The 63,438-nt window shown below is 31.7% G+C and overlaps 2 protein-coding genes across 4 annotated transcripts; one reads left to right on the top strand and one right to left on the bottom strand.

Moving 5' to 3' along the window:
- Positions 1 to 14,225: 14,225 nt before the first annotated feature.
- On the bottom strand, positions 14,226 to 36,066 carry LOC134696896 (coiled-coil domain-containing protein 22 homolog). Its single transcript, XM_063558860.1, has 16 exons — positions 35,950 to 36,066; positions 32,838 to 33,009; positions 31,909 to 32,041; positions 29,936 to 30,066; positions 29,483 to 29,567; positions 28,710 to 28,879; positions 27,774 to 27,980; positions 27,298 to 27,360; positions 25,644 to 25,883; positions 24,988 to 25,104; positions 24,413 to 24,514; positions 23,411 to 23,518; positions 20,038 to 20,133; positions 19,488 to 19,547; positions 18,930 to 19,004; positions 14,226 to 16,594 (listed from the first exon to the last, which is right to left on the bottom strand). Exons 1-16 carry the CDS (start codon positions 35,997 to 35,999, stop codon positions 16,475 to 16,477), a joined length of 1,929 nt encoding a protein of 642 aa, XP_063414930.1. The 5' UTR covers positions 36,000 to 36,066; the 3' UTR covers positions 14,226 to 16,474.
- A 106-nt stretch (positions 36,067 to 36,172) lies between these two features.
- On the top strand, positions 36,173 to 58,309 carry LOC134696895 (sodium channel and clathrin linker 1-like). 3 transcript variants are annotated; one of them, XM_063558858.1, is made up of 23 exons: positions 36,173 to 36,372; positions 37,973 to 38,037; positions 38,974 to 39,026; positions 39,613 to 39,685; positions 40,631 to 40,822; positions 41,527 to 41,598; positions 42,421 to 42,471; positions 43,254 to 43,324; positions 44,035 to 44,125; positions 44,572 to 44,663; positions 47,180 to 47,266; positions 47,857 to 47,947; positions 48,573 to 48,671; positions 49,303 to 49,374; positions 50,409 to 50,483; positions 51,028 to 51,176; positions 51,592 to 51,784; positions 52,647 to 52,783; positions 53,166 to 53,304; positions 54,414 to 54,509; positions 54,697 to 54,785; positions 55,715 to 55,763; positions 57,196 to 58,309. In XM_063558858.1, the coding sequence occupies exons 1-22, from the start codon at positions 36,336 to 36,338 to the stop codon at positions 55,731 to 55,733; spliced, it is 2,043 nt and encodes a 680-aa protein (XP_063414928.1). In that variant the 5' UTR covers positions 36,173 to 36,335; the 3' UTR covers positions 55,734 to 55,763; positions 57,196 to 58,309. The 3 variants fall into 3 exon arrangements, with proteins under 3 accessions (XP_063414928.1, XP_063414929.1, XP_063414927.1); XM_063558859.1 differs by having other exon boundaries at positions 55,715 to 55,752; XM_063558857.1 differs by lacking the exon at positions 55,715 to 55,763 and having other exon boundaries at positions 36,174 to 36,372.
- Positions 58,310 to 63,438: the final 5,129 nt, after the last annotated feature.

Consider the following 63,438-nt stretch of genomic DNA (forward strand, 5'->3'; position numbering starts at 1 on the left):
TCTGCAAACTGGACTCAGAAATTACAACGCTCAAAAAGCAAATAGCCACAAACAGGTCATTTACCATCAATTTAGAACAAGAAAAAAAGGACGTAGAACACTCTCTGGTAATAGCAAGAAAGAGAATTGAACAACTTGAAGGTATTAACGGAAAATCCCATGAATCAAGTCACACAAATCCAACAAACGTAACATCTGACTCAAACTCCACAATGAATGAAATGAAAATATGGTTTTTGGAGCAAAAAGTGCGTCAAATAGAGCTAGACATGCATAAACATGACACGAAAATAATGTACATGAATGAAAAAATTCACAACACTAATAACACCAGAAAGGAAGAAAATCACCACGCTCCAAAGGAAGCCAGAAAACGTACTTTTCAATCAAACAGTACCAAAAACCACACAAACAATTTCCCAGATGATGCAACAGATCTATATACCAGACTGGACGACCTGATAGTCAACATGCGAGGTGACGAAACTGACTCTATTAATGATGATGGGGCCAATAGCTTCAATGAAAATGAAATAAATCAGGACCATTTTTTAGAAACTCCCATTCCAAGGAAGGTACGGCTAAAGGAAGCAGAACAAATTCAACCCCAACTCGGAAACTTAAAAAACAAACACATTCGATCACAGACTTACAATTGGAAGAGATCAAACAAGCAGAGATATCAGAATCACAGAAAACCAGCAAAGGAAACAACATCATCCAACAAACAAACGTGCAGTCAGCAACCGAACAGATATCAGCAAATAACACCACAGCATCAGATCCAGCCCCACCCGCATGTCCAACCAATACCACAACAACACTGGATACATCATCCAACAGCAATCCAGTCACATCCTCATCACCAGATGCAACATCAATTCCAACTGCAAAATCCGTACGTCAATCCAACAAATGCACCATATCACTTCTAACTTTTAACGTAGAAGGATATAGATCCAACAAACTATATCTTGAAAAAATAAGCAATAGAGCAGATATAATCTTTGTGCAAGAACATTGGCTTTATAAGCATGAAAAACATATAATTGGCACAGAATTTTTGGACTTTCAATGTCATGTTAAGTCTTTTGACGAGGATAAGATGATTGAACCAAGGGAACGGACAAGAGGACATGGGGGGGTGGCTATATGCGTACGCAAGAAATTTGACCAGTTCTCTGAATTACTCCCAGATGGTGGAAACAGAATTATCGCTATAAAATTAAAGTACGAAAAGCCATTAATACTTATCTGCGCTTACATGCCAACAAGAGGCAGCAATACACAGGATGACTATCAAGCCATACTGGATGAAATAGCAGAAATTATGGAAAAATATAGTGCTACCGCTGACATTATTCTGGGTGGAGATATGAATGCTTCACTTCACAGAAAGGATGGGATTTCCAGAGATAAAACATTCAAAAATTTTCTAGAGGAGCAAAAACTATTCATTCCAAATCAATGTCGTAGGCAAAATACATTTTATCATTATAATGGGAGGGATGAATCTCAAATAGATTATATCATACAGAGTAAAGAAATTATCTCTATGTACACAACATTTATGAGAGAACCAGAAAACTGCTCAACTCATGACCCAGTACTGGTGTTACTCCAGGGTGCAATACCAATACAGGATACTCAAAATGTAAGAAAACAGACTAAACGAATCATCTGGAAGAAAATAGATAAACAAAAATATGCAAAGGACGTAGAAGATGACTTAAAATTATTTAGCTCAGATATCACCTGTGAAAATGCTGCAGAGAAAATACAACAACTCTGTACCATACTAAATAAAAACGCAGAAAAGCAATTTAAACAACCCGTCAAAAAGCGTAAAAAGAGAAAAATATGTTGGAGCCCGGACATAGCCGCAGCAGCAAAAACAAGCAAAGAGTGCTATGGAAAATGGAAGTCGTTAGGAAAGCAAAAAGATCCTACTCAGAGTGCATATATTGAACTAAAAACTAGTAAGAAGGTACTCAGAAGTACACAGCGTAAATCGGCTGCACAAAAGCGAAATGAAAAATACGAACGAATTATGGAACTAAACGAAAATGATAGTGAAGGTTTTTATCAGCTTATTCGTAAACAAAGAGACCCTGGGAATACCTGTGCATCAGCATTCATCTTTAAGGAAGAAATAATCAACACAGACCCTGAAATAAGAGAAGCATGGGCGGACTACTTTTACGATCTCGCTACACCATCTGAAAATCCAAACTTTGACCCAATCTTTAAAAACCATGTAGAACAAGATGTACAAAACCTACATAAATATTTTTTAGAAGAAAATCAACACAATATAGAACATGTATCAACTGACGTTGTGGAAAAAACAATTTTATCTTTTAAAAATGGGAAATCACCAGATGAACTTAATATATCCGCTGAACATCTTAAATATGGTGGATCTTCATTAATATCTATTTTAGCTTTTATTATAAACTTCTTGTTTAAAAATGTACATATACCAGCACTTATCAAAAGTGGAATAGTGTGTCCGGTTTTTAAGAGTGGTGGAAAGCCAAAGGATGACCCAAACTCATATAGAAAAATAACAATTACAAGTTCAGTGGGCAAAGTTGTGGAGAAGATACACTTATCTAGAAATGAAAATAAAATATTAGAAAGACAAAGTAGTCTACAAAAAGGATTCACAAAGGGTGAAAGTCCATGTATTGCGGCACTTATCATTACGGAACTAATAATGGAGGCAAAGAAAAGGAAATCAAGCCTTTACATTGCTCTGATGGATGCCAGAAAAGCCTTCGATATACTATGGCATTTAGGACTCCTAAGAGAAATGCACAAAACAGGACTTGAGGGAAACAACTGGCTATTTTTTGAAAATTGGTATACAGAATTGACATCAAAAGTTAAATGGAAAGGAGAACTCTCCCATCAAATCATAGAACAACAAGGAGTACGACAAGGAGGAATATGGTCCCCGTCAGCATATAAGATATTCGTCAACTCCCTACTAACAACATTTGAAGAAAACCAAATCGGAGCCACCATTGGCTCAATATACTGTGGTATTCCAACTGTTGCTGATGATGTCACATTAATTACAACCGACCCATATGAACTTCAGACCATGCTGGATATCCAATCGAGTTTTGCAAACAAGAATAGATACGAAATAAGTGAACAAAAGTCTGTGGTACTTACCTTTAACGATTCTTCAGAATGTAATTGGCATTTAAATGGCAAACTTATGGCTACCCCAACGTCATCAACACATCTAGGAATTGAGAGGGACAATACCTCAAATACAGGCACAAAACTAGTCGTAAAAAAACGGATCATTACAGCAAGGAGAACAGTATATGCACTGATGGGTGCAGGTCTTCACGGACTTAACGGAGTAAACCCAAAAGCTGCAATTCATCTGATTCAAACATACGTTCTACCTCGATTGTTATATGGGCTCGATGTCATCACACTTACTACTGAAGACATGAAAAACCTCTCCACTTATTTTCGGAAACTCTTGCGACAAATTCAACACCTGCCAGACAGAACTGCAAACGTAGCTTCACATCTTCTTCTCGGACGGATTACCATTGAATCAGAAATACATAAACGAATACTAAAAACCTTTGGAAATATCATAAGAAATGAAAACTCAATTGAAAGAAAATTAGCTATCAGACAGCTAGCAACAAAATCTCTACAATCTGGTAGCTGGTTTACAAAAACTGTTGAAATTGCCAATATATATGACCTACCGTCGCCATATGATATTATAGATAACCCACCCGGGAAACAACTTTGGAAAAACCTGGTAAATAAAACCGTCAATGATCACTGTATAAAACAAATGATAAGTGAAGCAAAATCGAAATCTACTCTGTCTCGCCTAAATTATGAAAATGTCAAAGAAGGGAAAATACATAACATATGGAAAAGCTGTGGCACAAATCCATATGCCATCACATCTGCCTCCTTAAAGGCAAAGTTAGCAACAGGGACAATATACCTGCAATATCATCGAGCTAAATTTAGCAATGGACATGTGTCGCCTATTTGCCAGTTATGTGCAGAGGAAGAAGAAGATATACTTCACTTCATATTAAAGTGCTCTAAGCTACAATATATAAGAGTTGATTTTCTACATATGATAGGCGAGGTATTGACAGAAAACCTAGATGATCAGGATCTTATCCAAGAATTAATAACCAATGACGAACATTTGTGTCAGCTAGTTATTGACTGCTCAAAATTTAGATTTTTAAATGAGAATGCACAGAATAGAATAGAAACATTATCGAGAGGTCTGTGTCATAAATTATTCCAGCAACGGGCAATATTAATTGAACAGTGATAAAAAGCGTGTAATACCGAGCTGAAAAGAAGGGTCATACCAAAAGATAGAACATTTTGTTGTATATAGTGTATTTACATTTTACCGTTTTTAATATGAAAGAAACAACTTTTATATTTGAATGATGGATGACTTTTTATGCATACCAGAATAGTGTAAATATTGGTGATAGGGTCACATCCCCCAGACGAGATAAATTAATATCTCTTTTATAGTTTTAAAGGTTTTATATATCTTTTAAACATAATCTTGAGGATTTTAACCGCGAGTGATATTACACCGATTCTAGGATTGGTGGTTCTCCTGACATAGGAGGGAGTTGCAGTACAGGTAACAGGTAACGGTAAATACAAAAGTACGCTGTTTATGGATATAAAGAACTAAATGGTGGCCCCGTTGCCGGCAATGCTATTTTTAGCAATTATCTCCTAATAAGGCGTTTTCATTAAACTAATTATGGAAAATCTGTTGTTGTCTAATTGAAGCTCTATATCTATTTGTGATTTTACCGCACTCAAATATATATGGTCCCATGATCTCTCCCATGGCTTTTCTTGGTGAATTTTGGGGTTTTTCACGATACCTGACGATTTCGCAGAAAATTTTCCCTAATTTTGAGCAACATAAAAAAAATATTTTCGGCATTTCATACTATACATTTTAGGACAAATTTGTGCTTGCATGAAACTTCATTCATAATGCTTTCCAGAAGAAAAAAATATAAAAGATATAACAACCAATCACAGAGAGCCATCTATTTTTATCTCTATGTCATGTTCCCTTCATAAAATGGCTGCGCCCATGTAATTTTATTTGGTACATTGTAACCTTATAGTTTATGGCAACACAATCATATAAAATTTACCGATGCTCTCAAACTATAAAATGCACATTATACAAATTACACTGTGTAAGAGGGTTTAGATGGGGTAAAAGATACAGAAAAGAAAATAATAGCCAACAATACTGAAAGAACAGCCTGAAATAGACAAAATATAAACATTTTAATGTGGTTTTTTGTGTGTACTATTGACATTTTCTATAAAGATGTAAAAAAAAATTATTGAAAGAGGCACTAGCTGCAAATTCATGTCCACCGATTTTACTCGAATGTAAAATATTTATCCAAATTTTTAAGTCTAAAATAAACAATTTACAGGGCATATGTAAAAGTATAATCACAAAAATACTGAAATCAGAGGAAAATCTTATCGGAAAGTCCATAATCACATGGCAAAATAAAATGACAAAACACATCAAAAACGAAATTCCAAGAACTGTCATATTCCTGACTAGACTGATACAGCGGTATTTTCATATGTAGAAAATGGTGGATTAAACCTGGTTTTCAAGCGCTGAACCTCTCACTTTGATGACAGTCTCATTCGTTTCATGTGTGTTTTAGCGAAAACCTCCCGGCAACGCCAATATAAGGGACATAAACATAAATATAAATAGATTAGGTGAACTCGTGCAATTAGATATTTCTAGATCTATCTAATTTTATTTTGTAGATAGAAAACTAAATTTTATTCATCGTTTTTACCTGTATAAGAATGATTTTTTTGTGGATCGAATCTGTCAATCAAATGGTTTACCTTTGTTTCACTTTTAATGTTGACATTCTTTTCCTTTAAATAACTGATCACGCACCGTTCATGCGTTTTCCATCTTTAGCTAAGGGGTTAAACTGAAGTTCACATGAATACACGGATTCAATGAGGTCGAATTTTCACTTGCAACTGAATAATTTATCATCAATGTTTCTTAGTTTACTGATTTTGACAAAACTGAACCATACTTGCTGCTAAAAGCGAATTATTATTTCACTATTTTTCTTTCATTAATGATTGAACAAAAAATAAAATCATTAAGGGGGAGAGACACTGCGGCTGCCGGCCTAAGAAGGAACCCGCTCTAGTCATGTTTCAGTGTTTCGCTATACATGTATCATAAACCAAATTTTCCCTACAAGGAGTTGGGGAAACGTTTTTTACCTATACCTTTACAAAAAAAATCAGTTTACAGAAAACCCATAAGTCGAACATCTTAGTCGGTGTTTACTTTAAGCTAAAGAGCAAAAACCCAAAAATACTGAACTCTGAATTCAGAAAGGAAAGTTCCTTATCAAATGGCAAACTCAAAAGCTCAAACACATCAAACACATCGAAATGGATAAGCTATCTATATGTTGTGAAAATAAAATAAAATAAAAAGTAGTTACATGTACATATAAATTTACTTTTTGAGCAAAAAGCACCATTTTTGAACCTATTCAATCCCAGATCGCTATATATAGTTATCACACTTTTTTTTCAGTATCTTCCATCTGTACATGCTTCCTTCCAATTAAGTAAGGGAATCTAAATTATTATCTGGAAACTATTTTCCCAATGATTTCTATCTGGTAAGAAACAGGTACTTTGGACTTTGTCCTATTGAATAAATAATCAGTAAGCATCTTTCCTTTCATATAGCGTCTACCTGTAAATTTCGAATCAGTTAGCTCCCAGGGTAAGAGACAGGGGCCGTATCCAGGCATTTTGAAAAAGGGGGTTTAACCCAGGATAAAAGGGGGAGGGAGTTCCAACTATATGTCCACATTCAAATGCATTGATCGTTCAAAACAGAGGGTTCAAACCACCCGGAAGCCCCCTCCCCCTGGATCAACCATTGAGAGAAGTCTTTCAATGATATACGCATCTTCCATGGATATTGACTATAAAAACTAGAGGCTCTAAAGAGCCTGTGTCACTCACCTTGTTATATGTGAATATTAAACAAAAGAAGCAGATGGATTCATGACAAAATTGTTTTTGGTGATGATGATGTGTTTGTACATCTTACTTTACTGAACATTCTTGCTGCTTACAATTATCTCTATCTATAACGAACTTGGCCCAATCAAAAATTGTTAAAAATTGACTATAAAGGACATTAACTCCTTATGGTCAATTGACCATTTCAGTCATGTTCACTTATATGTAAATCTTATTTTGCTGAACGTTATTGCTGTTTACAGGTTAGGGGACGACCATTTGATTTTCTGGGGGGGGCCAGGAGGATTTTGAAAATAAATAACTCAGCCTTGATAATCACAAAAATAAATGGTTTGTTCTGTTTTAGTTTGAAAATAAATAACCTGACTTGCAATGTTTTGAAAATAAATAACTCAGCAGGTCTATAGCTTTTTGGGCCTTCAGCGGTTCCAAAACCCTTCAAAAAATTTTTGGCCTCGCTCCGCTCGGCAAAATATGTTTGACAATACTTCAAAAACAGGCTAGGTATAACCAAACTATATTAACTTTAATACTATGTATGTATGCAATATTGCTTTGGAATATAAATCATTCATTTTGCAAAGAAAATTATAAAATACTTATAAATCTAAGTATACCAATTGTCTTTTATAATATACTTATTACTATGTATTTGGTCTTTTGTGGATAGTTGTCTCATTGGCAATCATACCACATCCTCTTTTTTATATTTGTGTTTCTTTTGTCCTGTCTCGCTGTGTATTATCTTAAAATGTTTGTTTATTATATTGTCCTATTGTACACAAGTATGTGTCTGGGGTTATGAATGAAATCTTGAATCTTAAAATTTCTGCAGGGGATAATGATCTTTTCTGATTAAATGGTACATAATGACTTGCTATACGTATATAACTCATTAATTAACAAATATTTTTAAAAAAATGTATGTTTTCGAATATCATAAATATAGTTGTGAAAATGAATAATCAGTCCCTTGCTTTAATGAAAATGAAAAATCTTGCTTCAATAGTGCAGAAAATGAATAATCTGTCCTCTCAGTTTACAAAAATAAAAAACCGATCAAAAACAAATCCTCCTGGCCCCCCCCAGAATATCAAATGGTCGTCCCCTTATCTCTATCTATAATAGTATTCAAGATAATAACCAAAAATAGCAAAATTTCCTTAAAATGACCAATTCGGGGGCAGCAACCCAACAACGGGTTGTCCGATTCCTCTGCCGGAAAACTTAAGGCCAGATAGATGTTACCTGATGAACAATTTTAACCCTGTCAGAATTGCCCTTATTGCTTTGGTTTTTGAGTTATAAGCCAAAAGCCGCATTTTACCCCAAAGGCGAAAAAAAATCCATAGCTCCCCCAGAAAATCAAATGGTTGCTGCATAAGTAACCACCTGGATTCCCTCCACTCCAAATCTTCTGCTTGAAGTAAAAATGACTTTGAACGTTGATTTTTCTACTTCAAAATCTATCTATTTCCCTTTCCTAATATCAGCCATCCATCTATCTGTTCACTATAACATTCATGTGTATAAAATTAAATCCGATCAGGCACTGAAATCATACCACACCACTTCATTTTATAAGGAAATTAAAGCAACACTCTTATAACCTTTGGCAAATAATCTACCGAACCCTTCGATAGGTGTCTTCGAATACCCTATATCTTACATGGAGTCCAAAATCGATATAGCTATCATCCTCTTCTCGAAATCTTCTATCTGTTGTGATCAATCCCTATCAAGTATTGGTAAACATTTCTTACAAGAGGTTCTGTCTTGAAATGTAGCGTACATGTGGTGACCTTGATCTGTTTCCTGTTGACTCAAAAATCGGTGTTTTCATATCTTCCATTGGTAAAAATTTCATTTCAATCAGGCATGGGACACTCTAGAAGCAAGCTGGACACGATATTTACAATATTCTATATTTTAATAATAACTGTGACCTTGAACATTGACCTATTGACCTCAAAATAAGAGGCATCTTCTTATGACCTACATATTCCATTGACTCCAAAATGGACAGCAATCAACATATTCCCCATCTATATCTTCAATTTAATTCAAACAAGGGAATGTAAATAATGACAGAAATAGTTAAAGTTAAGATAAAAAAAAAAACATCTTTTTGTTGGTCCATCCTTTTACAATTGCTTTCATTCGTCTGTCCCTGCATCCATAAACATGCAATGATTATTTAATGGTAACTTGAATGCCCCTTCCAAGATTGGATGGAACTTTTACAGATAAAACACAGGAAGGAAGGAAAAGCCTAACTTTGTGATTTTGAGTTCAATAGGTCAAAATTTAAGGTCACTAAAACGAAATTTTGTTTGTGTCAGTTTATGGGGAATCACTGTTGGTAGGTCAATGATGTTTGTTGTGACAATTGATTTTTGGACCTAGAGTTTCCTTTGCCTGATTGGAAAGAAAAATTTTACAAACGGAAAGTAGAAGGATTGGTTACTATTTGAACAAAATTCCACCCTAAATGCTTCTATTTTCATCAGCAGTGACCTTGAACTAAGGTGTATTGACTTCAAAATTAACCAAAGGTCTCCCCCTCCCCCATATCATCCATATTTTTAATTGCATTTCAATCAGGCAAGGGAAACTCAAATGACAATCTCAAAACAATTCTTTCCAAAGATAAATAAAAATTTAATAACTACAACCTTGAACTTTGACCTATTGAACCCGATATCAAAATGCTTCTGCTTGATTTATTAACACATTTCAGTTTCATTCTAATCCAGCTAGGGAACCTTAAGTTTCTTGTACAACACAGAAACCATTTGTACAGCAGATAGACAGATGGATGGAAGGATAAATTGAGATGTGTCAATGCTAATAAAACAGCATATCAAACATCATTGACCTACCAACAGTGATTCCCCATAAACTGTCACAAACTAATACATGTTTACAAAGCAATGGTTAAAATGTTAATAGACCATGATTGATGGGACAGGGCCAAATAGTCTCAATGGAAATGAGATGTGTCAATCCTATTACAACTATATATATATACCAAATATCATTGACCTACCCAGTGGCGAATCCAGAGGGGGGTTCCGGGGGTTGGAACCTCCCCTTTTTTTTTGGCCGATCAATGCATTTGAATGGGGACATATAGTTGAAACCCCCCCTTTATCCTGAGTTGGGAACCCCCCTTTTTAAAATGGCTGGATCTGTCCCTGCTACCACTAGTGGTTCAAAAAAACTGACCTAACACAAACTAAGTCATGATTCAGTACCACCACTGCCATTGGAAACAGCATACATATGTCTTGCTTTAGAACTCTGTCAAGGAAAGGCAAATACATGAGTAGCTGGGTTAAACTAGTATCTAATCTTATGATTTCATTTTTTTGTATTATCAATTAACCCTCAAAATCAGTGTAAGGAGACTCTCAGTAATTATCCATACAACAAGCAGATGTTCCGCAGGGCGCAGCTTTATACAAACCGCAGAGGTCGAACCCTGAACAGTTGGGGCAAGTATGGACACAACATTTAAGCTTGATACAGCTCTAAATTTGGATTGTGACTAAATAGTTGACACAACATAGGTTTCTGACACAGAATGAATGTGGTCTAAGAACTTAAACTTAAAAACTTAAAAATTTTAAATTGGACATTTACCTATTATGTTTTTATATCCAAAATCTAAATAAATGGTTAGATTCAGCATATCATAGAAACCCAAGAATTCAATTTTTGATGAAATCAAATAATGTTCAATTTTTGACCATTTAGACCTTAATGTGGACAAATTTGATAACCGGGCCCAATTAATTAGATTAGATTCAACATATTGAAGAACCCCATGTATTCCATTTTTCAATTCAATAACAACGTTTAATTTTGGACCCCGATTTGGACCAACTTGAAAACTGGACCCATAATAAAAAATCTAAGTACATGTTAAGATTCAGAATATCAAAGAATCCCAAGAATTCAATTTTAGTTAGAATCTAAATACACAGTTAGATTCGGCATATAAAAGAAACCAAATAAGTCATTTTTTGATGAAATCAAACAAAGTTTAATTTTGGACCCTTTTGGCCCCTAATTCCTAAACTGCTGGGACCAAAACTCCCAAAATCAATTCCAACCTTCCTTTTGTGGTCATAAACCTTGTGTTAAAATTTCATAGATTTTTATTTACTAATACTAAAGTTATTGTGCAAAAACCAAGAAAAATGGTTATTTGGGCCCTTTTTGGCTTTTTATTCCTAAACTGTTGTGACCAAAACTCCCAAAATCAATCCAAACCTTCCTTTTATGGTCATAAACCTAGTGTTTAAATTTCAAAGATTTCAATTTACTTAAACTAAAGTTAGAGTGCAAAAACCAAATGTCTTCGGACGACGACTACGATGCCAACGTCATACATGTACCAATATACGACCAAAAATTTTCAATTTTTGAGGTTGTATAAAAAATAGAAAACATGTTTGAATTAGGAAAATTTTGATGACATGTTTTGTGGAATAACAAGAAAACTATTGCTATCACTTTATTAAAATTATGGATGAGCTGTACAATAACAATAACAATATTGTTCATGCTATTTGTGACCTTTTACAAATATGCTAAATGAATTAACATGAATAATACACATATCAAATATGAATATTGCACCAGAATTGACAATTATACAATAAAATGCCTCATGTAAATAATTTGTTTTTATTGTTTATTAGACCTCTTCAGTCCAAATATTCCTTTCACAAGTACTGTTGCCTGTACATATTTTTCCTTAATTGCAAGTCAATAACTGATGGAACAAGCTACGTTAAAACTAGCAATTAATCAAAACTACTAGCATGTAATTCAAATAAAGCTATTACTTGCACTTGAAATAATGCAACAATCATGGCTCTCAAATGCTTTTTACCCATAACCATTTAAGGTTTCAACTTCCATTCAAGGGACATCACTCCATAAAAAGTTATAATTAGCACAAATTTTCAATCTCAGCGTAGATAAATATTAAATGTAGCTTTAACATAACTGCTATAAAAATTAACTTCCAAAGAGAACAGAGGCAGAGGCACAGTTTAACTTAATCTTTTGAGCCAATTTAAAAAAAGATAAAAACTTTGGTAAATATATGAACAAAACCCATTTTTAAGACTTGTGTAAAATCATCAACATTTTCAAGTTTCAAATGAATAACTAATCAATTTCTAAAACATGATATGCTTATAAATTGTATTGATGTAATGATAACTAATATTTCTATATGAAGGTGGGTGAACAGCTTTTGATCGTTAATTCCTGTATTGATTCAACTACAATTCTTGATAATGGGAGATAACTCCAATTTTAAAGATAACTTTAACAATGACATCATTATATTTTTAGAACAGATATTAGATTCCTGCACCTTGCAAAAGTTATGTAGTTTTCTTGACAGGTGTAAGTTACACCTTGTAAAATCATTTTGTGACTTGAATATCTGAGCATATATTTACAATGATAAATTTCTGTAAATGTTCATGCAATCTTTACCCAAAAACTATTACGCTTGATATCTATGACAAGAGTGCACACACTGAAATGTCTAGCCTTCTTTACTAATCATTGATATTATGTTGATAATCCTAAATATAAAGCTTTATTACAACTGTCACATAATATCAACATTAACCAAGAAAGCGAAACATTGATCAATGAACCATGAAAATGAGGTCAAGGTCAGATGAACCATGCCAGGCAGACATGTAAAGCTAACAATTCTTCATTACAACAAATATAGTTGACTTATTGCTTATAAATTAAGAAAAACAGACCAAACCACAAACACTTAACATTTAGCAATGGACTGTGAAAATGAGGTCAATGTCAAATTGAACCGCGTAACAGTCATATAGATCATAAAATATTTCCATACACCAAATATAGTTGACCTAATGCATAGAGTATTAGAAAAATAGACCAAAACTCAAAAACTTAACTTTGACCACTGAACCATGAAAATGAGGTAAAGGTCAGATGACACCTGTCAGCTAGATATGTACATCTTACAATTATTCCATACACCAAATATAGTAGACCTATTGCATATAGTATAAGAAAAACAGACCAAAACAAAACTAGAGGCTCTCAAGAGCCTGTGTCGCTCACCTTGGTTTATGTGCATATTAAACAATGGACACAGATAAATTCACAACAAAATTGTGTTTTGATAATGGTGATGTGTTTGTAGATGTTACTTTACAGAACATTCTTGTTGTTACAATTATCTCTATCTATAAGAACTTGGCCCAATAATTAGTGGAAAATATTTTCTAAAAGTCTACAAAAATTTATGAAAAATGTAAAATATTGACTATAAAGGGCAATAACTCCTAAAGGGGTCAACTGACCATATCAGTCATGTTGACTTATTTGTAACTCTTACTTTGCTGAACATTATTGCTGTTTACTGTTTATCTCTTTCTATAATATTACTCAAGATAATAACCAAAAACAGCAAAATTTCCTTAAAATTACCAATTCAGAGATAGCAACCCAACTACAGATTTTCGATTCATCTGAAATTTTCAGGGCATATAGATCTTGACCTGATAAACAATTTAACCCATGTCAGATTTGCTTTGATTTTTAAATGCTTTGGTTTTTTGAATTATAAGCCAAAAACTGCATTTTACTTAGCCATGACGGCCATCTTGCAATTTTTGAACTAGATACCCCAACGATAATTGCGGCCAAATTTTATTTAATTTGGCTCAGTAGTTTCAGAGGAGAAGATTTTTGTAAAAGATTACGAAGATTTACGAAAAATGGTTAAAAATTGACTATAAAGGGCAATAACTCCTATAGGGGTCAACTGACCATTTCGGTCCTGTTGACTTATTTGTAAATCTTATTTTGCTGAACATTATTACTGTTTACAGTTTATTTTGCTGAACATTATTACTGTTTACAGTTTATCTCTTTCTATAATATTATTCAAGATAATAACCAAAAACAGCAAAATTTCCTTAAAATGACCAATTTAGGGGCAGCAACCCAACAACGGGTTGTTCGATTCATCTGTAAAGTTGATGGCAGATAGATCTTGACCTGATAAACAATTTAACCCATGTCAGATGGTTGGCCGGGTCACCGGACACAATTTTTAAACTAAATACTCCAATGATGATTTTGGCCAAGTTTTGTTTAATTTGGCCCAGTAGTTTCAGAGGAGAAGATTTTGGTAAAAGTTAATGACGACGCCGGACGACGCCGGACGCAAAGTGATGGGAAAAGCTCACTTGGCCCTTCAGGCCAGGTGAGCTAAAAACTTAACTATAACCACTGAACCATAAAAAAAGGTCACGGTCAGATAACACCTGTCGGTTGGACATGTACACCTTACAGTCCTTCCATACACTGAATATACTAGACCTATTGCTTATAGTATCTTGGATATGGACTTGACAACCAAATTTTAACCTTGTCCACTGATCCATGAAATGAGGTTGAGGTCAAGTGAATACTGTCTGACAGGCATGAGGACTTTGCAAGGTACGCACATACCAAATATAGTTATCCAATTACTTGTAATAAGAGAGAATTTAACATTATAAAAAATATTAACTTTTTTTTCAAGTAGTCACTGAACCATGAAAATGAGGTCAAGGACATTGGAAATGTGACTGGCAGAAAGTTCGTAACATGAGGCATCTATATACAAAGTATGAAGCATCCAGGTCTTCTACCTTCTAAAATATAAAGCTTTTAAGAAGTTAGCTAACACCGCCGCTGCCGCCGGATCAGTATCCCTAGGTCAAGCTTTCTGCAACAAAAGTTGCAGGCTCGACAAAAACGAACAAGCATGCAAATAAAATTGAAAAAACTTATAATAGAAATTTAAAAAAAGGGTATAGAATACTAATGAAGACAGCTTTTATATGTCTATACATATACTTAAATGACAGCAAATTAAAGTTGACATTGAATTAAAGAAAAAACTGACTTTCCAATGTATGAAACATGTCTGTTTCTGATATTGACTTTGATAAAAAATAAATAGAAAACAAGACCACTTTCGAGTTCGTCCGTCACCGGCAAAAACTCGTCAATTATGCACACCTCTATGACGTCATTTACCAGATAGAGGGGGTCGCCTGTATCCCTGCATTATTTAGGTTCATCAAGCGTCTTAGTGATCGTCTTTGTGCAGGATAAACTAGAAATAATGGTTGCTCTGTAGGTACTTACTGACAATTCCCTAATGACAGCAGTGTTGATTGTAAATTTTGAGAATTCAATTTGCCGAATAATTCGTACAATATAGAATTATAGTTTTCCAACCACTCGCTCAACATTGGAACGGAAGTGACGACGCCTCTAAACGCACAAATGACGGTGATAAAGGCGTGTATAATTGACCAGTTTATTCCGGTGACGGATGAACTCGAAAGTGGTCTATTCAGACAAAATTGACCATAAGTTAAACTAATCTGTACATGGTTTATAAGTGACTTTTCCCATATAATTTTTTGTTAATATTATTAATGCCTTTTAAACATATGCATACCGTAGTATAAGAAATAAATATACAAAATGCAATGTGAAACGGGGGAAATAATCTAACTAAGAGGGAACTATATAAGATTTAAAAATAATAACTAACAAGACCATAAGAAAAATATTTTTTAGATTTTAACCTACTTTCAATCATTTCTTTTCTGTATTCTATGTTATCCCATTTAAAAGTAGAAACGTTGAATGGCCAATTGTCACTCAGTTCAGTTCTTATGTAATTTGATTATGTAATTCCCTGTACAACAATCCTTGACAAAGACCTTAAATGGGGAGAAAATTTTGTCTTCATCTTTGTTTTATAGCTTTAGTTTTGAGTTTTTTGTGGTTTTTTTTCACAATTTCCTTTGACCATTCCTTTATTTTCAAATAACATGTTTATTCTTAAAACCAATCAATAAAATCAAAAGTACTTATTTCCTATGAAGCAACACCAGAAAACAATATGCTCATAGGAATAAAGTCATAAATAGATTGTTTGTTAGCTTAATGTTAAAAAGTTGTCTATGATATTTTAAAGAATCTAGAAATATTTTGATTATAGCCTAAGCATTAACATAGGTTGGATAAATGGATACCTCATTTGGTAAATAAAATAATATAACAAATAAGAAAGTCAATACACAAATCATTTCATAATATGCTTTTTAAAGAGTCTACAAATTTAAAACAAAATAGTTAGCAGACATGATTCAGTGAAAAAATATATTTTCAGAGTATTATTCTATTCAACCTTTACGGACTTTCAATTACGGAAGCAATGATGCTTTGTGTCTATTCTGTTTTGGCACATGGTACGCTTTATCATTATCTATCAAGATTTCTGCTGTTTAAATTTAGTGGCCATTGTAGAATTTTCTTTCTTCATTTGTTGGTAATCGGATGTAATCTTTTCTAGATTTGTTAACACCTTACTCTTACTCTCATGTTCAATCTGAAAAAAAGAATATGGAACAGAAATTTTACAACTGAACACATCATTCATAGACATTCAGAAATAACCATTAATTCCTAATTTACCTGTTAATACAGTTTTGTGATATTCAAATTATTATAAAAATTGGGACAGAATAGAATTCGCAAAAAATAAAATCTTGCATTTTATAAAATTTTCAGTTTTTTGTGTGCAGCATATGTAATTTACTTAAATAATAGAAAATGTTTTATAAAGTACACTCTGATTAATAACACTTCAGTGTATATTTTGATAATGAAAATGCATATATGCCTTTAAAATTTCATCTTTGCATTAAACATAATCCACTTTTATAGATTTTGAAATAAGTTCTTTAAAGGTTCAAACATTTAAGAAAGATAAATTGGTTTTTTTTTAAAAGTGATTAAGATTACAACATAATGTTAACTTCTGTACCCTTATTTTGACATTTTTACCGATCATGTTTGTTTGTTTATGTTAAGTTCAAACATTGTTGTCATTTTAATCGAATTTTATATGACAACATTCCAGTGAGATGTTAAGTTAACTATAAAACTAGGTTTAATCCACCATTTTCTACAGAAGGAAATACCTGTATCAAGCCAGGAATATGACAGTTGTTGTTATCCATTCATATGATGTGTTTGTAATTGAATATAAACTGTTATCCCAAAGATATGTCTCGCCTTTTTGTAATTTTGATTATGCAAATGTTGAAATCAAAATAGCAATACTTTAACATCTTACACAAGTTATGCAAATATTCAAAGTCAATGAACCATGACTGAGTTACATCCCTAAACCATTTCCATGTAAATGAGATGTGCCAATGCTAATATAAACAATATCAAATACCATTGACTCATTATAAGTCATTCCCAAACCTAAATACAAACATTAACTTGTAAACTATGTAAAAGATTCAAAAACAATGAACCATGAAGAGTGGGTGGGGGCTATATAATCTCCATGGAAACAATACCAAATACCAAATATCATTGACTTAACTTTAGCAATTCATCTTAAACTGATCTAATTACAAACTAATTCATGTCAACTAAGATAAGTTTCAAAGTCAGTAGACTGTGAATGAGGGGGCAGGCCAAATATTCTCCATGGAAATAAGATGTGCTAATGCTTATACAACAGAATACCAATTAAAATTGGCCTACCACTAATGGTTCCGTTGAACTGACCTAATCACAAACTAATACATGTTAACTTAGATTTTTTTTTTAAAGTCAATAGACCATGATTAAGGGGCGTACCAAAATTATCTCCATGGAAATGAGATATGCCAATGCTTATACAACTGCATACCACAGATCATTGACCTACCACGTGTGGTTCTCTATAAACTGACCTAATCACAAACTAACACATGTAAAATAAGCAAAAGTTTCAAAGTCAATAGACCATGACTGAGAGGACAGGGCCAAATAATCTCCATGGAAATGAGATGTACCAATGCTTATACAACTGCATACCAAATATCACTGACCTACCACTTGTGGTTCACCATAAACTAGACCTAATCACAATCTTATACATGCAAAGTAAGCAAAATTTTCAGTCAATAGACCATAACTGAGGGGGCAGGGCCAAATAAATTCCATGGAAATGAGATGTACTAATGCTTATACAACTGCATACCAAATATTATTGACCTACGACTTGAGGTTCACCATAAACTAGACCTAATCACAAACTAATACATTTTATTATACTTCATGTTAAAATGCCATATTTTGATTGGCTAACATGAGGGTGTCAATTTTCTCTATCACATGGCTGAGCGGGTGACAAATTTTTTAAATGTTACCCTCTCATCTAGACCAATCAGAAATCGATAATTCAAAGAATAATGAATTGAATTTACATAAGGAATTAAATACAACGCTTAAGTTCTACGTTTTGGCTCAGATTTTATTATCGACTGTTAAAATAAAAAAAAGAAAACATCTTGCTTGACTTTTTTTTTTCTAATGCCCGTAACGTTGTTATGAACGTGACGTCATAGAAAATACTTTTGAAATAAAAGTAATTTGTAAAAGCCAATAATGATAGGACATTCAGTTTAATAAATTAAATAACACATAGCTGAGAGGGTGATAGAGCATATTGGAACCCCTCGAAAAGGCCTCGCCGCAGTTGACAATGTTTTCTCGGGGTACCAATCTGCTCTTTCACCCTCTCAGCTATGTGTTATTTATATAGTGACGCCTACGCTGTTGCAGAAGATGGAAACAGCATAGCTATGTCTTGATTTTTGACTCTGTCAAGGTGTGACAATAATGTTGAACTAAAGTGAGGTATAAAACATTAATCCTACCTGGTCCTCTAATTCTCTTATCTCCCTCATAATGGTACCAGTTTGTGTCACTGTTTGTATAAGCTGTTCAAAATTCTGCAAATAAATAAATCTTTTACTAACCATGTGTTTATTAAAAGACAATGCTGACATAACCTTCAATATAGATTCAAGATGGAATATCAAGAATTACAAACTATTTACAAGACCATTTTAAATAAAAAAGACAAATATAGAGATTGTTGGTGTTATCAAGGAGTTACAACACATATGTAAACCAACTTATTTTCACAAGCGATGTATTATCTTAACTTACATGAGTAGCAAATTAACACGAATATAAATACTAAAATAATCACAAATTTGTAAAACTTGAATATTTCCTTAAAAAACAATGTCATGTAAATTCGAAAATTGCAAAATTAAATAGCTGCAATATAGCCTAGAAAGAGTAAAGGCAAGATAAAGTATTCACAAAAATAAGTTGCTTTGCAGTTAGAGAAAAGCTGAAAATGTCCATACATGTAGCAAGTATTGCTAAAATCCTAATGATAATGTTTTGATGTTTAAAAGATATACCTCATGTAATGCTGCTAAATTCCTGTATGCTTTCTTCACAGATTCATCCTTTTTAGCATCCTGTTAATAAAAATATAAACAATTTATAACTTTTAAAGAAAAGCATAAATGATATATCTGAAACTGAGATCAATTTCCCTAGATTAAGGAAAACTTGTATGTTCGTTGATATTTAGATTTGTGGTTTTGCTGCAATCTACATACAAGCCTATAAGAAATTTTGTGTTTCACCTATACCCACAAAATCAACGAAAAACTTGTATCTTACGAATTATATTGAATTCACAGTATAATATTTTGCAATACCAGCTAATACATATTAAATGCATTTTGATGAAACTTATATAATTTTTGCAATGACCTTCATTACTATCTCCAAATAAGTGTGAAAAACAACTATTCATCAATAAATAATAAATGCTGAAACCATGACTTAACTGGACAGCAATACTATATACCAAGCCAATACATGTACCAGTGTAGTTAGGGGTTACCCATTGGTAAGGATAGGTATTATAAAATATTTAACACCCCTTATTGCAAACCTTACCCTGAATATAAGTTCATCTGTTACAGTAAATGTTCGATCCAGTTTACCAGATAACATGTTGATTTCTTTCTGTACTGATCTGGTGTCTACTAATACCTAGTAAATAAACATAAAGAAAATGATTAGTCTTCAGAAGAACATGAAGAATTTGGGAGAGGTAGAACCACTAAACAAGAAAATATCAAAATTTAAACTAAGAGTTAATATGCTTTTAACAGTTACATTACTTCACATAGAAAATAGTAAAAAAAATTGGTGATAATTCTGTTTGTGTTCTTTGACAGTAAGAAAAATATTGGTAAGAAAGCATCAGTCTAATATGAAAGTCTGAATATGGAACTATGTTAAAATGCATGCATACTTTCCATCTGTCACTATTTGCGGGGGATTTCCCACATGGATGCTCCCAAATTGAAATTTTGAAAGAGCAATTTTGTCTGCAATTAATACAAAACAATTAATTTTACAATGACTTTAGGCTTATAAAAGTATGAACAAGCCAAAAAACAACATTAAAATGTATTTGCAAGTTTTTTAGGACTATGACAGCCATCTTGCACGCAAAACCCCCATTTGCATTTTGAAAAGTTGGAAGGTATGTGCATGGATTAAGGTTACTTGAACCCAAACAGCAAACTTAAATTGTATTGATTTACCACCATTGATTCCAAAGAAAAATGTTCATTTAAACTAGAGGCTCTAAAGAGCCTGTGTCGCTCACCTTGGTCTATGTGCATATTAAACAAAGGACACAAATGGATTCATGACAAAATTGTATTTTGGTGATGGTGATGTGTTTGAAGTTCTTACTTTACTGAACGATTTTGCTTCTTACAATTATATCTATCATGAACTTTGCCCATTAGTAACAGAGAACTACAAATGTATATTTGGTAAAAATTTACATAAATTTACCAAATTAATGAAAATTGTTAAAAATTGACTATAAAGGGCAATAACTCCTGAAGGGGTCAATTGACCATTTAGGTCATGTTGAATTATTTGTAGATCTTACTTTGCTGAACATTATTGCTGTTTACAGTTTATCGCTATCTATAATAGTATTCAAGATAATAACCAAAAACAGCAAAATTTCTTTAAAAATTACCAATTGGAGGGCAGCAACCCAACAACCAGTTGTCCAATTCATCTGAAAAATTCAGGGCAGATAGATATTGACTTGATTAACAATTTAACTTCTTGTCAGATTTGCTCTAGATGCTTTGGTTTCATAGTTATAAGCAAAAAACTGCATTTTACCCCTATGTTCTATTTTTAGCCGTGGCGGCCATCTTGGTTGAATGGCCAGGTCATCGGACACATTTTTCAAACTAGATACCCCAAAGATGATTGTGGCCTAGTAGTTTCAGTGGAGATTTTGTAAAAGATTACTTAGATCTATGAAAAATGGTTAAAGATTGACTATAAAGGGCAATAACTCCTAAAGGGGTCAACTGACCATTTTGGTCATCTTGACTTATTTGTAGATCTTACTTTGCTGAACATTATTGCTGTCTACAGTTTATCTCTATCTATAATAATATTCAAGATAATAACCAAAAACAGCAAAATTTCCTCAAAATTACCAATTCAGGGGCAGCAACCCAACAACCGATTGACCGATTCATCTGAAAATTTTAGGGCAGATAGATCTTGACCTGATAAACATTTTTATCCCATGTCAGATTTCCTCAAAATGCTTTGGTTTTTGAGTTATAAGCCAAAAACTGCATTTTACCCCTTTGTTCTATTTTTAGCCGTGGCGGCCATCTTGGTTGGTTGACCAGGTCACGCCACACATTTTTTAAACTAGATACCCCAAAGATGATTGTGGCCAAGTTTGGATTAATTTGGCCAAGTAGTTTCAATGGAGAAGATTTTTGTAAAAGATTACTTTAATTAACGAAAAATGGTTAAAAATTGACTATAAAGGGCAATAACTCCTAAAGGGGTCAACTGACCATTTTGGTCATCTTGACTTATTTGTAGATCTTACTTTGCTGAACATTATTGCTGTCTACAGTTTATCCCTATCTATAATAATTTTCAAGATAATAACCAAAAACAGCAAAATTTCCTCAAAATTACCAATTCAGGGGCAGCAACCCAACAACCGATTGATCGATTCATCTGAAAATTTTAGGGCAGATAGAACTTGACCTGATAAACATTTTTATCCCATGTCAGATTTCCTCAAAATGCTTTGGTTTTTGAGTTATAAGCCAAAAACTGCATTTTACCCCTTTGTTCTATTTTTAGCCGTGGCGGCCATCTTGGTTGGTTGACCAGGTCACGCCACACATTTTTTAAACTAGATACCCCAAAGATGATTGTGGCCAAGTTTGGATTAATTTGGCCAAGTAGTTTCAGAGAAGAAGATTTTTGTAAAAGATTACTTTAATTAACGAAAAATGGTTAAAAATTGACTATAAAGGGCAATAACTCCTAAACAGGTCAACTGACCATTTTGGTCATGTTGACTTATTTGTAGATCTTACTTTGCTGAACATTATTGCTGTTTACAGTTTATCTCTAACTATAATAATATTCAAGATAATAACCAAAAACAGCAAAATTTCTTCAAAATTACCAATTCAGGGGCAGCAACCCAACAACCGATTGACCAATTCATCTGAAAATTTCAGGGCAGATAGATCTTGACCTGATAAACATTTTTACACCATGTCAGATTTGCTCTAAATGCTTTGGTTTTTGAGTTATAAGCCAAAAACTGCTTTTTACCCCTATGTTCTATTTTTAGCCGTGGCGGCCATCTTGGTTGGTTGACCGGGTCACGCCACACATTTTTTAAACTAGATACCCCAATGATGATTGTGGCCAAGTTTGGTTTGATTTGGCCCAGTAGTTTCAGAGGAGAAGATTTTTGTAAAAGTTAACGACGACGGACGACGACGGACGAAGACGGACGCCGGACGCCAAGTGATGAGAAAAGCTCACTTGGCCCTTCGGGCCAGGTGAGCTAAAAAGTATTCAAAGACAAGCAAACAAAAATGTAGGTCATGTTGACCAAATTATTATTCAATGGGTAACACAGCATAAGAAGGTATTCAAGAAGTGAAAAAAATGACTGTACGGTAACCTATAGTTCTTTTAACATGTCTGTATCATTTTGGTCTTTTGTGGATAGTGTTTCATTGGCAATCATACCACATCTTCTTTTTTATATTAACATAATTCTGGCAAATCTGGAAATATTTAATGGAAATACATGAGGGTAAATAAAGTTGTTTCGGCCACAGATAAGGCACAAAGCCTATAAGATTTTAAAGCATTTAGAATGCATATGTCATGAATAACATAATTACATACATACATTATTCTATCACTAACTAAAGCATTTTAGACTTTATACCTGGTTAATGCCGTCTTTTTGTTTTTTAATATTTGATACGATCTCCATGATCCTTTTAGTATAAGCTGACCTGTTGACATCTTTTGTCATTCTCTCATACTCAGCTATCTATAAATTTAACAACAATTAGATTAAATAATTAGCATAAATTATATAACTAAGTTGTCTGTACTGTCAACTGATTTTTATAGTTTTTTCTTATAATGTACTGTCACACCAAGGTCCCAGGTAAGGGGATATTTGGCAGGCCTTCAAACTAGTTTAACCCTGCCAGATTCTGTATGTATGTGACTGTCCCAAGTCAGAAGCCTGTCATTCAGTTGTTGGTTGTTGCTGTATATCATGATTATTTTTCTTCATTATTTTATACATAAACCAGGCTGTTGTTTTCTCATTTGAATTGTTGAACATTTGTCATTTCAGGAGGTTTTATAGATGACTATGCGGTATGATTATTAGCCTTAGCCACCATACAGTGACCTATTGTTGTTAAATTTTGTGTCATTTTGGTCTATTGTGGAGATTTGTCTCATTAGCAATCATACCACATCTTCTTATTTTATATTAATATGTCATCACTAAACCATATGTCATCTACATAGTTTATTTTTTCTAACTCTTGAAATATTTTAAAATCACTTAACAAAAAGATAGCCACATTGCTGCCCTAGAATAGTGTACCTACATGTATGTCTTGTGATCATCAAACAGTCTCACTACTGTTAAGTTGTTAACCAAATAATTTATGTAAGCAATTTATTTTCAAGACTTTTAAAAGTAATATGTAAAATTTAGATCTTTCAATATCTAACTTCCTCAAATAAATTAGAAATCAGAAATTAAACAGCTTTGAAGTTGACTAGAAATGGTTAAATGTGAAATAAAGAATCCTAAAAAATAAGTGGGTTTACAGTAAACAATGCGCCATTTTTAACACTTTGGACAAATAACCTCCTTTTCCTGAAAACCTGGATAAAAAAACTGTCAATAACAAAAACTAACCAATTGTTTTTGTAACTCCTCTTTCTGTCTAGCATCATCAGCTACTTCTTTCATTTTTGATCGGAATGCTTTAATCTCTTCTAACTTTTTCTCTGCTTCAGACTAAAAATAGACATAAACAATTCATTGAAAAGTTTAAATTTGAATCATATAGAGTACATACTTTTAATCTAAAGTACAAAATTATTATATCTGTGTAATCATAGATATAGGAAGATGTGGTGTGAGTGCCAATGAGACAACTCTCCATCCAAATAACAATTTATAATCGTAAACCATTATAGGTCAATGTACGGCCTTCAACACGGAGCCTTGAAATAAATGTTATCAGTTTCATGGCAATGCTTTATTTCTCTTCTAATGAACAATAGATATAGGAAGATGCCTTGTGAGTGCCAATGAGACAACTCTCAATCCAAATAACAATTTTTTTAAAAGTAAACCATTATAGGTCAATGTACGGCCTTCAACACGGAGCCTTGGCTCACACCGAACAACCAGCTATAAAGGGCCCCATACAATCTCTATTTACCATAATTTACCTTCATAATAATGTATATTAAATTTCTACTCACCTCTTTCTTTGAATTAAGATCTTTAAGCTCCCTGTACTGCTCTATCAATGGTGCTCTGTGTTTCTCCCATTGATTAGCTAAGGTTACCAGGCGTTGTGCACTACTATCTACAACTGACTGTCAAAATAGGAAAATCTGGTTATGGATGAAATATGCCTAAATTTGTAGATTGATAACAGTAACTTACATCTTATTGATGACATTATATTTCACTTTGTGCTGGTATAAATTCCAAGAAAAAAACAATCTTATTAACTATGGTCAGAGCATTTTACTTTGTTTGTGTAGTTTAATTTTTAATTTCAGAGGTAAAGCTCAAATAGAGGAATGCATTTCATTGTTATTTAAGACATTTTCTTTATTGTCATGCTCTATGCTCATTTTAAAATGCATATATGGTTCTTTGTATATCACTATCTACAGCTCTTATAACTTTGCATTAAATTTCGTACTGAATAAATGATTTCTGTGGACTTTGAATGAAAATACCATAACCACAAAATTCTGCTATGAAAAAATGTATACACTAGAGCATATTAAGTAATTTTTAATGTTGAATTCTAACTTTCTAAAAATAAAATTGCTAACAAAATGGTGTGCCTACTTAAACCATTATATCTGTAGAGTATATCTGCTTTCTTTTTTTGTTTCTTTACCTGTATTTTGGTAATATTATTTTCTGCATCAGGTAACAAGTCAAGTGTGCGTTTCTTGACTTTATAAGACTCTTCTTTATCTTGGTTCTGTTGTAATAGCGTTGAAATTTGATCTTCCATTTGTTTCATTGAAGCTGTAAGCTTTTTAGATTCAAGTTCTAAATTGTCTATTTTTGATATTAAATTGTTATATTCTGTTTTTATATTTTCTATATCCTCTTCTCTCTCTTTTTGGAGTTCCTGAAAATAGATTAAAAAAAAAAGTTGAAAAGAATTTAAATTATGAAGTTCAAATAGTTTTCGAAAATTTAATGAAGTAAACCTTGTAAATAGCAATCAAATCAAATTAACAATCATAATATTAGAATTAAGAGCAGAGACTCTTTTCATAAAAACTCTTCAACAGTAAAAAATATGTGTAAGCCATATACATTTCAGTATATCATTTATTTGTTAGAGATTTTTTGTGAAAAGAGTCTGTGATTTTCTAGTTTTCTTCTGTAATGTTGTAGAAACATTTCTTTAGAAGTGAATGGTGCCATAGAAAACAACTAACTTCATGCCATTCAAATTTTGTATCCTAGAACAGTGACAAAACTGTTTGAATATTTCCACTCTTGATGTTAGACTTGTTTATCTGTCTATTATGAAATTTAAGACTTTATGTTATCAATGTGAATAAAGCTGTATACAAGTGAGAGGTTTTAGCTAGCTATAAAACAAGGTTCAATCCACCATTTTCTACATTAGAAAATGTCTGTATCAAGTCAGGAATATGACAGTTGTTATCCATTCGTTTGATGTGTTTGGACTTTTGATTTTGCCTTTTGATTTTGGACTTTCCTTTTTTCGAATTTTCCTCGGAATTCAGTACTTTTGTGTATATACTTTTTAGATAGAATCCAAATGGAGGTATCTTGAAGGTAATATTTAGATATCAGTTAAAATATGATTATTCTATGTACAAACAGACAAATATGGGAGTAAAAACATTTGCGATCACATGAAATTTAGGTTCTTAGACAAAAAACCTATATTCAAATTTTCCATTTTAAATTTTCCATTTTATCTCCATTTTATCTGAAGAAACACCATTTAATGGGAATTAACAATGACAAAGTAATTTTATTATGATGTATACCATTCAGATTTAGGGGTGGGCCAAGGGATCCTGTAAATTTATGGAATTGTCTTAGGTTAGGGTGAAGATTGACACCTGTTAAAAAGTTAAGACTTTTAAATCTGCTTCATTTTTATGCACCTGTCCTTAATCAGGAGTCTGTTGTACAGTGGTTGTCAATTGATGTAGTTCATAATTGTTTCTTGTTTTTTATATAGATAAGAATGTTGTTTTTTTTGTTTTAATTGTTTAACACTAGTCATTTGTTTTGGCCTTTTATAGCTTGCTGTTAGGTGTGAATAAAGAATCTGTACTTTGTGTACTTTTTACACATTGTGACTTGGATGGAGAGTTGACTCTGGAACTCATACCACATTCTCTATGGAGAAGATGGAACTTAGTTGTAATCTTGTGTCTAATCCATTTGTTTTGAAACTCATACCACAATTTCTTATTTATATTTTATCACTTTATGTAGTGATATATATACCACTGAAACCTGTTCTGTTTTAATATTCCTCTTTAGTTTCTTACCTCCTCTGTGTGACTTTTATCTATTTCAGGTTTCTGTATCTGTGATAATGTCTTCTCTTCATCCTGAAGATGACAAATCAAAATAGTAATTAGATGTTTGATGAATTAGTGCAAGTTGTATGCTTGCAGTCTGATTGAATAAAAATAGTTTTTACATTAGAATAAACAAAATTTAAAGACAACACTAGTTTACAAGACAACAACTTAAACCCTATAATAACAGTTTCAATAAATGTAGTAAGACTTTTGGTATTTAGCTGAATCTTGCCTCCAAATGACCTAAGATCGACTCTGAATCACCTTTTGATGTCAAGCAAAAACTACTTTTAAATTGTGACGTCAAATATTTGAAATTATGATGTCAAAGTTTAAGGGAATCTGTGTGATTTTACGTAATGGCGGACAAATTTGCATACAAGTGTAAATACGTCTATTGAAACCAATTAAAATATAAATGTCTTTTTTAAATAGCCTACCTTTCCATAAATAAGTTGTTCAGTATGTGTAAACCTTGACCCTTTAGTTTTTGTAGAACCAGATGATCTGTTACCCATGGAATCTATCATCTGTTGTAGGTCCATGGCAGATTTTGATGAAGTCAAATCACCACTCCTCTGGACATCAGACCGTAAATTGTCTTTCAATCTTTTCTTTATTCTTTGTCTTTTCCTGGCTCTGTATTCCTAAATGGAGAAGAAATATGTCCTTGAAAATCAAAACATATTTACTAGCAGTTTGTTCTCAAACTTCATAGCAAAGTCATAATGTTGATATATGTTGATGCTGTATGAAAGACTTCAGAGCTAGTCAAAGTCTCCACCTTAATCAGATTGCAGTTTAGAAAGGTTTCACTTTATGTCTAGTTTAGCAACAAATTGTTTTTAACCCTTTCCTTCATTGGAATTGTTTTTTAACATACTTGAATTGCATAGGATTTTTATCAGTAAGGAAAATCATAAGGTTTAAAGTGTTAATGCATTGTGAAAACGAATATTTCATCAATGAAATTGAAGTCAGATATTCTCATGAATCAGAATCTCCTTTTCATATTGGAAACTTTATTTTTAAAGTCTGATGCAGACATTTTGGAGTCAAAGCATTTCAACTGAGGTACTACACAGTCGTCAAAAGGCGTCATTATGGAGGAAAAGGTTAAGTGATATATTATCTTGTTTTTTTTCCCTTTTATAAAAAATTAAATTACTGTTTGTGCAGTACATGTTGGGGAATAAAACAAGGTTTTAGGCTTTATTTAGACATAAATAATATAACTTCTAGTTAAAAGTTTCCCTCTGTTTCATTGGACATATTTGACACCATATATGAACTGTGAGACAGGTAAGAATGAGCATTTGTTTAATAAAATTTGATAACTTTTAAATCTTTTAAAGGATTTCAATAATTCAAAGTACCTGTTCTGAGAGTCTTGAAGGAAGACCAATTGTATTCCATTCATTTTCCCATTCTTGTTGTGCCGTTAGTTCCGAGGCCAAGTCCTCCATGACAGATGGCGCTGTATCACAGTGATGTATGGTTTGATTGGTAATGTATGGAAGACTTTCAGAATAATAGGATCTAACTTCTACAATCAAATGATAAATGTGTAATCAAATGTAATCAAATGATAAATGTGTAATCAAATGTAATCAAATGTTGAATACGTAATCAAATGTAATAAAATGTTATATATGTAATCAAATGTAATCCAATGTTAAATATGTAATCAAATGTAATAAAATGTTAAATATGTAATCAAATGTAATCAAATGTTAAATATGTAATTAAATGTAATCATATATTAAATATGAAACCCAATGTAATCAAATGTTAAATATGTAATAAAATGTAATAAAATGATATCATATTAAATATGTAATCCAATGTAATCAAATGTGTTATATGTAATCAAAAGTTGAATATCAAATCAAAATAGAAATATTTTTTGAAAACAAGAGCATTATTACGATTTTTTGTACGTAAAATTTTAACCCATACATACTTTCATATGTGTTGTATGAAATGTTATAAACTTTATATTTGTGTTTTGAAAATAATTTCCATATCCTCTCATTTCAATATAAATGCCATTGTTTTACTTAAAATATTGACCAATTACCATGATATTGGATCTAACCTTTTGAATTTTTTTATCTAAGGTTTCCTTTACCACGATTTTGTGTCTTACCTTTTGATATTTTCTTTGTTAGGTCACCCATACCATGTGGAGATCTCACATGACAGGAATGATATTTACATGCAGACATGGTTCCCTGAAAGAAAAGAAAAACATTCGTACACAACAATATATACAAAAGACATGTCTAAAAATACATTTTAAAATCTGCATAAAAAGATAAAAATGTCAAACAAAATGTAAGTAAGCATGACAATGCTGAAATTAACCTGCAAACAAAATGTTTACTTTCCATAATAAATCATATTTTGCCTCAAGTGGAAAACACCATGAATTGGATTTTACTGAAGCCTGTTTCATGAAATTACACGAGATACACATAAAAGGCTATTCCAAAATAGGATTGCAATTGTGATTTTTAATCTAAGAGAGAAATGTTTACACATGTATCCGGCAATTATATAAACAATAATTTGTTATACATGTCTTACAGTACAGTCTTACCTCTTTTTGCCAGACTTGAGGTTTTCCTCTCCATGTTATATTTTTGCTCTTTAAATATGGAGGGACCCATGGAGAGTCTAGATATCGTGCTACAGAGGCTGATATTGTTCTTTGCAATAATGCCGAGGCACCTAAACACAAGAAATTAAATAACTCAACAAATACCATTCACATGATAACTATGCAGAGAACTGGAAGTACTTTTACATAACATTATATTAACAAGAATGTGTCCACAGTACACGGATGCCCCACTCGCACTATCATTTTCTATGTATAGTGGACCGTAAAATTGGAATAAATTCTCTAATTTGGCATTAAAATTAGAATGATGTTATCAAAGGGAACATGTACACTAAGTTTCAAGTTGATTGGACTTCTACTTTATCAAAAACTACCTTGACCAAAAACTTGACCCTGAAATTTGCACTATCATTTTCTATGTTCAGTGAACCGTAAAATTGGGGTCAAAACTCTAATTTGGCATTTAAATTAGAAAGATCATATCAAAGGGCACATGTATACTAAGTTTCAAGTTGATTGGACTTCAACTTCATCAAAAACTACCTTGACCAAAAACTTTAACCTGAAGCGGGACAGACGGACGGACAAACGGAGGCACAGACCAGAAAACATAATGCTATCGTAGGTGGGGCATAAAAATAGTATATTAATTTTGTCAATTTAGTAATTACTCCAGTTATTAAGGATCCTTTTTTGTGAGTATTTTTTCCATTTGAAGAGACATACATTTTTTTAACACTGTAGAGCTAGCTGAAAAACAATCAAATTTAACTGTGCCTCATGTGTGTTATAATTTTGCAAATATTATTTATTTATACTTAAGGGCATATGATACAGTTAGAAGGGAGGTAATGATGTTGCTATTGTAAAATTTTATTTTCACGACGTCAAACTCTGACATATTGAGGAAAGATGCATTTTTCAACTGTTTTTATGATTTAAACTAATTTAACTTGAAACTGAGTACATGGATCCCTCTTTTTAAAAATGGTATAAATTTGATTACATAAAAGTAGGCAATTATCATTTACTACCAGTATTCTCAAAAATTTTCACTGGGAATTTAATTAATAATTTCCTGAAATTATATTGGACATTGGTTGAAATTCTGGTTTTCAAAGTTATGTTTTGTATACTGTTTTTTTTTCTCTTGGGCATTTTTTGTTTTGACATGGCTTTTTCAATTTGTCTTTCACAGTTAGAATATTCCTTTGGTATCTTTTGTCTCTCTCTGTTCAGTAAATATCTCATTTCATGAATTTGGTTTAAGGTGGTACCTAACAATTTAACTAAAATTAATTTGGCTCGTTTAATTTTCTTTAAATTTTGACAAAGTATTTACTTTGACCCTTTGACAAAAATATCACAATTTCAAAAAATTTGAACCAAATGTTTAATCAGAAAAATTACACTGGTTAAATAGCATTTTGACAAACACTTTTTTTGATCATTTTATGGAACACTGTAGAACCACTAAATTCCTTAAAATGTAGAAAACCTTGATAAATTTGCATATTAGCCTATTAAAACTTTTGAAAACATTAAAATAAGCTTGGAGAAATTTTTGCATGACATTAAGCAGTCTTCAAACAAAAATTTAACAAGATTTTAATTCCCTTTATTTTTACCAGAAAAGTCATGTTTCCATGGCAACAACACGGTGACACATTATGATTATTGAGTGACAAATTTATTTTTTTTGAAAATTAAGACATAAAATGTATTGAGGTCAAATTTGGTGGAATTCTGTATCATGTCATGGCCAGCTCATTTTTATATTTACAGAGAATTGATATTAAGAAGCTTAATATTCCCTAATGCATGTTATGAATACAACGTCATTAAAAAGTTCTGCTGATTTTACAGAGTTATCTCCCTGTAGTGTTAGGTACCACCTTAAATTGGAATGTTTTTTTTTTTTTTTTTAACAAATTAACACAATGTCAAACCTAATGGTTCCTCTTCTGTTTCCACTTTATCTTTAGGCAGTTTATCAATAAGAAACATGAACACTTTTCTGATCTCTGTTTCATTGGAATATAAAAATGTCTGATAACCGATTTCTCCTTTGTATCCAAGTTCCTGGAAAGAAAGAAAAAATTAATTCCTCTTAAATATGTTACGGTACTCAAAACAAACAACTGATAGAAATTTAAAAAAAAATAAGTATAACGATGCAAATGTTTAAAAGTCATGTGACTTTGATATAGAGACAAACAAACATTTGATATTTTGAGTACTTTAATAATAAACATGATAAAGAAGACACTATTGCTATGCTTCAATTTGATTTCATTTGCTTTAGTTTATCAAATAATAAAATTAGAGGACACAATTAATTCTTTATTTGTGAATGTTTCATTTAAGTCATTGTAATTTTTCAGAACAGAAACATAAACTTGTAAATATTCTATGTTGAAGTGATTATCCTTATTTCTATTTTCCCTCTGTGTAGTGGTACAAATAAAGAAGAAAAAACACCTAAAACTCAATCAATCCAAAATAAGACATCTGATTACCATGTGTCCAATATGATATAATGTCTTTTTTCACTATCAGTAATAGAAGCATGTATCAGGAATCTAATGTTCAGCAGCTGTCATTTGTTGTAGTTCATAAGTGTTTTCCTTTCAAATATTGTTTTTATATAGATTAGATCATTAGAACGTTGGTTTTCTCGTTTGTATGGTTTAACACTGACATTTTTGGGGCCCTTCATAACTTGTTGTTCAGTGTGAGCCAAATCACTGTGTTGTAGACAGTGCTTGGATCTATAATGGTTGGCTTTTACAAATTGTGACTTGGATGGAAGATTGTCTTATTGGCACTCATACCACATCTTCTTATATCTATAACATGTCAGTCATTATGTGTATACCTGTATAATGGATGCCAAACTAGTTCCTGTTCTGAATCTAGCGGACATTCCACTTGGTAAGGAGTTTGGAAGGTCGACTTCATTGTTGATTACTTTGAGACAACGTATAGCAGATGACACAATCAATTCTGTACTAAACTGTCTCAAACTCTGGATGTCTTCATCCAAATCACTAAAAGCAGGAAAATAATATGACAGTAGAGAAACATTAATTGAAATTTTTGTAAAGGAAAATGCCATGTTTGCAAAATACACTTACGGAAGTGCATATCAGTGTTCTTTCTGTGACTTTATAGAATCATAGTGCTATCCAAAAAAAAATGTATAATATTTATAGCATAATGTATTATATTTGTGGTGCTACATTATTTTAGGGAAATAGTGCTACATGTAATTCAATCCTGTGGTACTGTTTAAAAATACTGGGTTGAACACTAAAAATATATTTTCTGCACTTTGGTAAGGTTGTTGTCACTAGACATATTCTCCATTTTATTCATTATATCAGGATTCAGGCAGTGACATTTTTCACTAGATACTTTAAAAATTAATTGAAGAAAATGGCCATGTCAATAAGTTATACATTGTAAAAATTTAAGTAATCTCCCGCAATAAGTGGAGGAATCTGTTTTAAACATTTACAAATAATTAATCTTGGCTGTGCATATTAATTAAAATAGGGGAGTTCTGGGATAGTTTTTGTTTTAATGTTGTTAATATGGAAGTAGACAGGGAAGCATTGTGTTACATTTATCAGGGCACCATAGGTGAAATAAGCAAACGAAAAGATTAGATGTCAACCTAAAAAGTTTAACATACTTTTCCATTTCAACCCCACTTACTCTCAGGAAAATTTACAGTGATGTGAAATTACCCTGAAGATGGCATTTTCAGGCAGAAGATTGTATCAATGAAAACAATGCTAACATATCTTATGTTATCAAGTGGCTTTAGAAATGAAATTGGGCATAAAATGCAGACCATCTCAAATTTGAAGTATTGATTGAAGTTGTAAAAAATGTCTACATGTATATGTTTATATTCAATATCATTTTTTGTGGCTGCAATTTCCGACTAAAATTCTATTCTATTCTAATGAACTGAAAGTGTGTTCGTTGAGCAATTTGAAGTGATTTGAACCTAGAACCACTGAAAACACTAATAAATGAAAAAGTGCAATGTATCGCTAAAAAAAATCAAAAAAATCTACCATGTTTATTAGTCCTTCACATATGTCTATAAAAGTTATTTGATAATAGTGGTTTGTAATGCTGTATCAGTGGCTGATGCTTGGATTTGTGTGTATATAGATTAATTGTCCAGTGGCAAATAGTTCATGCATGTTCAGTTTGATTATATATATGGCACTGGCTACGGTTACATGGAAATGTAACAATAATAAAAATATTATTGTTACATAGGAGACTAAATGCCGGAATTCAAAGTCGGGTAAGGAACCGATTAATTACGAATGTAACAATAATTACTGAGGCTACGGTTACATAGCGTTATTGTTACATGAAAAATAGCAATATACGATGGGTCTATTAAAATGTACTAGATAATAAAAATTAAAGACATTTATTTTATATTTACAATACATACAATTATTAAATATAAATTCTTTAATTATTTATTTGCAATGACATTTTCTACATATCCAGTAAGTGGTTTTTAGAGCATTTCTGAGTCCGACACATTTTTGGTGAAACCACTCCACGCAGCCATCACACACCAGTGATGCCGCACTGTGAACGTCCGTATCACATACTGTACAGTTCCATTCTGCGATATCCCTTTTTGTCACAAAACAAACATTTGATTTTAATTTCACATATAAAAATGTTTTTAATGAGCACCATATTGAATTACTTAACTTACATGTGTAATGGGTCTTAGACCCTCTGCATTTAAATGATGTAGATGTAGCAAATATGTCGTTGAAAGATGGCAAAAAAGAGTTGGAGACTTGGTCTGTGTCAATTCAAACTTTGAATTATGAAACGAAATGAATATTTTGACCCATTGATATTCGTTTATAGGTTAAATTAAGTTACCTTTGGTTTGGACGAGCTCCGTCTGATTTTGAAACGAAATTACATCCTCCGTGGATACATGTATACCGAAGTTCACAGTATTTTACTTCACAGTTAGCAAACTTTGTTATAGATGACTCAATTTTTTTAGAACTGCGTTTGTAAAGCTGAATGAAATTTGTGTCTTGATATTGTTTCAGTTTTGTTTCAAACGAATCCCAAGTTTTAAATTTTTCACCCACAACAAAATTGGTCACAAGAATCTCTTCATCCATTGTGCATTGAATAATGACAGTAATACGAGTAGGTGTGCAGTTAAATATTTAAAGTGGACACTTTTCTCAGCCTGAGTTCTTAACAACAAACCATTGGTCTATATTTTCGCCTTTGGCACTACTTATCAAAAGTAATTTGTATCTTTATAACACCAAAACCATTTATACGTTAGAAAAAACAGTTTAAACACCATTTGTTAACGATAATATTTATTATTTATCATTATTACAAGTATTATTTCGTACATATGCAAGATTTAAATAAGGCAACAAAAATATACAAGATTTAAGTTTAATGATTGCTGTTTTTCATGTAACAATAACGCCATGTAACCGTAGCCTCAGTAATTATTGTTACATTCGTAATTAATCGGTTCCTTATCCGCCTTTGCATTCCGGCATTTAGTCTCCTATGTAACAATAATATTTTTATTATTGTTACATTTCCATGTAACCGTAACCAGTGCCTATATATATATATATAGGATATCGACACAATAGACTAATTTAAAAATGAATGCTTTACTACGTCTTGGCTATTGAATATACATAACAAAAGAACTTGACACTCAGCCTGATATTCAAAGATTTAAAAAAACATAAATGTCATGCTTTTTTAACTTAGGTCAAATGTTTAAAAAAACGTAAACTTTGCAACTTTAGAGAGGTGTATAGAACATGTTGTAATTTTTCATTTGATTGTAAAATTGGATAACTAAACAACGCAATTAGAAGTTCAAAATATAGTTTGAAATGAAGATAAATTGGGGGTAGTATAGAGATTGTTAAAGGTTGTTTTACCATCCGATCACATTTAGAGAGTGAATAACAATTTTATCCACCTCCTCCATCTTGTAACGTCATGTGATCAATCTATAAATAACTGCCGGCAACTTTTAATGTTTTTCGCCTCTTCTGAATCTTTAGCATATCATTTTGATATTGATTCACTTTAAAAAATTTAAATTATACAATTCCAAATAAAAAACACAGTTTTTAACATTTTAAAAATATATTATCCCCTTTATTTGCTGCGGTTCTGTTTGTAAACAATAATGGTGGACAACAAGCACTAGCATTCCAGAATACATAATATTTTCCTTGCAAACACCTTATTTCTGGCACTTAGAACTTCCCTTTGATAAAATATCTACAGAAAAAATTGACTGAATTGAAAATAAATAACTATGGACGATGAAGAAGTTGATTTTCTAAAGGATCAGGGTTAGTTTCAGGCGGGTCACAAGTTTAGACCTGTGTAAATGCAGATCATAATTCATGTACTTGTTTCCAAAGAGTGCAAGACATCTCCCCAATTTCCGAAATGATTATTTATACCGTTCTTTTATTGAAAATATCTAGACCCTTCTGTGTAAATTTTTGAAAGTAGCACCAAATCTTTGATAGCACATAGACAAATACTAAGAGATAAATCACAGGTGCTCATACTTTTGTATCATAGATGCGATAAGCTGTGGTCATACTTTAATGAATAGCTCGAATGATGCAGAACATATGAAAGAAAGTTTTCCGTTGACATAATTTTTATCTGTTGGGAATCTGTTGGTGTACTGACCATAAAAAACAGACAAGTAACGAATGACTAAGGGACACACATAATATATCTTACATACCAGAAATAGAAATTTACCTGAAAATGGATGTTGAACATACATCCCACAGACGAGTACAGCATAAAATGGATACCTAACGCAAGTGTACTGACTAAAACGGATGAATAAGATGAGCGGAAAATTTAAGGCAGCATTATTAATAAATGTTAATCACTTAAACGTGCCCTTTAAAGTCATAAGAAACGAGTGACCGGTGAAAAATTATGTTCCTCCAAATCTTGAACCAATGCATACAAACATCATAAACCTAGTCTTCTGTGCACGAATTTATCATTTTTTTCGTGTAAATTTCGTATAATCGTCAATTTTTTTTTCAATCAGTCAGTGTTGTTGTGAAAATATGGCAGGTAATTAAAGTTCGTGTTTTGAAGCCGAAGTTTAACGATGGTCACCTGTTTGTCAACAATCGACAAAAAATAAACAAAAAAGCATGGAAAGAGAGCACGTGTTTACATGTAATTACAGATAATAGTTTATTTTAAGGACATCCATGTGTATTGTGATCACCGGATTTTTACGAGATGGGTCACACTGAGGTCACTTTGCATACGGAAAATATGTCGGGGGAATTGTTTGCTGGAAGCAAGCTATTAAAATAAAATAAACTTCTTCTAAATATGAATAAATTAAAGAATGTTCTTCAGCAAAAAGTATATGAACATAAGTTTTAAAATGAAAACTATCCATTGAGTTATAAAAAACATATGCATTATTTTTTTTGATTTGAGGTTTCTTATGACTTTAAATAATTAAAAGTATATTTGTAACTCGTTTTAGTTTATAAAGGGACTAATTTTTCAGTAGAAAAATCAATAAAAAAAAAATCCTAAAAATTTCCTGAACTACTAACGAACTCATAATTGTTAACTTTTTTTCACTTTTTTTAATTCCAGCATTTGCGCAGAACGCAGAAATCTACTTCCTTCTTTCGGTGATATTGTCATGAGACTTTGACTTTGAGTAGTCTAAAAAATATAGGAACTGAAGGAACACAATACCAATTTCATTTTTATTAATTCTTTGTCTTTGATATGAATAAACATTACCTGATGATCGAGTTTCTTTGTTTACAGTTTTTAAACTTCAAAAAACTCAGTTTGAAGTCAAGAACCATGATTGTCAATGAGACATATTTACTGCAAGTTTTCACAGGGAAAAGTTCATCTTATTCATTTCATTTTTGTTTTTAGTCAAGAGACTAAGTGAACAACTCCAGAAATATAGAAATGTCACTGCTGAAAGTGTTGGTGATGAGGTAAGGATTTTATTTTATTTGTATTTAAAACTATGTCTCCTTATATGAGGTTATTGATAAGTGACACCGATAAGATTTTTAAAAAATAACAAAAAAACATGAAATTATCAACTGACAGACTGACGTTAAATACTGGTTTAATTAAACTGTAATATTTTTAGTTTTTATGCTTCGTTTAAAAATTTTAATATGTGTACATGTATGCACAAATGCAGAGTTAAGAGTTCTTTCATCTATTCATCTTTATATTTGCCTGTTATCTACTCAATATGATAAGAACATATGGATATATCCCAAATGACCCATTCTGCCAGCAACACAAATAAACCACAAGATGTCTCACAGGCAAAATGTCTGTTTACAAATAATATCAACTCAGTCTTTTGAAATGATAATGTTGAATTTTTAATTACACCAATTAATATATTATAATATGTAGAGACAACATCTGGGTTACCGCAAGTTGATAGTTTTATTGAGTCGACATGTTTCGCCGCTAATGTTGGTACTAATAGAAATGAAAGAAATTGTATTTTTTGTTATTTAGGAGTATATTTCATTTCATCCTCCAATGTAGTATATTATACTGATTTGCGAAAAAAATATATAAAAGTTATTACTGGTCTAGGCCATCAACTTTTAAATAAATACTGGTAGAATTATTGTCAGGTGAAAACACTAAACAGCTTTCTAACTTAAGAAAGTATGTACCTTTCTCTTTTAAATTAAGAAACAGTTTATTGTAATAAAAGATATTTTGTATTGATGAAACTTCTGACGTCACCTATTGTTTATTATAAATATTGTTTATATTGTGTGCAATATGCCATATGTATACACTGTACATGTACTTGATTATACTGATGAGCCGTAAGGCTCAAAGTTAATATAGAATTAGTAATTACAGCAATTATATTGTTGAATTTGTAATTACAGCAAGGAGCTTTGGATGGAGATGCACCAGTGGCACCTTGGCTTACTGACAAAAGGTACTGATAAGGTTAATTAGATGAATGAATTATGGATGTCTCTAATATGATAGTATTACAACCATAATAGTATATAACCAATACATCTGTCTGTAGGACTAGGCTACTTTGAAAGGAGGATAGTATACCTTAACTTATAATGACTTCACAGTTCAGCTAGCAAACAATCTACCTAAAGATATTACCTTTACCTACACACTCAATGCAATCGGCTGTAAACAAATGTGGCAAGTTCAATTTGATGTTTTTAAAACTTTACAACAAAACATTTATATGTACCAATAATTTGAATGGTAAATCAAATGTATTTGTTTAAAAATTTGAAAGTTTTAAAAGAATTGCTTATGAATTTGATATGATTTTGATTGGTCAATATTTCTTTTTCATTCATGGCTGAGAATGGTATATTTTTATTTACAGTCTCTTGTCACCATTGATAGCTACTGTTTTGTCTATATTGATCATGTTGATTGCTTAGAATGATATATATTTTTATTTTCCAGTCTCTTGTCACTATTGATAGCTACTGTTTTGTCTATATTGATCATGTTGATTGCTTAGAATGATATATATTTTTATTTTCCAGTCTCTTGTCACCATTGATAGCTGAGTATGATCAACAGTTCCAGGCTCTGCTGGAAGAGAAAGAAATCCTGCGAGTATGTTAATACTTTTAGGAATTTTGGATACTCAATGCTCTTCAACTTAGTACTTGTTTGCATTTTTAAATATTTTGATATGAGCGTCACTGATGAATCTTATGTAGACGAAACGCGTGTCTGGGGTACTTAATTGTAATCCTGGTTCCTTTGATAACTATTAATAAATTCATGCAGTTCTGTTCTGTACAGGTATTTTCCTCTGTTATATATCGAAGCACTTCCACTCAGGATATATTGGTTTAAAATATTTACACAGATATTTACACAGTATGGTGGGGTGCTTAAGTTTAAGACTGTGAATTTTAAAAACAAGTGTTTAAAATTAAGTGCTATTTACATCCTTTATAAATCTTCCTAGGTTAAAAATGTAATTATCTAGTTAAACATCCAGCCTTTTTTTTCAAATGTAGACCCCCAATAAATGACCACAGAATATAATTACTTTAAGATTTACCAAAAACCTCCATTGGAAACTAGGTGAACCTCTTACAAACAATCGTTTCAAGAATTGATATGTCTATTTATGGTAAATCTGTTGTTTTTAATAAGGTTAACCCTTCATGATATTTTACCATTTCTTTCCTACAATATGACAAAACTCAGTTCTTAAACATTTAAATAAGCATCTTCATTTTACCTTTCAAGTTCAAATGATATTGTTTTCACATTGTTTTTAATTTTTAGGCAAATAATCCATGTCAGATAATTGCTTTATCTCGTTTGAATACATGCTGCATTATTGTCTTTTTTGTATAAATAAGAAGATGTGGTATGAGTGCCAATGAGACAAGTCATTATCCAAATTTCAGTGTATGATAAGCTAACAGTAATAGATCAAAGTAAAGCCTTCAACATAGAGCTTTGGCTCACTTATAACCACAAGCTACAAAAGGGCCCAAAACATGTTCATGAATTAAAAAATTCATGTAATTTCATTTACAGGGTGAGTTAGACAAACTCCGTCCAGAATTGCGAAGATTAATGGATGAAAATAAAAAGCTGGTTGGAGATATGAAGGAAAGATTAGAGAACCAGTTAGATACTGATATGGATGATGAAGGGGGTTTCCAACCTGTAACAGACCAGGAACAAGTCATGAGTAATCTTAACATGCAGGTGGAAACAGCTTTACAGGTACAATATATTTTAAATTATAATATGGAAATTCAGAAATTATTGCATGCATTTATTATTACTATTTTGTCATTTAAGACTAAAATGTGATTTTAAATTTTTTGCAATACATGTATTAAGAAAAATCCTGTTTGTTTCATATAAAAAATTTCAAAATGCGAATTTTAATTATTGCAATGATAAATAATCCTGTTGCATTTTTCGCAATAATAAAAACATCGCAATAATTTTCTGAATTTACAGTAGTTAGAATTAAAAATATGTAATTTCATTGATATTTATTTTTCATCTTTTTTTTTTTTATCTCATAAAATTTTGTTGAACTATGCAAGATACTTTTAGTCTTAGACCACTAAGGCTGTGTAACTCTTGGATATTTATTTTTTTCAATGTTACTGATGTTTTTCTAAGTATTAATTATTTGAAAGCATAATTATTTTCAGATGTCTATTTAAAACGTTATTAAGAAGCTTTTGCTTAATTTTTCTCTCATTTGTGGGTAATGTTATTTCCCTTCAATCATTTTACTGTGAATCATCGTCACAATGAATCGCTTCTTTTATGCAGTCTTTTTTCGAAATGTCATTTGATAGGAAAACAAAACTATAGCATTAAAACAACATTACTCAGCACAAAAGTGCCTGAATTTAAATTTATAACAAAATTACATATCATGTTAATTATATTTAATTTATTTATTTCAGGAAAAGGACGCAGCTATGGAGCGGTGGAGAGAAGCTGAAATGGAAATAGACAGGTTACAGAAAGAATTACAGGTAATATTTCTTTACCAACAAGAACAAATGTTATACCAGAGCTCTTACTGATAAAATACTTTAATCATTAACAAAACAAAATTTAATGCAAAAATAACAGAATTTTTGTATATGTGAAAAACTACAGATAAGGAAACAAATTCTTCTTCTTACATTTATATGTGTTTAGAAGAAGATAACTACATGTATTACTAAGACTGCAAACCAACAAACACCTGACAACCAAAGAACAAAATTATAGAGAACTGTACATTCTTTAACATGGACAAGTAGCCATACATGTAGATTAGGTTGGGGTCCAAATTCAAATCCATAGAATTCTTTGAGAATTTGTTAAAACTAGTTTATTTCATGCTTTCATCATAAAATAAAAAAGGTTTGGGTTAATATGCTTTTTTCACTCTAGAGATTGTGCAAAATTACCAGATTTTGTAGAGATTGTGCATGGATAACCCAATTTTGTGTGAGAAAAAGAATACAACATGAAATTTTAAGATGAGATATATGGAGATCGCTCTAAAAAATGCTTCAGATAAGAAAAATAAATTGGGTTCACTGGACTTGTTTTCTTGCTACATAATCAAATAGTTAATTCTTACACATGATTTACATTTTTTTGTTCATACACTAAATAAAACTTGAACATTTCATTAAAGATTGATTTTTATCTGCTATTTTAAAATCCAAGATGGAGGAAGACACCTTAATCAAATGACAAAACCAAAGAACAGCAAATTATGTAAATTGCAATCAACTGGATGAAACAGACAAATCTCCATTTAGAAACAACATTAAATTTTAATTACATTATTTTATTTGTAGAATGAAAAGGACAGTCATCAATGGAGAATTGTTGAAGATCAAGCAACCAGAGTATGTACAGTAATTAATTTGTCTGTTTTATTTATCATAATGTCATTTTCTGTTCATTCATTATATTAGTTAGTGTTTTTCTTTTGTAATGAAGTAATTCAATGTATGCACTATGCAGGCTTAAATGTTGCCATTTAGTGAGTAAATTAAGATATCACACTTAAGTAGGTCCAGAACACTTGACCAATACTGTGAATCAGTCATAAAATGTAAAAACTTAGATCTAGAAATCACGACAAAATTGCAGCAAAATTGACTGGAAAGAACTAACTAAAAAATGTATCTGCAAAAATAAGTTGCTTTACAGTATTTGCAAATAACAAGAATGGGCATGTGTAACCTTATATAATGATGAAATCTGAAAACAAATGATATAAGTCAGAATGCTTTTAAAAGTAAGTTATTCTTAAATTGGTAAAAATGAAACCAGCCAAAATATATGTAATGTAAGGAAAGTAAATTTTTATAATATTTAATGAAAAGTCAATGATGTTTTAATCTAAATATGAATAATATTTCCAGTTTCACTTAACCTCTTCTACATCAACAGTCAATATGAATATAAAAATAATGATATACAGGCCTGTAGCTCCAGGAATTTCCAAAGGGGGGTTATTTGGCCTCAAAAACCTGACTTTAACAGTCACAATTTCTAGCAGAATGTTGACTTTAATAGTCAATATTTGTTTTCAAGGGGGGTTCGGACGAAACCCCCTAAATCCCTCTCGGCTATGGGTATGATATAAACAAAGATGTCATCCCTGGTATTTATCTTTCCCTAGATGCAATCAGAGTATCAAGAATCAGTTGCAGTTTTAAACAGAGAAATAGAAGAACTCCAATTAGACAGCAGGTGAGATTTCATTTTAAAATTTTAATTTTCTTTAATATGAGAATATTAATATTATACTATTAATCCTCAATATATTAAAATGGAAGGATTATTGTCTATATGTAATATGGAAGTCTACAAACAATTGTCATTTTTTTTCAAAGAAAATTGCTTGTTTATTCTAAAATATCTACAATAATTATTGTATTTCTATGTTTTTAGATAGTACTGCATGCTCTTTTCGTCATTCAATTGTTTATGTATTATACTTTGACCTCATGTTACACATTTATGTGTCTGAGCGTTATCAATAAATCTTGAAATCTTAGAATATGTTTTGAATAACCTGACATATTTTTGTAAAAATGTGCAAAATATAAAATTCAAATGAATTTTCTGAAAATATTGATTATTTTTTTATTTGATTTTTCATATTACAAAGATCATATAACTAGTAGATAGATGTAAATTTTCAAATCTCCAGATTAGTAGATATCCATTTTATAGTAAGATTCCGGCATCAGGGAATTTTATGAAGCTTATTTTTGGTCAAGAAAAAGCATGCACAGGAAAATTTAGAAAATATTATTTCAGTTTTTGTACTTACTTGCAGCTGCTTACTGCACTTTAAGTCTTAGCATGGAGTTCAAGTTTCAAGACAATCTTTTTGAAAGCTTATTAAACTTGTACAGATGAGCATTTGATTATTTATATAACTCATTTTTTTTCAGAGAGGCCAAACATGAATTGGAAAAAGCCATTTCTGAATTAAAAGAATTAAAAAAAGAAAATAAAGATTTTGAGCAGAAGTTACAATGGAAGGTATGAATTTCATTGTATTCATTTACTAAAGAATATGAAGATGGTATTATGTGAAACAAGTATTAATTAAATTTTGTAATTTAATTTCTTTTTGTCTGTGTAAATGGATAATACCTAACAAAAAAGTGACACTTGAGGTAGAGTACAAACACTGAAGTACATAAAATGAAGGTACTAAAAGGTAAACAGGAAGTGACGTCACAATAATTGGTATGACGACGTTAAAAAGAAAGTGAAAGTAGAAGTTAATAATAAATTGGTGAGCATCATTTCCAAAATGGACAACACCTGACCTGACAGTCTTTACAATTTCAACAATACTAGTCTGTATGGGCTTCATATATTGTGTACAATTTTAACCTATTCTTACATGGACTTTTAAATCCCAATTATTTCAGAACTTTGTTATATTTATTTTTATTTATGCATGAGAATATTGATTACAGGATCAAGATATAGCAGACATCATAATGAAAGAAGGGATGTCAGATAGTCATATACGGGAAATGAAAAGATTACTGGATGAAAGCAATCACAAGTATGTTATAATATATATATGACCGTATATTACTTTTTATTGACAACTGTATTATTTCTTTTAGTTTATACAGATATGAGTATCATTGCTGATTTTATAGAAAACTTAAAAAAGCTGTAATGTTTGGTCTATTCCAGAAAAAAAATGTATGAGGTTTTTTTTATACCCCACCACCTATAATTTTTATTTTCAGAATTGTATTTGATTTCTTCCCCATTGATAACAACAAAAAAATACTCATGTGGCATCTAACTTTCTTATACATTTTTCCCTGGAATAGCTCTACAAAATGTATTGTTGTTAAAAGAATTTTTTTTGATGTAACGCTGAAATAGCATTAATGAGTGCACAATGTATTAAGCAATGATCTATGAATCCAAATTCTGACCAAAAAAAAAACTGGTGATGACTAAACATTTTCAATATTGGAATAATATTTACACAGATGAGAGGCAAGAAAACTTAATTAATTATATCTCTTTCATACAGCAGATAAAAGAGGAATTATGTTTGGCCCTATCATCATTTTTATACGACCGCAAATTTTGAAAAATTTTTCGTCATATATTGCTATCACGTTGGCGACGTTGTATGCGTCGTCGTTGTTGTCGTCGTCGTCGTCCGAATACTTTTAGTTTTCGCACTCTAACTTTAGTAAAAGTGAATAGAAATCTATGAAATTTTAACACAAGGTTTATGACCATAAAAGGAAGGCTGGTATTGATTTTGGGAGTTTTGGTCCCAACATTTTAGGAATTAGGGGCCAAAAAGGGCCCAAATAAGCATTTTCTTGGTTTTCGCACTATAACTTTAGTTTAAGTTAATAGAAATCTATGAAATTTTGACACAAGGTTTATGACCACAAAAGAAAGGTTGGGATTGATTTTGGGAGTTTTGGTTTCAACAGTTTAGGAATTAGGGGCCAAAAAAGGGCCCAAATAAGCAATATTCTTGGTTTTCGCACAATAACTTTAGTTAAAGTAAATAGAAATCAATGAAATTTAAACAAAATGTTTATGACCACAAAAGGAAGGTTGGTATTGATTTTGGGAGTTTCGGTCCCAACAGTTTAGGAATTAGGGGCCAAAAAGGGACCCAAATAAGCATTTTTCTTGGTTTTTGCACCATAGCGTTAGTATAAGTGAATAGAAATCTATGAAATTTAAACATAAGGTTTATGACTATAAAAGGAAGGTTGGTATTGATTTTGGGAGTTTTGGTCCCAACAGTTAAGGAAAAAGGGGCCCAAAGGGTCCAAAATTAAACTTTGTTTGATTTCATCAAAATTGAATAATTGGGGTTCTTTAATATGCCGAATCTAACTGTGTATGTAGATTCTTAATTTTTGGTCCCGTTTTCAAATTGGTCTACATTAAGGTCCAAAGGGTCCAAAATTAAACTTAGTTTGATTTTAACAAATATTGAAACCTTGGGGTTCTTTGATATGCTGAATCTAAAAATGTACTTAGATTTTTGATTATTGGCCCAGTTTTCAAGTTGGCCCAAATTGAGGTCCAAAATTAAACATTGTTTGATTTCATCAAAAATTGAATAATTGGGGTTCTTTGATATGCCAAATCTAACTGTGTATGTAGATTCTTAATTTTTGGTCCAGTTTTAAAATTGGTCTAAATTAAAGTGCAAAGGGTCCAAAATTAAACTAAGTTTGATTTTAACAAAAAATAAATTCTTGGGCCTCTTTGATATGCTGAATCTAAACATGTACTTAGATTTTTGATTATGGGCCCAGTTTTCAAGTTGGTCCAAATCAGGATCTAAAATTATTATATTAAGTATTGTGCAATAGCAAGTCTTTTCAATTGCACAGTATTGTGCAATGGCAAGAAATATCTAATTTCACTATTGTGAAATAGCAAATTTTTTTTTAATTAAGAGTTATCTTTCTTTGTCCAGTATAGTAAGCAAGAAATATCTGCATGAATTTTTTTTTTAATTGGAGTTATCTTTCTTTGTCCAGAATCAACTTAAATCTTTGTTATATACAATATACAATGTATATTCACTTTTTACTACCAACTGATAAATTTAAATAATCTTTACCATTCAGTGATAACAAGCAGTTTTTTACATCTTAATATTTTATGATGTATTTAAATGAGTAGTAATTGTTGCAAACTCCATTAGAATATTTTAATTGAAATTGGTTTTGGAATAAGGGAAAGGGGGATGTGAATAAAAAATTGGGTTCAATTTTTCTCGTTTGAAATTTCATAAATAAAAAGAAAATTTCTTCAAACATTTTTTGAGAGGATTACTATTCAACAGCATAGTGAATTGCTCTAAGAGAAAACAAAAATTTTAAGTTCATTTGAATACATTCATTCTGTGTCAGAAACCTATGCTGTGTCAACTATTTAATCACAATCCAAATTTAGAGCAGAATCCAGCTTGAATGTTGTGTCCATACTTGCCCCAACCGTTCAGGGTTCAACCTCTGCGTTCGTATAAAGCTACGCCCTGCGAAGCATCTGGTTTCAGTTCATTTTACTTTACAGATTATCTCAAGTCAATAGAGAGTTAGAAGAAACTAAAACAGATAAAGCTGGACTTGAAGCTAGAATAAAAGAAGCACAGAAAAGATAGTAAGTCAAGAGAAGTTAAGGTTGCAGTCTTGTAATTGACTGCTCCATAGGCTTACATGCAAAACAGCTGATCTTTGAAAATAAAAAAATAAAAAATGCAACATAGAAAAAAAATTCATGTTCATATCATGTATGTTATAATGTGAAATTGGGTTTTAATCGAAAAAAAAGGGGTCTTGCCACAAGGAGTAAATAGTTACGCAATCCTGAAGTCAAACATTTTAAAAGTTGGCAAGGTAAAATAAAAAGTGCCTTCCAACCATTTCATTCTGATTTTGCCCTCAAGCAATTGTTATTGGATTTTGAAAACAAATTGTCCTTGAGAATTTCATGTTTCAACAAACTTTTGAAATAAAAAAAAACATGCATAAATCATATATTTTTTGACTTGGCCTGAATTTAATGAATTTATCTTAACTATTCATGGTTTCTGTAGAATTTTTGAATTACATATATGCTGAACTGGTAGAAATAGAAGTACTTGCCCTTGTCAAGTTATATTCAGTAATTTAGAACTAGATATTATGGTACAGATTCATATTGAATGAATAAATCATGTGACTCAATTAATCCAATCATTATTATTGCAGTGGTGATATGGAACAGAGAGAATTAGATGCTGTGGCTCAAGTCAGGGATGCAGTACAAATGGTAGAAAAAGCTATGATGGAAAAAGAACAGGTTGGTATACCTAATTTCAATGACTTAATATTTCAACTTTAAGCCTGACATATTTAAAAAGAAATGGATGTCTAGCTTTGCTATTTATGGTTATCGAACAAAATATTTTTTATCCCCCCACTGTAGTGGAAGAGGAGGGGGGCATTAAGTTTTACCCTTGTCACTGTACCTCCCAAATTTAGTTTGCCTCAACCAAATATTATGAAACTGATACAAAATGCCTATTACTAAAAAAGACAAATCAAATTTAAATTTGGGTGGCTATACTTTTACTTTTCTAGAGTTATGCCCCTTTACAAATAGATAAAATCCTGGATTTTTCATTTCTAGTTTCTAACATAAGTATGCTTTAACTTAATGTTATGAAACGTATACACCATGCTTTTTAGCTCAAAACTCAGATCAAGTTTTTGGGTAGGAATACATTATTAGTTCTTGCATTATGCCCCTTTATAACAATATATGCAAGTTGGGGCATAATCTGTGTCTTATGTACACATTCCCCATTTATTTTAGAACATGTAATGATGAGATGCTGTCTCAGCCCTATCTACCCTTATTCTCCTTGAACTTATATATCTGTTTTAATTAAATTTAAGCATGTTGTTTTATGTTTATTCTATAGGCAGAGATAGATCTGAAGCAGAGAGAAGAAGAGGCTGACTCGTTACAGGAAGCTATCAGCAAATTAATTAATGAAGCAGGACTTAAAACCAGACAAGAGGTCAATATTTAATTATATAGAATTAAAGTGTTTTTTTGGTGTTTTTTTTATTTTTAAATAAAATACATTAAATTGTTTTTAATATGTAATAAGACTTTTCAATTCAGATCCTCCTTTAAAAAAATGGAAAGAGAACAAGGATTTATTTAGATGAATTTACCCCCCAAAAAATCTAAATTAAAAAAAGGGAAATTGTATGCATAATTGAAACTAACAAAAAAAAATACACAGCAGAAGAGATGAGAGATGAGAATAAAAAAATAATACTATTCAGTTCAATGGACTGCATTGATAAAAGGGAAATTGAAAGAAAGGTTTTGTACTATTATAAAATGTATATATCTGGCCATAATCTGATAGTGATAGTGCTTTAATTTTAATTTATCATTCTGTTCACTTGTATTTTATCAGTCTTCTATTAGAATTGATGAATTTAGGGTTGACAGGAAAACATTTATTGTACTGTTTATCTACCTTTTAGTAGAAAAGAAGTTAGATAAAAATCCTTTCATTAAAGATTAACTTTTTAAATTGCATACATTAAGGGAAGTGAACCTCAAACTGTTTTGGTTGCTACCTTCATGATCAATACCTTGTTTTGTTATCTAGTTTTAATTTTATTTTTTTCAAGGTTGATCTTGTAAGGAACCAGTGCAATGAAAGAATCACAAAACTTACTCAGGAATTAAATAACTTGGAAATGGTAAGTATTACAGACTAAATTAATTACAATTTTCAAATATTTAAAAAAAAAATGTTACTGTTTATTGTAAATTTCATATTCAGAACATATTATATATTATATCACAAGCAAAATTTGCTCAGAGAAATTCATTCCTTATGAAATTCATCCCATATGAGTGAGCTTATACAAAAATCTAAAGTGATGCTTTTTACATGAATTTTTAGGTGAACTCGACAAAGCATAACAAAAAATTAGTCTTTTTCATGATTTTAATTAAATTTGAAAATTAAGATGTTATTTGAATAACTTTATTTTGAAAATTCATGTGATTTTCACTTGGAATTTGAAATTCACATGAGTTTAATATGAGATTTATGAGTGAAATTTCCCTGTCTGTTTATTTATTTGTACAACAATTTGTATGCACCATCTAGTAGATAGTAGAGGGGCATTATGTTTTCTGGTCTGTGTGTCCGTTCGTTTGTTTGTTCGTCTGTCTGTCCGTCTGTCCCGCTTCAGGTTATAGTTTTTCAAATTAAATTTTTGACCTCAATTTCACGGTCCACTTAGTATACATAGAAATTGAAAGTGCAAGTTTAAGGTTTAAGTTTTTGGTCAAGCTAGTTTTTGATGAAGTTGAAGTCCAATCAACTTGAAACTTTTTGCACATGTTCCCTATGATATGATCTTTCTAATTTTAATGCCCAATTATATTTTTCACCCAATTTCACGGTCCATTGAACATGGAAAATGATAGTGCAAGTGGGGCATTCGTGTACTTTGGACACATTCTTGTTTTGTCATACTTTTCTCATATACTACTGAACAGGATTTCTTGTTCTACTATATGAGCCAATCAAGTCATGGAAATGGCAACAAAAGGATGACATAAAATTTATTTATATAAATAACATTTTCAATAGCTTATAAATTATTCATGTTATGCTTCGCAAAAGAGATAACTTAGATTGCACGAATCGAGTTCATACTAATTCACTTCAGTTGTATTAATTTTTCCATGATAATGATCATTACATTCATTTATATTTCAGGAAGGTGCTGACTTAAAAGAACAAGTAACAAGAGCCATCAGGGATAAAAGGAATGTGGAAGCTGAATTGGAAAAGGTATGGTTACAGTTCACTAGCTTAGATATTGAAGGGCAGTTGCTACTTAAAATTATGATTTGTTGGGTGTATGTCAATTTAACAGCAACTTAAAATATCACAACAAAAATTATCTAGTAGAGGTCAGTGAATTTTCCATATCAAGAAAGAATAAGTACTCACTTTTACAAACAATAATTGCAGAGAGAACAATGCTATTAAGACGCAAAAACAGAAAAAAAAATGTTAATATTTACACATACACATGCACATCTACACATTTTAAAATTCCAGGATTTTTCTGCTGTGCGTTTTCAAGAAACTAGTATACATTTTTATTTAAGGCGACAGCTAGGTCACACCTACAGGTGCACGATTTTCTTGCTTAGTTGAAGACCCATTGGTGGCCATCAGCTGTTATCTTCTCTTTGGTTGGGTTGTTGGCTCTTTGACATATTCTCCATTTCCATTCTCAATTTTACAAAGCTAACTAAAGTATACAGGGCCAGGATTTTTCTATTCTTTATAAGAATATAAGTCAACATTTCTTTAATTCTCTTAACAGTTCCATCATGACCAGAAAGTTTCTGGAGCTAAGGATAAAGCCTCATTCGAAGACATGAACAGAAGAGCTATAGCTGCTGAAAGGTCAAGAGATGATTTGGAGGTCAAAGTTGAAAATCAACATAGTGCACTTAAAAAGGCAGAAATGAAGTTAGTGAAAATAGAATGTTTTAGAAGTGGTAAAAAATTTATGGTAGAACAAGCATTTACAAATATATAGATTATTGATTAAAAAAAATGTGCAAATACAGCATAGAAAATTGCTAATAAAAGTGAAATCTGCTAATTAAGTTAATACCATACAACACAATGAAAGAACTAGTGGAGTGTTCAATTTCCTAAAAAAAAAAAAGAAAAAAAAGAATGAAAATTGCATCAAATTCATAGTTAATTTCTTATCTTAAATTTTCAGCATTTATTAATGTAAAATGTTCAAACTCATAAAGAATGGTAAGGATTTGGTTTAAGTGATATATTTATGAATTGCAATGGGTTTTTTTTGTAAGACGTTTTTGTTAAAAGAATTTACAGAATACTATAGAAAGCATCGTTCTTTAATTTTTAGCAATCAACAAATTACAACCCAGACTGAGGTACAGTTAGCCCAGTTGAAGGAGAGAATGTCGGGGATGGAACAAGAGTTTGAGTTCCTGAATGACGACAGAATGAGATTACAAAATGATAATGATGAACTGAAGAAACGAATGCTGGCAGCAGAAAAAGAGAAAGAATCAGCTCTTAGGAAATGTCAAAAAGAGGTATTTAGTCAAAATAATGGGTTTAATTTCTCATTTCAATATATCTTCTGAAAAAACACAAACAAAACATTGTATAGATGATGATAGGATGACAGGGTGTTTTTCAACTAATTTAACCACTTAAAATGTTCAAAAGATATCCCCTGTTCAAAATAGTTTGAAGTGATTGGCAATATTGGTGTCGAAGGCACACTCATCTTTCAAATTATGAAATTAATCCCCCCCCCCCCCACACACACACACAAAATATTTATTTACTGAAATCACTAAAATAACAACCCACCAAAGTATCCACATTTAGTCCAAACATGAAAACAAAAAAACATATTATTACTGAGTATTTGTTGAGTTAATAAAAACTTTATGAGATTTTAAAACTAAAAATTAGAATTCAGGTGGTACTAACATTAATTTGGCTCTTTTAATTTAAAAAATAATGATAAAACTTTGACCCTCTGACAAAAATATAAAAAAATCAAAAAAATTGAACCACACATTTTATTGAAAAAAAATCATTGGATATATAACAGTTTGACAAACAATTATTTTGATCATTGGGAAGCTAAATATTTCCTTTCTAATAGAAAGTGGTTAAAATCTTCAGCTGATTTATCTCCCTATACATGGTATCACTATTTGTCTTCCATGACTTAGCACCACACAGATTCCTGTAAAATTTTATGTCATAGTACAAAATATCGGATACAATGGAAAATTGATTGTTGTGTGATGTCAATAGTTCAGCAGAACAGATTCTTAGGTCAGACAGGAATAGCGATAAGGTGTACAGTGATATGTACTATTTTAAATGGATTCTGATGCTGTTTAAGTTTTAACCACACAATGTCATATTTATTTTTAGATGACAATATTTGAACATGAACAGCAACAAAAATTACAGGAATATGAAACAAGACTACAGTGTTCAGAAGATGCTAGTCGTTCAACTGTTGGTGAATTAAGAAACTTATTAACAGGTCAACAGAGAATGTGTGCTAGGTATATTTAATATTGCATATTATTTAAAAAAAAAAATGATAAATGTATTCCATAAATAGCAATAAAAAAAAAACTATGCAAAATAGTGAGAATACAGAATATTTGAAAGCTTACTGATGTCAGTTGATAATCTTGTCTGTGAAATATTATCAAGTTTTCTTAATTCATTTTTGGCAATAGGAATCTAGGCATATGAGTTCTTCCAATGTAGTCATTTATTCCAGTTGTATATTAAATGCAACAGTTAATATCAGATAATTTAATTCTTGAATTAGTAGATTCCATATTATATATTTTATCATTTGATTTACATTCACTATACAGCCAAAATCCACATTGCAAAAAAACTGTTTAAAACAAATATTGCTCTTTTATATTTTAGATGGAAAGAAGAATGTCAAAGTATTACAGAAAAGTTTGAACAAAAAATAAAAGATGTCCGATCAGAACTTAGTCATGTGAAAAAGAGAAATGATGAACTGACATCATTACTGAGAGAAAGTCAGGAGAAAACATTAGAGGTATAGCATTGAACATTTACAAGCCTCCTCGTGAGGTTTTTGAATATTCAATTACTTAAAAGTGAAAATCTGATCACCAGACCAAATTTTTCATGATTATTTGATAATCTTAAACTTTATCTTACCTCCTATACATTTATAAGAATGTGATTGGTTAAAAGCGTCCTTGTGGAAACAGTGTATATTTGATATTAGGTGAGTAGGTAGGTGGGGATTATTTCATACACAGTTAGTAGTGGAGTTACGTCCCTTTATATTGCATTATAAGGTAGTAGGGAGGCGGGGCTTATTTCATACACAGTTAGTAGTGGTGTTACATCAGTCCCTTTAGAAAAACAAAACAGAGAAATTGATGATTAAGATTAAAAAAAATTCCTAAAACACAGAATTTAACAAGTTGTCATTGTTGGCATCTGTTTTTGTAGGATCAATGGAGTAGTTTCTTAATCATGTTAATACTAACTGTATTGAAGACTTGCTCATTTTGATAGGTTACTGGTCTAAATTTTACACGTTAGTAGTGGAGTTACATTCCTTTATATTTCAATATAAGGTAGTAGGGAGGCTTCGCTCTCACCCCATATGGAATTTACTGACCCCATATATACCGTATTAGGTCACTAGCACACTATGTAACCAATAGTATTTTTAATTATTTGATATCTTGTTTAAAAACATAATAAATGATTATGTGATTATATTTGCAAAAAAATTGTGAGTATGTGATAGCTTGGACACCCAAATGAGAGGCCTCATTTACAATTGTATTTCTTTATTCTCACAATAAATATTCTCAAGGGAAAAACTTGCTTTTTTAAAAATTATTTTTAGGAAAAATAATTTTGCAACATTTATAATTTTAAAATGAATAACTAGAAATTTGTGTTTATTGATCATTGATTGAGCTATCTTTGTTAAGCACATTTCATTAAAAAAACCATAATCATTTGCAATGAAATTTAAACTATTTCAAATATCTTAGATGAACCATTGGAAACTTTATCGAATAATTATTTTTAAAATTTACTAGGAATTTCTTTTCAATTCTAATTGAAACAAATCTTGTTTATTATGATTTTGCATCATTTGACTTTAAGATGTTTTAACAGGCAGAAAGAATGATCACAGATTATGCTAAAAATATAAGAAGAATGGAAGAAAGAGTCAGAGATTCAGAAAGTCGAGCATCAGAAGCTTCTAAACAGGTATGTATTTGTGTGGTTTGGCAGGGATCACCTCTTTAAACATATATGTCATTCTTGTTACTCTTTCTGTGAACAAGCTATGCTGTAAAAATGGCTTTAATTTTCAGAAAAGAATATTGAAACAGACAACATTTTTTTTTATAAAAGGAAGACATTTACAACAACTAGATGCTATTTCTCTTTTCAGTTGGCCAGGCATTCTATGAGAGAAAGAAAAATGCAAAATGAAAGAAAAAGTTTATTATTAGAATTGAATACTTCAACAAGATCTGTAAGGTAATATATTAGGTTACAATAATAGAACCACTATTGGACTCAATGATTTTGGTGGTAAAGCAAATAACCATGGTCCTTTGTTCGATCAACCCTGTGTTTAAAGCTGATATTTGTTTAGTCTCTGCCAAGATTTCAGCATTAATGAGTTAGAAGAAAGATAAAATTAAGAATGGGAATGGTGAATGTGTCAAAGAGATAACAACTGCACTAAAGAGCAAAAAATAGCCCAAGGCCACCAAGGGGTCTTTAACTCAGTGAGAAAATCCCTCACCATGAGGCAGGTTTCAGCTGGTCCCTGAATTAAAATGTGTACTAGTTCAGAGAAAATGAATGTCACACTAAACTTTGAAACATATAGATTAATCAAAATTAAAAAAAAAAACAAGTTGAGACTAACAAAGGCCAAAGTCTCCTAACTTAGGACAGACACAACAATGTGGCTTAGTTTTTATAAGGTCAGAATATTATTACAAATTAGGTAACATTTTTTTATAAAGACTGTCAACTTAAAAGCTGGCACACTTAAATCTGGTACATGTATTGCATTTAATTTAGTACCAAGCATTGTCTATTCATATCTCGGTACAATATTATGATGCAGGATATGCTTGTGATATTTTCTACTGGATTCTTTTAGCCACCAATCTGTGTCTGGAACAGTATTTATAAGTCATGCTTGAGACAAAGAATTTTGAAAACTTTCACTTTGTTCATGGTAACACATTTCAATTCATTTCAAACTGTTCATTTCTCTCAATTCTAAATCAATCTCTTACATTTCTTTTTTCTTTTCTTTGCATTTTTATCAATAAAAGAAATCAAAATCTGTAACTTGCTGTCCAAAAGATGTTTTAAATTAACACAATTCATTCTTCAATCATTTGTGTCAAACATATATACTGTATCTTTATATTCATATTGTATTTTAGTGTACCAATCATGCAATAACTAATGGATTCTTCTTGAGGTACAATTATGGTGATTGATTTGTGGACATTACCTTTATTTTCCCACTTTTCAGTGATTTGAGTTTCTCTTTGTCACCTATCAAAGACTTGAAATGCAATCTTCATGCAATCAAAACCTTATTGGAATCTTATGGGACTGACTTGATATCTAGATCTTCCAAAGTTTATCACTACCTTTTTGATACACAAAATATAGTGCATTGATCATAACATTCTACACATCCTATCCATGAAGATTTTCAGAAAATTATCGATGTAATATATGCTCAGATATTCAAGGCACAAAATTATGTTACATTTGTCAAGAAAATTACATAACTTTTGCCAGATGCAGGAATCTAATATCTGTTCTAAAAATATAAATGATTTAAAAATCGAAGTTATCTTCCTTTGTCTAGAATTGCTGTTTATTCAACTACAACCAATGCAATATTTTATTTTACTTCGCACTGATAAATTGAAGCAATCTTTACCCTCAGTGCTTACATGCACTTTAATTTTAGGAAAGAGGTAGGATAATCGGTTAAGAAAAGAATGGATTTGATTTTATCACCTTTATTTACCTCCCCTTCAGTTATTTGAGTTTTTCTTCATCACTTATAAAATACTTCCACTCATTATTTTACAAAAGAGGTAGGATAATGGCTAAAGAATAGAATGAATTTGAGTAAATTTTTTTCCATGTTCCAAAAAATGGCCATTATCCTATCTTGACTTTTGTTATATTTTTACAGCATGAAAGTTTCAAAGTTTCCAAATATACTCAACACTGGCCATTGTTATCCTTTCACACTCCTGAAGAGCCAGTTATCTCACTGTGAAAAAATCTGTGAACATAATAATTATGAGAAAATAATGCTGTTTAATGTTCATTTTATTTATTTGGTAAAAATGTGATTGTACACTTGACACACAATGGTTAAAATGACTTGTTAACCCGCTTAAAATAATCATGCATTTCAAAACCCAATATCAATAGAATAAACTATAAATAACTTAATGTATCAACCTTTAACAAAACAAAAATTCTCACTTAATTTTGTACAACTTTGATAAAAACATTTTGTATATAGGTCTAAATAACATGTATGATGCTGATTTATTTGTACTCAGTGCATTTTTCTGGGTTTACCATGATAATCTTAAAAGTTCAAAGGTTAGTAATGTAAAATCAAAAATAAGTTGTCTGATGTTTATAATACTGTAAATTCAGAAATTATTGCGTGCATTTATTATTGCGATTTTGTCATTTTACACTTGAATGCGATTTTAATTTTTACGATTTTGAGAAAAGTCATGCTTTATTCAGTTATAATATTACAAAATGCGTGTTTTAATTATTGCGTTTACAACTCAGTCGCAATATTCGCAATAATAAAAACCTCGCAATAATTTCTGAATTTACAGTATAAGAAATAACATATTTTCATTTCGTCTTTCAGAAATAATGATCTGTTGATAGGGGGATTATCATCTAGTCCAAAATCAAAGCTACAAGACACATCATACTTAAATGGCAGCCTTAACAAAGACGATCCATTATCAGACAGATGATATTAACACTAGACATGTATATTCAATGCAATGTTAAAACTCAGGAAAAATTCATATCAAAGTTTTGGAATGAGTTCCATGGTATTTCAATATCTGTGATAAATACAATAGTGCCATGCTGGAAGGTTGTATGGAATCAAAGAAGATTTCCGGCAAAGACTTATCGAGATGCATTTTAATATAGTCATCAATTATATTTGAAAAAAATGTATTGATTGGTTAGGACTAATATTTGTATACTCAACGAAAGCTTGTATAAGTTTGCAACATTGTATTTGAGTCATATTTTAATACTAGAATAGATAGTACCTCAAACCAAAGAACAGCTTAAGTTGAAATATAATACTCATAGAATTTGTTAGTGTAATAGACTTCCCTGGCTGAATTGGGCTGGCACTTTCATTTGGTTTTCATAAATTAATCTTTAACATAGTTTATTATAGGTTGAGTTCATGTCATTGAGTGTTAACCACAAAATTGTTGCTAAAATTTGGATGAATAGTGTTATATTAATATATGTTAAAGTCAATTTAAAATATTCATGGTGTTGATGGCATAACAGTTTGTAAAGTTTTTACTGCCAAATTTCCTGGACTACATTTGTTTTGGTTTGGTTTGGGTAACTGTTTTTTATACCACAGCTTAAAAAAATTGGGGGTATACTGTTTTACCCATGTCTGTATAAGAAGCAAAGGACAAACTATACCCTACGTATATCCATGTGTCCGTCCATCCATCCTTTATGTCTAGATTTAGATTTGATAAATTCTTCAAAGTGTATAGCCAAAATGATGAAAATATTATGTAGCAGTTTATTTTTTTAAATACAGGATAACTCAATACATGTATATGATTTGCAACAAGATAAAACAAATAAAACTAGCCAACCTTGTAGTGCTATATTGCTTTATTTATATTCTTCATTATGAAAAAAAATGTATTTTTTATTTTTGTAATGTTATTGTTTACAAATATATTTAAATATAAATATTCAATATCAAACTGCTTGTGTATTATTATTATTCATAAGGTCAAGGTTGTCTTTTATTATTATAATAGTTAAAAATGAATGTAGAAACCAAAGAAACTTTTAAAACTCGTAAGTTGAAAGAAAAACAGACAATGCCATGACTTAAAAAACAAACAAATCAAAAGAATACTACATCGATAAACTAGCCCACTTATAACTGGAGGTGAACTGAGGTGCTCCAAACGGATAAGGGCTATTCCAGAAAAAATGTAGGGTGGTTGGAAGGCAGTTTTTGTCAGCACCCGCCACCCAGACAATTGTTATTGAGAATTATAGTGCATTATAGTGTGAAAAGTTGCTCTGATACCCATCACTCATGTATTATTAATACAATCTGCTATCCACTCCCCCCTACATTTTTTTCTGGAATAGCCCTAAGCAGTTCATGCTCAAAATAAGGTATCTTTTGTGTTTTAAGTTTGTATGATTGTCAAATTTTTCTGAATAAACTTTCATGGATTTCCAGAGCATGCAAACACAAACAAGATGTACTCAAGGACAAAAACTTATTATAACTAAGGATTAAACACACTGAGAGTTCCTAATTATTCTAGGTTACTAATTTCTATGGAATAACTTTTAAAAATCTTCTCCATTTAGACTACCAAATATTGCCAAACTTAAATTGAATAATCAGGTCTTTGTTTCAACAAATTACTAGACTTCAGTTGCTTAAAAAAGAACTCAGGGGTAAAATTGGTTTTGGCTTAAACATTGTATTCCCAAAGATGAAGCATTTAGAGAAATAATGATCAACAGTTAAGGTCTATCTGCTATTGAATTTTCAGAAAAATCAGACAACCCAATTTGGAGTTATTTCCCCGGAAATGTTAATTCTTAGAAACAATCACAGTTTTAATACAACCCCAAAAAAGATTGCTATCATGTCGTTGTCTGCGCCGTTGTCTGTGTCGTCGTCCTTAGACACATTTAGTTTACGGACAATAACGATAGTTAGAGTGAATGGATCTCTATAAATTTTTAATACCTTTAAAGGAAGGTTAGGATTGATTTTGGGGGTTATGGTCCCTAATAGTTTAGAAATAAGGGGCTAAAAAGGAGGGCCCAAGTATGCATTCTTGATGTTTCCAAACAATTTTTCACATGTAATTGGGTATCACAATATACTAATATACCATATTTATACTCTAAATATGCATGTTTACTATCAACGTGAATCTCGACTATAGAGCGCTATAGTCGAGATTCAATGATAGTAAACATGCATATTTAGAGTATAAATATGGTATATTAGTATATATATGGTACAAATAAGTGATATATATCGAAAAATCTGAGATTTATGTTAAAAAAAAAAAATTAAAAAAAAAGGGGGGGAGGGACTATATGGGGCTCATACAGGATCCTGTCCTCAAGCACCTGTGTGAGAAACTGGTAAACCGGTGGATTGGATCACATCGAGTTGATCATAAAATTGATAGTTGTAAGCATAATGAAATAAAAAAAAAACTGTCCATTCAAACAGATTCTTACTTTTAAAGATGATTGTCGACCCAAACGATCATCAACAAGTAGATATTGACAATGATTGAATTCATAACTGATTGTGAATAGTACAAGATAAGAGACGACCATTTCATTTTATGGGGGTCTAGGGACATTTGCAGATTGACTATTTGCTTTCATGTATATGCATGCATGCTAAGCATTGCTTGTCATCATTTTACATTTGCACCTCTTACCAGACCATTTTAGAATCGTTGGTTACTGTTCATAGATAATTTGTTTAAATATTTAAAATAATAGAATCAAAAGTTCAAGGATTATCAATGGTCAGATCAATTAGACTTCTGACCAGGTTCTGGAATTTGAGTACTAAATTTAATAGGACCTTGTGCTTCATTTAGGCTTAAGAATTATTAAGGTTACTGTCAGTATAATAGCATGTGGCAAAACATGCGGTTGTATTTGAATTGACATTGGCAAGTGCTTGCTTCATGATATTAAAAAGATATCTGTTTCAAACTCTCGTGTGTTCTAGTGTTTGCCAACTTCTAGTTGTTTTATGTTCGTGAACTCTAATAGGTGTCTCATGTGTTCTAATGTTTGCCAATCTAGTTGTTTTGTGTTTGTGAACTCTCATGTGTTCTAGTGTTTGCCAATCTAGTTGTTTTGTGTTCGTCAACTCTCATGTGTTCTAGTGTTTGCCAATCTAGTGGTACTGTGTTCGTGAAATCTCATGTGTTCTAGTGTTTGCCAATCTAGTTGTTTTGTGTTCGTGAACTCTCATGTGTTCTAGTGTTTACCAATCTAGTTGTTTTGTGTTCGTCAACTCTCATGTGTTCTAGTGTTTGCCATCTAGCTGTTTTGTGTTTGTGAACTCTAATGTGTTTTAGTTTTGGACAATCTAGTTTTTTATGTTCCTCAACTCTCATGTGTTCTAGTGTTTGCCATCTAGTTGTTTTATGTTCGTCAACTCTCATGTGTTCTAGTGTTTGCCAATCTAGTTGTTTTGTGTTCCTGAACTCTCATGTGTTCTAGTGTTTGCCAATCTAGTTGTTTTATGTTCGTGAACTCTTGTGTGTTCTAGTGTTTGCCAACTTCTAGTTGTTTTATGTTCGTGAACTCTCATAGGTGTCTCATGTGTTCTAATGTTTGCCAATCTAGTTGTTTTGTGTTCGTGAACTCTCATGTGTTCTAGTGTTTGCCAATCTAGTTGTTTTGTGTTCGTCAACTCTCATGTGTTCTAGTGTTTGCCAATCTAGTGGTACTGTGTTCGTGAACTCTCATGTGTTCTAGTGTTTGCCAATCTAGTTGTTTTGTGTTCGTGAACTCTCATGTGTTCTAGTGTTTGCCAATCTAGTTGTTTTGTGTTCGTGAACTCTCATGTGTTCTAGTGTTTGCCATCTAGCTGTTTTGTGTTTGTGAACTCTCATGTGTTTTAGTTTTGGCCAATCTAGTTTTTTATGTTCGTCAACTCTCATGTGTTCTAGTGTTTGCCATCTAGTTTTTTTATGTTCGTCAACTCTCATGTGTTCTAGTGTTTGCCAATCTAGTTGTTTTGTGTTCGTGAACTCTCATGTGTTCTAGTGTTTGCCAATCTAGTTGTTTTGTGTTTGTGAACTGTCATGTGTTCTAGTGTTTGCCAATCTAGTTGTTTTGTGTTTGTGAACTCTCATGTGTCCTAGTGTTTGCCAATCTAGTTGTTTTATGTTCGTCAACTCTCATGTGTTTTAGTGTTTTCCATCTAGTTGTTTTGTGTTCGTGAACTCTCATGTGTTCTAGTGTTTGCCAATCTTAGTTGTTTTAAGTTCGTGAACTCTTGTGTGTTCTAGTGTTTGCCATCTAGTTGTTTTGTGTTCGTGAACTCTCGTGTGTTCTAGTGTTTGTCAATCTAGTTGTTTTATGTTCGTGAACTTTCATGTGTTCTAGTGTTTTAGAATCTGAGTTGTTTTATGTTCGTGAACTCTCATGTGTTCTAGTGTTTGCCAATCTAGTTGTTTTGTGTTTGTGAACTGTCATGTGTTCTAGTGTTTGCCAATCTAGTTGTTTTGTGTTTGTGAACTCTCATGTTTTCTAGTGTTTGCCAATCTGAGTTGTTTTGTGTTCGTGAACTCTCATGTGTTCTAGTGTTTACCAATCTAGTTTTTTTGTGTTCGTGAACTCTCATGTGTTTTAGTGTTTGCCATCTAGCTGTTTTGTGTTTGTGAACTCTCATGTGTTTTAGTGTTTGTTAATCTAGTTTTGTTATGTTCGTGACACAGTGTCCCTTGTAAAGTCATTCCCTGTGACGAGTATGGCAGCCTGTCGTTGTACATTTTCTAATCGCTGGAATTGTTGCTGTTTGTAGAAACCCTAACAGAGCTGGTACCCATGGACAGCTGCCTCACTAAAGTTTTGTAAGTCGGGCTCTTCAAAACTTGTGGACAATTCCCCTAAGGTTTCTCCATACTGGTAGTGTGACTTTCGCTGTCGTCTGGTTAAAATGTAAATATGAATATAACCCCATAATGCAAAAGAATACTCGCACAGTATATATAGTTTGTGCATACGTTTTTTTGTGTTTTTGATAAATCTCAGTAATACAATTGGTGCCCAATCCGTCCGTATACAATAGACCAAACTATTTACCAATGGGGTTATATTTATATTAGGCGAAATATACCAAAGGGACTTTCAAACGTAAAACAACATGGAGAGAGAAAAAAACGATCGAAAGTCAAACAACATGCAACATAATAAAAAGAACACCACAAAATAGAAAACTAATTACTGAGCAACACAAACCCCGCATAAAGCTTAGATGATCTCTTGATGGTACTCCGGAGGGTAAGGGAGCTACCATTTGATTTTTATGGCGGGGGGTGGGGGCTAGGATGAAAAATTTTGTCCTGCATTTTTTTTAAGTTGTAATCTCTGTCCTGCCTTTTTATTTTTCACTAATCGGTCCTGCTTCTTTCTTTTTTTTTAGTTTATCCTGACTTTTTTTACATAAATTGTCATCCTGACTTTTTTTTTTGCAAGTGTCTCATCCTGCCTCTTTTTTTACTCAAAACTCCTGTCCTGCCTATTTTTTTTCAAATTTCATCCATGGAAATGGTGAATGTGTCAAAGAGACAACAACCTGACCATAGAACAGACAACAGCAGAAGGTCGCCAATAGGTCTTCAATGCAGCGAGAAATTCCCGCACACGGAGGCGTCCTTCAGAAAACACATTGATAAATAAAACGTTAATCTGCTAACTGATTCCTTGTGATTTAACGTATCACTCCAAACGTTGGCTTCTCAGCCCCCTTTTTAACTCAGTGAAATCTTGGAGCTGCACCTAATATTGATCAGAGTGGACACTGTGTAATTTCCTGTTTTAACGTTGATCGTTGGACAACAGTGGCAGATCTAGCCATTTGAAAAGGGGGGGTCTCAACCCAGGACAAAGGAGGGGGTGGGTTCCAACTGTATGTCCCCATTCAAATGCATTGATCGTCCAAAAAAAGGGGGGTTCCAACCCCCGGAACCCTCCCCCTGGATCCGCCACTGGACACAGTGCATGCAGTAATGCCATAATGTCTAAGTCAACAAGCAGCATGGGTTTGAAATCAGACCGATTGAAAGACAAAAGTCTGAAACTGATAATCTGC

The sequence above is a fragment of the Mytilus trossulus genome, chromosome 14, assembly GCF_036588685.1.
Source record: "Mytilus trossulus isolate FHL-02 chromosome 14, PNRI_Mtr1.1.1.hap1, whole genome shotgun sequence".
NCBI classification, from domain to species: Eukaryota; Metazoa; Mollusca; class Bivalvia; order Mytilida; family Mytilidae; genus Mytilus; species Mytilus trossulus.

Coding starts and splice junctions, on each gene's coding strand:
- LOC134696895 (XM_063558857.1), top strand. CDS start 36,336: ATGGACGATGAAGAAGTTGATTTTCTAAAGGATCAGG. Junction 38,038..38,973: donor CTGAAAGTGTTGGTGATGAG/GTAAGGATTTTA, acceptor TTGTAATTACAG/CAAGGAGCTTTGGATGGAGA. Junction 42,472..43,253: donor TTGAAGATCAAGCAACCAGA/GTATGTACAGTA, acceptor ATCTTTCCCTAG/ATGCAATCAGAGTATCAAGA.
- LOC134696896 (XM_063558860.1), bottom strand. CDS start 35,999: ATGGAGGAGGTGGATAAAATTGTTATTCACTCTCTAAATGTGATCGGA. Junction 19,548..20,037: donor CAGATGAACTTATATTCAGG/GTAAGGTTTGCA, acceptor TTTTATTAACAG/GATGCTAAAAAGGATGAATC. Junction 19,005..19,487: donor ATTTAGCAGCATTACATGAG/GTATATCTTTTA, acceptor ATTTATTTGCAG/AATTTTGAACAGCTTATACA.